The 52,123-nt window shown below is 48.3% G+C and overlaps 3 protein-coding genes and 1 pseudogene across 3 annotated transcripts; 1 reads left to right on the forward strand and 3 right to left on the reverse strand.

Annotated features, from left to right (window-relative positions):
- Nucleotides 1-2,284: 2,284 nt before the first annotated feature.
- Nucleotides 2,285-3,258, reverse strand: LOC139178348 (myeloid-associated differentiation marker-like). Its single transcript, XM_070775992.1, has one exon. It carries the CDS (start codon nucleotides 3,256-3,258, stop codon nucleotides 2,329-2,331), a length of 930 nt encoding a protein of 309 aa, XP_070632093.1. The 3' UTR covers nucleotides 2,285-2,328.
- A 5,256-nt stretch (nucleotides 3,259-8,514) lies between these two features.
- On the reverse strand, nucleotides 8,515-9,505 carry LOC139178311 (myeloid-associated differentiation marker-like). The gene has a single exon (XM_070775918.1). The coding sequence runs from the start codon at nucleotides 9,503-9,505 to the stop codon at nucleotides 8,561-8,563; it is 945 nt and encodes a 314-aa protein (XP_070632019.1). The 3' UTR covers nucleotides 8,515-8,560.
- A 5,759-nt stretch (nucleotides 9,506-15,264) lies between these two features.
- Nucleotides 15,265-16,249, forward strand: LOC139178177 (large ribosomal subunit protein uL18 pseudogene; annotated as a pseudogene).
- A 9,765-nt stretch (nucleotides 16,250-26,014) lies between these two features.
- On the reverse strand, nucleotides 26,015-27,680 carry LOC109575278 (myeloid-associated differentiation marker-like). The gene has a single exon (XM_019983271.2). The coding sequence runs from the start codon at nucleotides 27,678-27,680 to the stop codon at nucleotides 26,751-26,753; it is 930 nt and encodes a 309-aa protein (XP_019838830.2). The 3' UTR covers nucleotides 26,015-26,750.
- Between the last annotated feature and the right edge of the window lie 24,443 nt (nucleotides 27,681-52,123).

Raw genomic sequence — 52,123 nt, forward strand, 5'->3', positions numbered from 1 at the left:
ATATGGCGACTATAGTCTGCCAGCCTCCTCTAACCATGGGATTTTCCAGGCAAGAATACTGGAGTGGGTTGCGTTTCCTCCTCCAGGAGATCTTCCCAACCCAGGGACTGAACCTGCATTTCTTGCATCTCCTACATTGGTAGGTGGATTCTTTACTGCTGGGAAGAATCTACCTGAGAAGCCTGGGTCATCTTGGTCCCTCACAGAATTAAGAAGGAAGATTATCTCCTAAGAAGCCATGATTCTTGATGAGATCAAGAAAAAATGTTGTCTCCCAAGGAGGCCTAGTTCATGCAGATGCACAATACACAAAAAAGTGAAGGAGGAGACCCAAATGGGCAGAGAAAAGTTTTATGCTTCAATTTTTCTCAACTTGGCATAAGTATGGATTTTATTTCATTACCATTGAGTGTGTTTCAACTGAGCAAAATCTTCCCACATCTTTTAACTGAAGATAGCGTATAGTGTTTGCCTACAATGCAGGAGACCTGGGTTCGATCCCTGGGTCAGGAAGATTCCCTTGGAGAAGGAAATGGCAACCCACTCCAGTACTCTTGCCTGGAAAAATCCCATGGACAGAGAAGTCTGGTGGACTACAGTCCATGGGATTGCAAAGAGTTGGACACAATTGAGCGACTTCACTTCACTTCACTTCAAACCAGTTACTGCTTCTCAAAACTAAGTCTCAAGGAGAACCTACTCCTCCAGAGAGGAGCTTAACATCACAGAATAAAATTTAGGATTATCAGACAATAACAGGAAATCTAAAACCCAAGAGAGACTCACCCCAATTCATCTGGATTTCCTAAGGAGGCAGATAGGCACAAGAGGCCTCTGGGGGTACAAGGCTTGTGCTTCGAAGAGTTCAGGAGAAGAGAAACCTTCCCTGGGTGCGTTCTGTAGTCACCAAAACTGTTGACTGAAAAAAAAAAAAAAGCAAAACCTAAAAGTCACAAATTTATGTTTAATTTGGAGATGTTACTGAGGACTCTAGCCAAGGAGACACTCTCAGATAGCTCTGAGGAACTGTTCCAAAGAGGTCAGGGATGAGTCAGGATATACAGAAGATTTTACTGGGGCTGGGGGAACACATGTAGTTAACATCAGTAGGTTATTGCTCATCACGAAAAACAGATATCTCAAGTCAATGATTTTAATGCTTTTCTATGTATGGAAAGATATAGTGCTTGGGCTCACAAAAATTATTCCTCTGATATGCATCTTAACTTTCTAGGATCAGTACCTTGTTTTTCTCCATCCTGAATTCCCCTCAGGATAGGATATTAGTGCTGAAACAGAGGCTGAAGGCCTGAGAACATGATGGACAAGATAATTCACCATTTTCTGAAAATGCAGGCAACATTCTTTGTCCACATTTGCATCACTTCTAAGGCTGGTGGGTCCATGCTCTTCTCACTGCAGAGGCAGGACAAGCTGTTTTGATCACTGAGGCAGGAGGGCCACATTGCTGCCCCTCACCAACATTGCAGACACGTGTCTTCAAGACCCTGGGGTCCATCACGAGCTCCTTTTTTGATTCCACAGAGAGTAGTTGGGCTGGAAGGCATTCACTTCTGGCTTCCTCTAAAATGTGCTTTAGTCAGTCGATGTTTAGTGAGCCTGCAAAAATTCTGGAGCCAATCTCAGGTGAGGCTGAGCACCAGGTAGGGCCTACGGACCAAAGATCTCTGCTTTGAATATCCTGCCCGCTGGACATTATTAATCTCCAGGTATTTCTTTTTAACTTAAATGGGAGGCACACTGTGCACCCTCCTCTACTGGGAGAAAGTGAGCCCAGTGCCTATCTACCTGCTTCCACCCCAACACATATACACACACACACACACACACTAACTAAGGCACTGCCAGGGGGACAGACACACCTTGGCAATGAGGACCTCCAGAGGCCCAGGGTGTGAACAGATGCACAGAGGGCTGTATGATGTGGAGGAGATGGGAGGGGGCGGTGGGCAGAGAAGGAAGGGGTCTCGGGTCCTGATGGATCAGAAGAAGGAAAATGGGGAGAGGTGGTCAGGACACAGGAGACAAGAAAACCAAGGATGATCAGACAAGGGGCAGAAAGCAGAAAATGTAGAAAAGGTGAAAGCAAAAAGAGAAAACAGTAAAAGAGGGTGTGGGCAACCACACAAAACAGGAAGGAAACAAAACAGAGCAGAAGGAGGGAAGGAAACAGAAAGGAGAGAGAGATGAGTGGGGCAGGATGTGAGGAGGGAGAGAGGGAGCCAGGAAGAAGACATTAGAGGACACCAGAGCTCAGTGAAGATACCTCCTGTGAGCAGAGGGGATCAGGAGTCCCTGGGCTGGTCCTCAGTCCCTAATAAAGACCCAGCGGGCCCAGTACACCAGGTCAGCCACGTAAATCAGCAGGTTGATCACTGTCAAGATGGCTACAACCAGTCTTTGGTCCCAGATGCACACCAAGTGGTGATGGCGGCAGCTCACATCATTGGACTGCTGGGGCTGGCCACCAAAATTCTTGTCGAACTGGTAGAGCAGCCATAGGATCAGAGCGCTGGCATAGAGGAAGATGGAGAACAGGGCCAACCCCAACAGGAAAATGGGGAAGCAAATGGGCAACTTGTTGCTATAGCCTCTCAGATACAGCAGGAGGGCCACGGCCCCCAGGAAGAGGCAGATGGAATATGCGGCCACACACCACACCAGGGCCGGCTGGTGCAGGTACAGGGAGGTATTGCTGATGAAGCCAAAGATGACACAGGCCACGAAGTTCTCTAGCCCCTTGAGCAGTCCTGGCATGGGGAGCACATAGCAAGTGATCTGGCTGGGCCAGGCATAGATCCAGGCTACTTCAGTGGCATAAGTCACAGAAGCGAGGCAGGAGAAAGCAGTAGCAGCAATGGCGTGGTTCCAGGAGCTGCCACGAGGGACGATCTGGAGGTACGTGGTGGGGTAAATAATGGAGGCCGAGAGGCAGAGGAGGGTGGAGTAGGAGGCATAGTTGATGAGAAAGTCATCCCAGGAAAAGGGCCAGAGGAACTGGAGCCCACATAACTCGACTATGAAAGTAAGGAGGGTCACGACGAAGCAGAAGCACCAGATGAACGTGGACCAGTTACCTATGGTCTCCCTCCAAGTGCCAGTGGTAGCCACCAGCGAGAAGGCCAGGCACGTGGAGAGCAGCTGCAGCAGGCGGAGGAAGTAGCCCATGATGGTTGCAGAGGCCAGGCCAGAGGACGAGTTCATGGTGAGCCTGATGGTCAGGCTGGTCTTTGTCATCAGACTGGGTCTTCACTGAGGACCCACCAGAGAAAGATCCAGCTTTGGAGGTGGATTAATCAGACATCTGAAAAGAGCCTCGGGTCCTGCGACAGCTGCTACTCAGGATCTACGGAGTTGGAACCAATGACTCAGACACTTGGGTAAAGGCACAGCTGGTCTAAGACAATTCTCCCCACCCATAACCCTTGGCCTGTCACAAGACTTGTCTTATCCCAAAGCTCAGAGCAGGGTGGGTCTGGCCTCAAACCAGGAACATTTTGGATCCCTCTGAGCTGTGTGTCATTATCTACAGAGACACAGGGTAGGATGGTCCTTTCTACAGTTCCAACCCTTCAAGTGCGTCAAAATTGAAGAAAAAAATTTTTTTAATTATTTGGTAACAAAATTAGATGTGAACAGACATGAGACAAATTATGATCTCTATTTCCCTTAGTATGAGTGTTTAAAAGTTCAATTTCAGAAACACTAATGTGTTTGATTACAAGTGCTTTCAGACCCCAGTGGGGTGGGGTGGGATGTCCTATAGAGTAGACACACTACATGTAACTGGAGTTGAAAAATCCTGAATTCTGGAGCATATCTAACTCCATGGATTTCATAAAATGGACTGTGCATGTATGCTAACCCCATTTTAGAGATGAAAAAACTAAAGTGAAAGTCGCTCAGTCGTGTCCAACTCTGCGACCCAGAGAATACTTCAGGCCAGAATACTAGATTGGGTAACCATTCCTTTCTCCAGGGGATCTTCCCAAGCCAGGGATCAAACCCAGGTCTCCCACATTGCAGGCAGATTCTTTACCAGCTGAGCCACCACTGCTAATCCCATTCTAGAGATGAAAAAACTAAGGCTTGGTGAATCAAGGGCCTTCTCTAAGGTCAAAGTTTAGGAGTAGTAACCTCATATAAAAATGCCAAAGCCATGGATTTGAACACTTTCCTCTACAACCCAGCATGTCAGCAGGGCCTGTGGGTGGGAGCCCAAGACCAAAGCTTGCATCTGTGGGATCCAGGACCCGCCTTCATGGCCGTGGCCTCCTTCCACAGCAACCTGAAGACCCACGTGTCCCGGCCTGTCCTCCCTGCAGCATCACTGGAAGGAGCTGCCATCTGAGGGACACAGCCCCACCTGGAGGAGGGCAGCTCCAGGGGTGAACAGGAAGGAGCCATGGAATGAGAGCTAGGCCATGGGAATAAGATGACATGGGAAGTAGGGACTGTTCTGAATCCCCTCCCCTCAACTTTGCCTTAACATGTGACTCTTCCTCACTGGGACAGTGGACACCAACCCAGTATGACTCAAGATGGAGTGTCCTGGAGGAACCACAGTATAAATAACATAATGTTTGGCTCAAGCTCCAAACCTGCCATCCAGGTGGGAGTCTGGAAAGATCTAGGAGTAATCCCACGTGAATGAGGATTTCTGTGACCTGAGAGACTGGATGGCAGTTTCCAAGCTGGGAAGAAGAGGTTGAAAATGAACAAGGATTTTGTGTCTGTATGCTGATGTGGAGCCTTTGAATCCATTTAATGGCACAGAGGGAGGATTTAGGAAGGAGAGGCATGGGGGTTGCTGAAAGCAGCAGGTTTGTCTGAGCTTCCCAGCAACCTCTCCTCCACTCTAATCTGTAAGCCTGGACATGATGCCCCCATCAGAGGACAGCCTAGATGTGGCTGAGTCCTGCCTGCCCAGCAGCCAGGCATGTGGACTGGAAGACAGTGAGCTGGGAAAGTCACAACCAGGACAGAGGAAGGAAGGAGGAGGTGAGATGGACAGTAAGAATTTCAGGGAGGATGTGGGGCATGGAGGAACCTGGCACGTTACCCACTGAGCCTCAGTTTTTCCATCTCTGCAGTGGGCTTAATACCTGTGCATGTATGCTGTTATGTTCGACTCTTTACAGTCCCTTGGACTGGAGCCTGCCAGGCTACTCTGTCCATGGGATTTTCCAAGCAAGAATTTCCAGACTGGTTTGCCATTTCCTTTTCCAACAGCTCTTCCTGACCCATGGATTAAACCCACATTTCTTCCACTTCCTGCATTGCAGGTAAATTCTTTACCACTGGGCAACCAGGGAATGTGTCAATTAAGTGAATGAAAGATTGTGAAGGGCCTATCAGAGGGCCTGGCACACAACATACTCAATCCATGCCAGCTTCCTGTTCCCCTCTCCCTGCTGCTCTAAGAGGACCCAGAAGGCTCTGCCCCTGGACACAAACACGTGCAAGCTTGATTTGCTCCAGATCAGGCAAACCTGTGTGTCCTGGAAGTGACCCAGGGATGTGTTTGTTTTTCCTTCCCAGTATTTTCAGGAAGAGATGGTGTAGAATCAGTTTTGTTTCTTCTTGAACTATTTGGTAGATGCACTGTGTTTTCATCTCTCGTGAAAATCCATATTTCTAGCTCCTTTAGAAGTCTCATGAATCAGTTGCTATGCCCTTTACTTTATATTGTTTTCCATTGTCATCTCTGTTTAGCACATTCTATATTTTCTTCTTCTCATATGTAATTGGCATAAAGCAGGACTATGATCATCTACACGTGCCCAGTTTCCCCTCTTGTGCGTGGCCAGGCTTCCTGTCTGCTCACACGAGCATCCACCCATCCTTCCAGGGAGCATCTGTGTCCTCAACCTCATGTACAGCCTTCAGCACACTTCACATGCTCTGACATCATATGGAGACATATATGTACATGTATGTAGGGCACATCTGTAGATTGTTTTCCTGTTTTATAAACCTGAGACCCTGTCATGCACAGGCATCTCGCTTTTCCACCACCCCCGACAAGTACAGCTGGTCCTCTCTAGGGGCCTTAGTCCTCTCCACCACCTTTACTTATTTCCTTCCCTCCTGGCTCCTGTGAGCATTTGGACTGACCACCTTTCTCTAAAGACTCCCCTCTGAGTCTCAGACATGGGGGACACAGGATATGACAAGAGGCTTGGGATCCATGTGATCACCATGTTCTACGGCAGAAGGCTGGTTTCTCTGTAAACTTAAGAAATATCTTCATTTCTGGAAACTCATCCTAGTTTCCTAGGGCTACTGGAACAATTTACTCTAAGTTTGATTGCTTAACACAGCAGGAATTTATTCTCCCACAGTACTGGAGGCCAGAAGTCTGAAATCAAGGTGTCAGGGGGACCATGCTGTCTCCAGCGCTCCAGGTGAGGCTCATTCATTTCCACTAGTAATATTTCAAACCCCTCAGCTTGTGGCCACTTATTCCATCTCTGCCACAGCCTTCGTGTTGTCATCTTCTCTCAGTGTGTGCAAACTTCTCTGTCCTTTCCCTTATAAGGCCACCAGTCACTGGATTGCCAGCCCACCCTCCATCCTAGATGATTTTCATCTCAAGATCCTTAAATAATTATGTCCTACTTCTAAATAATGCCATAAACATGGGTATTTTTTTGGGGGGTGAGGGTCACTCTTCGACTCATTAAGGTTCTCTCTCACATTTTCCTGTACTTTTTTCATGATGTCTTTTCTAATGTGTTTAATCACACGTGTACCCGTTTGCTGTCTCTTTCAGACTGGTGTGTGTTCACTGGAGTTCTTGGTACTCACAGTTGATTTTTCCCTCGGGTACTTTGTCATCACACTGTGAGCCCTTGTACAGGAGCCCTTTTCCTGGGAGGGTCCTGCCGCCTGGGTTGGGAGCTTCAGCCAGAATAACAGCACCTGCTTCTGCTCAGGACCCTTCAGGCCAGTCGCTTGTTGGTCCCCACTTGCGTAAATTTCCCAGGTTGGAGCTGTTGGATCTCAGGGATCAGGTACACTTTGGTCTAAATACACCAGAAGTGAAGACCTGAGAATTCTATTTCCCCTGTGGAGACTTCAGAGAAATCTCAAATTCCTTTGGAGGCAGATATCAACTTTGTCCTTTTATCTTCCTGAAGGGCATGCTTTTGTTTTTGTTTGTTTGTTTTTAAACTTTTTTATTTTGCGTTGGGGTATAGCTGATTAACAACGCTGTGATAGGTTCAGATGCACACCAAAGGGACTCAGTCATACATATACATGTATCCATTCTCCCCCAAACTCCCCTCCCATCCAGGTTCCACATAACATTGAGCAGGGTTCCATGTGCTATATGTCCTTCTTGGTTATCCAGTTTAAATAAAACAGGGTATACAGGCAACCATAAATTCATTCTCTAAGTCTGTGAGTCTCTTTCTGTTTTGTAAGTTCATTTGTATCATTTCTTTTTAGATTTCACATATAAGGGATGTCATATGATATTTATCTGAAGGGCAGCCCTTTCCTTGCCTACCCTTGCTCTGAGGTTGCAGGCCCCATAGTCCTGGCTTTAGGGAAGTGTCTCAGCTCCAACTCCTCACCTTGTGCCACCCTAAAGCCTCATTCCTGACCCAAGTGGGCAAATAGACCAGCCTCCAGACGGCCAGGCTCAATTCTCCCTTCTCCCTCCTCCTTCCTCCCTGCTGCACACGAGCTGCAGTCACATCAGCTCTGCCGCTGAAACTTCATGAGATCCTTGAGCAAATCAATTAATTCTAAATATCCTTTCTTCTTTCCTGTGAGCCTGAACTTCTCCTTAAAGGCTTGACTCTTAGTCATCTCCTACCAGAAGCCTCCCTGGATCCCACCAGCTCCATGCCTCATTGCTCCCAGACTGACAGTTCTCAGCCTTTGCCCTTCTGTGAAGCATCCTGGTGCGGGCAAGTCATCACAAGCTTCTGAGTCTGGGCAAGACAGGTGAGATGGGGAGGAAGGGAGGTGCTGCCGGACCAGCAGACAGGGCCCACTGTGGATGGATCTGAATACCAGAGACATAGGTTGGATTTTAGCTGTAAGTGAGGAGGCCTCACTGCCATTCTCTAAGGAGGGACTGATCAGTCAGAAGCTCACTCTGAAACTGACACTCTGACTATAGAAGGAAAATGGATGGAGGCTAATTCTGTAGTCAAGGTATGTGATGATGGGCCTTGAGCAAAGACACTCCAGGAGGGGGCAGGGGCAGATTTATGAAAATATTTAGGGAGCAAACATTCAGCCGGTCTTGATGAGAGAAGGGGCAGCAATTACCAGATATTTGGTGCCCCCAAGGACAGCTGCAACCCCACCTCTCCCTCCTGCTCCCTTTACATCTCAGACCCCATCCCAGCTGTTCCTAGCACCCTACCCTTCCTCTGGGCACCTGAGCACTGAGTGCTTTGGGAAGGGAGAAATGGGGAAGGATATGAGGAGACAGAGAGAGAGGCCAGGAAGAGGACATCAGAGGATGTCAGAGCTTGGTGAGGATACCTTTGTGAGCAGAGGATCAGGAGTCCCTGGGCTAATCCTCAGTCCCTACAGAAACCTGATGAGCCCAGTACACCAGGTCGGCCACGTAAACCAGCAGGTTGACGGCTGTCAGGATGGCCACAGCCAGGCGCTGGTCCCAGGCGCACATGTCGTAGGTGAGCTCGTCCCTGCAGTCCCCATCACTGGGCCTCTGGGGCTGCCCGCCGAGCTCCTCACTGAACTGGTAGAGCGGCCAGAGGACCAGAGCACTGATATAGAGGAGGACGGAGAGCAGGCTGAGCACAAGCTGGTAAATGGAGAAGGGGACTGGCAGCCTGTATTCACGTTCACCCAGGTTCAGCAGGAGGACCACAGCTGCCAGGATGAAGCAGATGGAGTACACGGCCACACACCACTCCAGGGCCGGCTGGTGCAGGTACAGGGAGGTGTTGCTGAGGAAGGCAAAGATGACACCGGCCACGAAGGTCTCCAGCACCTTCAGCAGGCCTGGCACAGTGTGCACATAGCAGGGGATATCACTGAGATCATACCAATCCCACACCCAGGCCACATCCAGGGCATAAACCACAGACGCGATGCAGGAGAACGCAGTGGCAGCGATGGCCCGGTCCCGGGAAGGACCATAAAGCAGGAATTGGACGTAGGTGATGGAGTAGGTGATGGAGGTCGAGAGGCAGACGAGGGCAGCGTAGCAGGCATAGGTGACAGGGAAGTTGTACCAGTAGAAAGGAAAGTGGGACGGGAGCCTCCATAACTCGACCATGACTATGATGAGGGTCATGGCGAAACAGAAGCACCAGATGGACATGGACCAGTTACCTATGTCCCCTCTCGCAAAGCCCATGTCAGCTACCAGGGAGAAAGCCACGCAGGTGGAGAAGAGCTCTGGCAAGCGGAAGTACCAGAACCCTGCCCAAAAGTCATCATAGTCTGGGGATGATGCCCTAGTGGGCATGATGTTTCGATGTCCAGGCATGTCACTGTCACCGGTACAGCAGTGGTCTTTGCTGAGGATCCACCAGAGAAAGATCTGGCTCCGAAGGTGGGTTAAGCCAGACGCCTGGAAGTGACACAGGGCCCTGTGACCGCTGAGGCTCAGGATCTGTGGAGTTGGAACCAATGGCTCAGACAACTGGGTAACAGCACAGCTGCTCCAGAATGGTTCCCCCCACCCATCACCCCTGGCCTTGTCAGGAGACTTGTCTTATCCCAAGCCTCACAGCTGGGTGTGGTCTAGCCTCAAACCACGAACATTTTGGGTCTCTCTAAATAGCTGTATGCCATTATCTATGGAGACACAGGGTAGGATGGTCATTATCTGCAATCCCAACCCTTCAAAGCTGTCAAAATTGAAAACAAATTTTTAAAAAATTGTTTGGTAACAAAATTTGACATGAAGAGACATGAGACAATTTATGATCTCTCTCTCTTTTTTTTTTTTCACTTATTGTGAATGTTCAAAAGATGAGTTGCAGAAGCACTAATGTCTTTAATTACAACATACTTTCAGACCATAGTTGAATACTATGTCCTACAGAGTAGATGCACCATGTCATCTATCTGGAGCTGAAAAAGTCTGAATTCAGGAGCAGATCTGACACTAAGGATTTCGAAAAAGGGATTGCAATGGTAGCACTAACCCCATTTTATAGATGAGAAAATAAAGGCTGGAGGTATTAAGTCCTTCCCTAAGGTGGCATGACCATAAAGTGGAAACTCCAGATAAACATACCAAAGCTGTAAGTGTGAACCCTTTGCTCTACATCCCACATGTCAGCAAGGCCTGCGGGTGGGAGCTCTGGAACCCAGGACCCGCCTTCAGGCCTCCTTCCACAGCAACCTGGAGACACACCTGCCCTGGCCTCTCCTCCCTGCAGCATCACTAGAAGGAGCTGCCATCTGAGGGGACACAGCCCCACCCAGAGGAGGGAGGCTTTAGGAGTGAACAAGGAGGAGCCATGGGGTGACAGCAAGGCTGTGGGGAAGAGATGACATGGGAAGTAGGAACATTTTGAATCTTTTGCTCAATTTTTCCTTCACATGTGACTCTTTCCCACTGGGGAAGGGAGACCCCCCAACTCAGCATGACTCCAAGGTGGAGCATAACAGAGGAATCATTAAAATTAAATTAACATACTGTTTGGAATAAATTAACATACTGTTTAATACAGTATATTAATACAGAATAAATTAACATACTGTTTGGCTCTTAAGCTCCAAAGCTCCAAAGCTCCCATCCAGATGCGAGTCTGGAAAGATCTAGGAGTAGTCTTAACCTGAGCAGGACTTTCCTGGCCTGGGAGACCGGTTAGCAGCTTCGAAGCTGGGAAGAAGGGATTGGAAATGAACAAGGATGCTGTGTCTGATGCTGACGTGGAGTCTTTCAGGGCAACCCAGGGAGGGGGGTAGGGATGGACGGATGATCACCCCCTTTCAAGGGCAGGAGCTGAAAGAGGAGGCCCCTGCAGGACCCCTGGGAGGGGCCAGCCCTGAGGATGCTCCCGGGACTGGGGTGGGGGCGGGGGGCAGAGTGGAGATGACTGGGGGGATCCCAGGGTCCCAGGGGCCCTGAGGCGGCCCAATAGGTGTCTTCTGACCCAGAAGAGATGCAGGCATGGAGCCAACCTTCCCATGGAGGAGGGGCCGGGACTGGAACTGAGACAGGAGAACAGGGGCCTGAAGGGGTTTCAGGGCTGTGACAGGGACACGTGGCCAGAGTGGCAGGGACCCTGGAGACCACGGAATTGCCCAGGTCACCTGCCCAAGACAGTCCCGCCAGCCAGGGCTGCAGTCCTGCTCACACAGGGGCTCCTCCAGGGTCCAGTCTTGGGGGAGTGAGGCCCCTCCCAGCCCGCCCCCTCCTCAGGGACCGCTGCCCTGTTTCCAAGGGACTATTTGCTGAGAGGTCCCCAGGGCTGAAGAGCCAGCACCCTGAGTCCCAGCCAGCCTCCTGCCATCAGGGGCCTTGTCGCCTTTGCTGATAATAAACCCTGGGACAAGCTGAGGCTGGAAAAAGAAACACAGAGCAAACCTGAGAACCTCCCTGGACTCACAAAGCTCCTTGAGCCCAATTGCCAATGGAGCCCTGGAGCCTGCAGGCCTCCCAGTGGGCACTGCCAAGGTGGGGGCAGGGCCCTGGGGGTGTCACACTATCTATCTTCCACTTTGTTCCCATAACCTCTCTGAATTTACTCTGTATATGCTACTGGAGAAGAAAATGGCAACCCACCCAAGTATTCTTGCCTGGAGAATTCCATGGACAGAGGAGCCTGACAGGCTACAGTCCATGGGGTTGCAAAGAGTAGGACACAACTGAGCTACAAACATGCACACATGCTGCTTCAGGGTAAACAACAAGTTTGGATCCTTTTCATGCCACAGAGGGAGGGCTTGGAGAAGGAGAGGATGAGGTTCCTTCTGTGTGACCCTGGGTCAGGCCTGTGCCCTCTCTGGGCCTCAGTTCCCCCACCTGGAAAGCAGCAGCTTTACCTGAGTCTCCCAGCAGCCCCTCCTCCACTCTCATCTGTGAGCCTGGACATGGTGCCCCCGTCAGAGCAGAGCCTGGATGTGGCTGAGCCCTGCCTGCCCAGCAGCCAGACGTGTGGACTGGAAGACAGTGAGCCGGGAAGTCTGGAAGACGGTGAGCCAGAAAGGTCATGACCGGGACAGAGGAAGGAAGGAGGAGTTGCCAAAAGGGCAGAGGAGGAAGAGGGAATATGGACACCAGAGTTACAAGGAGGCTGTGTGTCATAGAGGAACCTGGCAAGTTACTTAACAGAACCACAGTTTCGCCATCTGAGCAATGGGCTGAATACCTACTCTGTGTCAGTCGATGAATAAAAAGTATGTGATGGGCTCATTAGAGGGCCTGGCACATGGTACACTCAGTCATCCCAGCTACCTGTTCCCGTCCCCCTCCCCCTCAGAGAGGATCCAAAAGGCCCTGCCCCACTCTGAACATAAGCTCATGCAAGACTGGTTCGCTCCTGATCAGGGGCCATAAAGGAGTTTGTACTGGAGGCGGTCTCTTAATGCGTTTAGTTTTCCCTCACAGTGTTTTCTGGAAGAGATGTAGAAAAGGTATTATTTCTTCCCTAAGTGTTTGGTAGCTGCCCATTGTTTTAATTTCACACAAAAATCCAAATTTCCTGCTCCTTTAAAAGCCTCAGGAGATCCGATGTCACGGGGCTGTGTTCCCTTGGGGGAGGTGGCTGGAGCTGAGCATCTGCTATATCCTCTATATTGTTTTCCAGTCATATTTTTGTGTAGTTTTCCATATTTCTCTTATTCTAGTGTATAACTGACATAAAGCCAGACTATGATCATCTCGCACGTCCCAGTTTCCCCTCTTGGGCATGGCCAGGCTTCCTGCCTGCTCACAGGAGCATCCAGCCCTCCATCCGTGTCCTCAACCTCATGTGCAGCCTTCAATACATTTCATATGCTCTGAATCATATTTAGACATGTGTGTACCTCCATGCACATGTGTTTGTAGGGAGTATCTGTATCTTTTTTCCTGTTTTATATGCATGAGCTCGTGTCATGCACAGGGCATCTTTTCCACCACCCCTGACAGCTGCAGTTCATCCTTTCCAGGGCCCTAGTCCTCTCCATCCCCTTTACTTATTTCCTTCCCACCTGGCTCCCGTGGGCATTTGGACTGACCCCCCTTCTCTAGATCACCAGACCCCCCGCTGTGAGTCTCAGACACTGGGGAACCCCATTGTATGACCCTTTAGAAGGTGACTGTTGAAAACTTTGCAAATGTGCATTGCTTTGTATTTTCCAATATTTGGATTAAACCCTTTTCAGAGAGTGGACTGGAATTTGGCGGGTGCACCCTGAGGAAATGAGGGGCTCCTGAACCAGGGCTGTGCTACGGGAGGGGCACTTACTGTGGTAAGGGGCAGAAGACAGGGGGCAGGCGGTCTGAGCAATGAGAGCAGAGTCTGGCAGGGACAGGCCAATCCAAGCCTTGGGCACCACATTAAGCATTTGGGACTCAGTGGGAAGCCCATGTTGGTACCATTCCTTTACATAGACTCCTCTGGGAATCCTTCCCCCTCCCCACCCACCCCTGCTCCGCAACCAGGATAGGAGGGTGGCAGATGTCTAACAAGAGGGATTAAAAAAGTGAGGAACACTGAACCCAAACCCACAGACTGAGCAGGCTCCCTCAAAGCCCTGGGAGGGGCTAGCATGTGCTGGGGGCTGGGAGCTCACTAGGGTACAAGAGCCCAGGGAGACAGACTGGACATTAGGAACTGTGACCAAATGTGGGCCCTTCTAGCTCAGTTCAGTTCAGTCATTCAGTCGTGTCCGACTCTTTGCAACCCCGTGAACCACAGCACACCAGACCTCCCTGTCCATCACCAACTCCCGGAGTCCACTGAAACCTAAGTCCATTGAGTCAGTGATGCCATCCAACCATCTCATCCTCTGTCGTCCCCTTCTCCTGCCCTCAATCTTTCCCAGCATCAGGGTCTTTTCAAATAAGTCAGCTCTTCGCATCAGGTGGCCAAAATATTGGAGTTTCAGCTTCAGCATCAGTCCTTCCAATGAATATTCAGGACTGATTTCCTGTAGGATGGACTGGTTGAACCTCCTTGCAGTCCAAGGGACTCTCAAGAGTCTTCTCCAACACCACAGTTCAAAAGCATCAATTCTTCAGCGCTCAGCTTTCTTTATAGTCCAACACTCACATCCATACATGACCACTGGAAAAACCATAGCCTTGACTAGACAGACCTTGTTGGCAAAGTAACGTCTCTGCTTTTCAATATGCTGTCTAGGTTGGTCATAACTTTGCTTCCAAGGAATAAGCGTCTTTTAATTTCATTGCTGCAATCATCATCTGCAGTGATTTTGGAGCCCAGAAAAATAAAATCAGCCACTGTTTCCACTGTTTCCCCATCTATTTCCCATGAAGTGATGGGACCAGATGCCATGATCTTTGTTTTCTGAATGTTGAGCTTTAAGCCAACCTTTTCACTTTCCTCTTTCACTTTCATCAAGAGGCTCTTTAGTTCTTCTTCACTTCCTGCCATAAGGGTGGTGTCATCTGCATACCTGAGGTTATTGATATTTCTCCTGGCAATTTTGAATCCAGCTTGTGCTTCTTCCAGCCCAGCATTTCTCATGATGTACTCTGCATGTAAGTTAAATAAGCAGGGTGATAATATACAGCCTTGACGTACTCCTTTTCCTATTTGGAACCAGTCTGTTGTTTCACATTCAGTTCTAACTGTTGCTTCCTGACCTGCATATAGATTTCTCAAGAGGCAGGTCAGGTGGTCTTGTATTCCCATCTCTTTCAGAATTTTCCACAGTTTGTTGTGATCCACACAGTCAAAGGCTTTGGCATAGTCAATAAAGCAGAAATAGATGTTTTTCTGGAACTCTCTTGCTTTTTCCATGATCCAGCAGATGTTGGCAATTTGATCTCTGGTTCCTCTGCCTTTTCTAAAGCCAGCTGGAACATCTGGAAGTTCATGGTTGACATATTGCTGAAGCCTGGCTTGGAGAATTTTGATCATTACTTTACTAGTGTGTGAGATGGGTGCAATTGTGTGGTAGTATGAGCATTCTTTGGCATTGTTTTTCTTTGGGATTGGAATGAAAACTGACCTTTTCCAGTCCTGTGGCCACTGCTGAGTTTTCCAAATTTGCTGGCATATTGAGTGCAGTACTTTCACAGCATCATCTTTCAGGATTTGAAATAGCTCAACTGGCTTTTTCCCCCCCGGAGCTGTGCTGGTTCTGCAGCTCTGTGGCAAGCCGCGGAGTCTGGGTTCTGATCCGCAGGATGGGGTTTGTTAAAGTTGTCAAGAACAAGGCCTACTTCAAGAGATACCAAGTGAAATTCAGAAGAAGGTGAGAGGGCAAAACTGACTACTATGCTCGGAAACGATTGGTAATCCAAGATAAAAATAAGTACAACACACCTAAATACAGAATGATTGTTCGTGTAATGAACAGAGATATCATTTGTCAGATTGCTTATGCCCGTATAGAAGGAGATATGATAGTTTGTGCAGCTTATGCTCACGAACTCCCAAAATATGGTGTGAAGGTTGGCCTGACAAATTATGCTGCGGCATATTGTACTGGCCTGCTGCTGGCCCGCAGGCTTCTTAATAGGTTTGGTATGGACAAAATTTATGAAGGGCAAGTCGAGGTGACTGGAGATGAATACAATGTGGAAAGCATCGATGGTCAACCTGGTGCCTTCACCTGTTACCTGGATGCAGGACTTGCCAGAATTACTACCGGGAATAAAGTTTTTGGGGCCCTAAAGGGAGCTGTCGATGGAGGCTTGTCTATCCCTCACAGTACCAAACGGTTCCCTGGTTATGATTCAGAAAGCAAAGAATTCAGTGCTGAGGTACACCGAAAGCACATCATGGGGCAAAACGTTGCAGATTACATGCGCTACCTGATTGAGGAAGATGAAGATGCTTACAAGAAACAATTCTCTCAGTACATAAAGAACAACGTAACTCCAGACATGATGGAGGAGATGTATAAGAAAGCTCATGCTGCAATACGAGAGAATCCAGTGTATGAGAAGAAGCCTAAGAAAGAAGTTAAAAAGAAGAGGTGGAACCGTCCCAAAATGTCACTTGCCCAGAAGAAAGATCGGGTAGCTCAGAAGAAGGCAAGCTTCCTTAGAGCTCAGGAACGAGCTGCTGAGAATTAAACCAAACTACAATTTTCTATCAAGATAGAAGAAATGGACAAATTCTTAGAAAAGTACAACTTTCCAAAACTCGACCAGGAAGAAATAGAAAACCTTAACAGACCCATCACAAGCACGGAAATTGAAACTGTAATCAAAAATCTTCCAGCAAACAAAAGCCCAGGTCCAGACGGCTTCACAGCTGAATTCTACCAAAAATTTAGAGAAGAGCTAACACCTATCCTGCTCAAACTCTTCCAGAAAATTGCAGAGGAAGGTAAACTTCCAAACTCATTCTATGAGGCCACCATCACCCTAATACCAAAACCTGACAAAAATCCCACAAAAAAAGAAAACTACAGGCCAATATCACTGATGAACATAGATGCAAAAATCCTAAAAAAATTCTAGCAATCAGAATCCAACAACACATTAAAAAGATCATACACCATGACCAAGTGGGCTTTATCCCAGGGATGCAAGGATTCTTCAATATCCGCAAATCAATCAATGTAATACACCACATTAACAAATTGAAAAACAAAAACCATATGATTATCTCAATAGATGCAGAGAAAGCCTTTGACAAAATTCAACACCCATTTATGATAAAAACTCTCCAGAAAGCAGGAATAGAAGGAACATACCTCAACATAATAAAAGCTATATATGACAAACCCACAGCAAACATTATCCTCAATGGTGAAAACTTGAAAGCATTTCCTCTAAAGTCAGGAACAAGACAAGGGTGCCCACTTTCACCATTACTATTCAACATCGTTTTGGAAGTTTTGGCCACAGCAATCAGAGCAGAAAAAGAAATAAAAGGAATCCAAATTGGAAAAGAAGAAGTAAAACTCTCACTATTTGCAGATGACATGATCCTCTACATAGAAAACCCTAAAGACTCCACCAGAAAATTACTAGAACTAATCAATGATTATAGTAAAGTTGCAGGATATAAAATCAACACACAGAAATCCCTTGCATTCCTATACACTAATAATGAGAAAACAGAAAGAGAAATTAAGGAAACAATTCCATTCACCATTGCAACGAAAAGAATAAAATACTTAGGAATATATCTACCTAAAGAAACTAAAGACCTATATATAGAAAACTATAAAACACTGGTGAAAGAAATCAAAGAGGACACTAATAGATGGAGAAATATACCATGTTCATGGATTGGAAGAATCAATATAGTGAAAATGAGTATACTACCCAAAGTAATTTATAGATTCAATGCAATCCCTATCAAGCTACCAATAGTATTCTTCACAGAGCTAGAACAAATAATTTCACAATTTGTATGGAAATACAAAAAACCTCGAATAGCCAAAGCGATCTTGAGAAAGAAAAATGGAACTGGAGGAATCAACCTACCTGACTTCAGGCTCTATTACAAAGCCACAGTTATCAAGACAGTATGGTACTGGCACAAAGACAGAAATATAGATCAATGGAACAAAATAGAAAGCCCAGAGATACATCCACGCACATATGGACACCTTATCTTTGACAAAGGAGGCAAGAATATACAATGGATTAAAGACAATCTCTTTAACAAGTGGTGCTGGGAAATCTGGTCAACCACTTGTAAAAGAATGAAACTAGAACACTTTCTAACACCATATACAAAAATAAACTCAAAATGGATTAAAGATCTCAATGTAAGACCAGAAACTATAAAACTCCTAGAGGAGAACATAGGCAAAACAGTCTCTGACATACATCACAGCAGGATCCTCTATGACCCACCTCCCAGAATATTGGAAGTAAAAGCAAAAATAAACAAATGGGACCTAATTAAACTTAAAAGCTTCTGTACATCAAAGGAAACTATTAGCAAGGTGAAAAGACAGCCTTCAGAATGGGAGAAAATAATAGCAAATGAAGCAACTGACAAACAACTAATCTCAAAAATATACAAGCAACTCCTACAGCTCAACTCTAGAAAAATAAATGACCCAATCAAAAAATGGGCCAAAGATCTAAATAGACATTTCTCCAAAGAAGACATACAGATGGCTAACAAACACATGAAAAGACGCTCAACATCACTCATTATCAGAGAAATGCAAATCAAAACCACTATGAGATACCATTTCACACCAGTCAGAATGGCTGCGATCCAAAAGTCTACAAATAATAAATGCTGGAGAGGGTGTGGAGAAAAGGGAACCCTCTTACACTGTTGGTGGGAATGCAAACTAGTACAGCCACTATGGAGAACAGTGTGGAGATTCCTTAAAAAACTGGAAATAGAACTGCCTTACGATCCAGCAATCCCACTGCTGGGCATACACACTGAGGAAACCAGAAGGGAAAGAGACACGTGTACCCCAATGTTCATCGCAGCACTGTTTATAATAGCCAGGACATGGAAACAACCTAGATGTCCATCAGCAGATGAATGGATAAGAAAGCGGTGGTACATATACACAATGGAGTATTACTCAGCCATTAAAAAGAATACATTTGAATCAGTTCTAATGAGGTGGATGAAACTGGAGCCTATTATACAGAGTGAAGTAAGCCAGAAGGAAAAACACCAATACAGTATACTAATGCATATATATGGAATTTAGAAAGATGGTAACGATAACCCTGTATACGAGACAGCAAAAGAGACACTGATGTATAGAACAGGCTTATGGACTCTGTGGGAGAGGGAGAGGGTGGGAAGATTTGGGAGAATGGCATTGAAATATGTGAAATATCATGCATGAAATGAGATGCCAGTCCAGGTTCAATGCACGATGCTGGATGCTTGGGGCTGGTGCACTGGGACGACCCAGAGGGATGGTATGGGGAGGGAGGAGGGAGGAGGGTTCAGGATGGGGAACACATGTATAATTTTTTTTTAATTAAAATTGAACAAAAAATAATAATAATAAATAAAAATAAATAAAAAAGAAATAGCTCAACTGGAATTCCATCACCTCCACTAGCTTTGTTCGTAGTGATGCTTCCTAAGGCCCATTTGACTTCACATTCCAGGATATCTGGCTCTAGGTGAGTGATCACACCATTGTGATTATCTTGGTCGTGAAGATCTTTTTTGTACAGTTCTTCTGTGTATTCTTGCCACCTCTTCTTAAAATCTTCTGCTTCTGTTAGGTTCCTACCATCTCTGTCCTTTATCGAGCCCATCTTTGCATGAAATGTTCCCTTGGTATCTCTAATTTTCTTGAAGAGATCTCTAGTCTTTCCCATTCTATTGTTTTCCGTATTTCTTTGCATTGATTGCTGAAGAAGGCTTTTGTATCTCTCCTTGCTATTCTTTGGAACTCTGCATTCTAGCTCAGTGGATGTTTTATGAAGCACCTGCTCTGGGCCACTCTGGACCACAGGCTGAGGACCTGGGTGAACAAGGCCTGGCCTGTCCTTGAGAAGGTGGAAGGGAGGGTGACCCATGACCTGACCATCAGCACATCTGGAAGTTGTGTTCACAGAGGAGAAGGCAGGCGTCCTGAGCAGGGACGGAGGATGGGGGCAGACAGGACATCAGGTCTGAGTGGAGGGTGAAGATTGTGTCTTAGTGGAGGAGCAGGGGGCCGGCTGGGGAGAGGACAACTGGAGCCCCAGTCTGAGAAGTGGGGGCAGCTTGTCTGGGGAGCAGGAGGCAGGGGATGGGCCTGAGTTTGGGCCCTTCTATAGGGCTTGTGGCACCAGGGACCCAGGACAGAGTGTCAGCTCCTGGGTTCACTGAAGAGCTCTATTCTCAATGTGCTGAGCAAGCAGCACTGTAGAAACATCTGTGTCCACATTCCCCGCGCCCTGGGCTCCTGTGAGAACTGCTCCAGCCTCTCTGGGTCTGAGGCCAAGTCTGCAGCACCCCAGTCCCACCCAGTGGATGGGAGCCCCTGGAGGGCACACGTGGCCTCAGGACCTGGATTCCGTGCCTGGCCCTGCCTGGGCCCTGGGCTCATGGGTGAAGCCAGGTCTGCTCCAGACACCTGCCGAGTCCAGGGTGTCAGGGGCCTGGGAAACTCACCTGACCCACTTCAGCCCTGGACATCAGGGTGTGAGCTGGGAAGGCCCGGATCCCATGGCACCTGGATTCAGCCCCCGGTCTCCTCTCTGTCCTGTGTCTGCAGGACAGTGGGGTGGGACACAGCTCAGTGGAGGACGCCAGGGCAGCCATGGAGCTTCACCACATCTCCAGGAGAATCAAGAGCAGTGAGGGCTGCACGCCTGGTGGTATCAGCCCTCCCCAAGGACCAGAGGCCTTCATCTCTTCAGGACTGCAACTCTCTTGCTTTTTGAAAATGCATTTTTAACAGTAAAATAGATCTATATTTTCTCTACTCTTTAAGATTCTTCCCTTTCTCCTTCTCCTCTCTGATCTGGGTGTTGGTGGACACCACCCAGCACTGAGAGGGCAAGGAACACTTGAGCTGGGATGGGGCAAGTGTCAAATTCCTTAACACCCTGAATCCTGTGAGTCCAGGATGAAACCTCACCTTCCTTTCCCAACTACATCTATGCCCAGGCAGGAGGCATTATTTCCTGAGGTGATACCCAGCTCCGAGGTCCATTCATCACATCTTGAAGTTGATGCCGCAGCACTAGGGAGCTTCCAGGCAAAAGTACAGCAGGAGTGATGGGTGCCCTGCATGGTGACCTTCAGCACCTCATTCCTGCTCTTGTTGTACAAAAAGGAAGCAGAAGTGGTGAACTCTGGAGTCTGAGAGAACTAGGTTGGAATTCTGATTCTGTCATTTAGTAGCTGTGTGACTAAGGACTTAACCTCTCTGTGCTTCAGTTTTTAGAACTGTAAAGCAGGAAATTCTAACAATTCGCTGGGCTCTTCTGAGATATTACATACAAGTCATCCAGCACCATGCATGTCATAGCTCAAGCTACCACTAAACGTCAATATCTGGTGATTATTCTCTGCACAGTCCAGTGACCTAGCAGAGCGCACCTGTCCTGTGCTGCAGGGCCTGTCCTCTAAAGGAAGAGCATGCACAGTGTACGTAAGGAAGTGTCCATACCAGAGCAGTGACTCACATTAGGATCAGCTGCATGTTGCTATTTAGATCTGTGTCTGGTTCCTGCTTCAGCTCCAAGGAACCAGAATCCCTGGGGGTGGGGAGTGAGGCAGATGGGTGGGGGTAGGGTGGCCCTGTTGACCTTCAGATGTTTCCAGTGCCTAACACCCTGGAATGCCCTGTGGAGCTTTCTCAGCACCTTGGTACCTGAGCACCGTGTTCTCACACTGGACCAGGATCAGCATCACCTGGAGGGCTGCTGGGCCCCATCCCAAAACTTCTGACTCAGCAGGTCTGGGGTGGAACCCAGGAATCTGTATTCCAAATAATTTCCTTTTGATGTTCTGCTGGTCCGAGGACCACGCTTTGAGAAGCACTGTCCACATCAGGCAACCATGATGTGCAGCCACGGATTAGCAACTGGTCTAAGAACTGGGCATCTCCAGAGGGATTCCGGTCACTGGTCCAGCCTCGCCCCTGCCATCTCCCTGAGCTGCCTGTTCATGCAGAGAGGGGGCACAGCTCCACAGGACGTGTCCCAAATAGCCCACTGCAGGGATGAGGGGCCCCAGGTAAGGTCAAGAACCAAGGGATTCAAATCCAGGCCCATCTGACAGCAATGCCAGTGCTTTTTATTCAGACAGGTTTCCAGAGCCAGTGCTTTACATCCCAGCTATGACACCTGGGAACCAGTGTGAGAGGGCGGGGAGGTGCAGCTTGACTTCTCAGAGGTCTCTGCTGGAGGTGGCTCTGTGTCTGGCTGTGGAGTGGCCACCAGGTGGAGGCCTTGGACCATCTCTCCCCCAGGCTGACTTGCAGGGAGAACCAGCCTGAGGGACACTCTGGCAGGAGGCATGAGGGGCTAGGTCTCCAACTTGGTTAGAGGGTGGCTCCAGGGGGCAACTCCAGGGACCTCTAGATGCCCTCTCTCAGCCAACGAGCTGAGGTTGGGAGAGGCCTGGGGCAGTGTTGCAGCCTGGTGTGGAAGGTGACCCCAGGATTCCTGCCTCTCAGCCGGGGTTTCTTCTAGGGTTTTAGGCTTTCTTGGAAGGAGTGGAACCAGGATTCCCAGAGGAAGAGCTTTCAAATTTCTAACCCTGCCTCCTGCTTCTGGCTCAGTGCAGGGTCAGTTACCCTTGGCAGGTGCCTTTCAGCCCAGCTGCTCGTGTCTGTGAAGAACCGCCGCCCTCTGTTCCCAGGTCCTGGAGCTCCAGGGACGCTTATCAGGATCTTGTTTAGGGCCCTGAGCTGGTCCCTCGGTCAAGATTGAGTGTCTTCACCTCTTCATGTCCACCTATCCCCAGGGTTTAGGGCTGGGATAGAGAGACAGGGGGCTTCCCTGATAGCTCAATTGATAAAGAATCTGCCTGCAATGCAGGAGACCCCAGTTTGATTCCTGGGTTGGGAAGATCTGCTGGAAAAGGGATAAGCTACCCACTGTAGTATTCTTGGGCTTCCCTTGTGGCTCAGCTGGTAAAGAATCTGCCTGCAATGTGGGAGACCTGGGTTCGATCCCTGGGTTGGTAAGATCCCCTGGAGAAGGGAAAAGCTATACCTACTCCAGTATTTTGGTCAAAGAGAATTCCATGGACTGTATAGTCCACGGGGTCACAAAGAGTCAGACACGACTGAGCGATTCACTTTCACTAGAAGGACAGGGGCGCAGAGACCACCCTGCCAGTCAGTCCCAGCTTCTCATCCACGGGGTCCTCAGTGGAGGCTGGAGTTGTTCCACTTGACGGACCTCCCTCACCCAGGATCCTCTGTCTAAAGAGCTCAGGCTAAAGGGGAGCTGGCAAGCCTAGTGGTTCAGTCCCACTGCACCGGGACTCACTGGAGTCTACAGAAAGGAAGGGTGGCTTTGTAATAAGAATTCTCTCTATGTGACTAGCATCTGTCCTCTAAGTGAAAGAAAGGCTGGACGACAGAGACCATGGCTGGGGCTCCCCTACTGTTTGGAAGCCCCAGGAACCTGGCCTGAGGTGCAGCCACAGGAAGGACAGGACCTGGTGGGCAGAGACTGGAGACCAGGCCCTGCTCAGTGATTCCAGGGCTGGGAGGTCCTGAGCTCTAGCCCTGTTGAGGTTCTAGTTCCTCGTCTGTAGACTGGATATTATATAACTCTCCTAAGGCTGGTGTGAAGGTCATAGACAATGATGTGAGGGGCCAGGGACAGAGGGGTCCTGGTGAAAGGCAGCCTTGAACAAAGATGAACCTGAGATCCATCCATCCCCTCACCTGCACTTCTGCCATTACTTCTAGCTGCTTTGTCTATTTCCATTCTTTTCCTCAATGTCTGCTTGTGCTGAATGCAAACTGAAATAACTCTGGTGGGTTCTCTTTGTTGCCTTAAGATGAAACACAAACTTTTAAAATGTCACCTCCAAAGCTTTGCAAGCTGAGACCATTTTCTACCTCTCCAACCTCATCACCTCCCTCTCTGGGAGGGAGTTTGTGTTTCGTCTGATTCATGAAAATATAAGAAAATGAGAGTTCTTGCACTGAACTTGCAAGAGATAAATGCATACATGCTCATATCAGTAAAAAAAAAAAATTATCAGTTGTCAACTCAAAAAGAAGTGAAAAGTTTTACTCAAGTCAACAAAAAATTATAACCAGGGAGACAGTCTTTCAGAAAGCTTTGAGAACTGTGCTGAAGAGTTAAGGGTTGGAGACAATATGTGTGTGATTTGGAGAAGAGTACATGCAACCAAGCATATATCTTAGCCAAGTAATTGTTCTTTAAAAGGGTCAGATAGCAGAGTTAAGGATTTAGTGCTTTTCTAAGTATGGGAAGATGCAAGAAACTGGGTTCATAAAAATTTCTCCTAAAAATATCTATCTGAGGACCGGTTCTGCCAGTTTTGCTACAACATAAAGTGCTTCTTCCTGATTTCCACCCTGAATTCATTTCAGGGTAGATTACTTTCAGGATAGGTCAGTGACTGCAGTGGTTAATGACTTGATTCTTGTAGAACCCAGTGGTGGGCAACATTTTTTACTACTCAATATTCTCCATTTGTTTCTGTCTTATTTCAGCTAAAGTTTAGGAGGTGTTTTTGACCAATTTGCCCCAGGATGCTAGGAATGCTCATTCCCTGGTCAGGTAAAGATTTCATTGATAGGCTACTCAGCAAGCAATTACTCGTCTAGTCTTGGTAACAGTAGCCAAAATCCTCTGGACCAACTGTCTTACTAGTGTGTCAGCTCCAGGAAATGATTCCCTCCTGTTGCTTCTTCCCATATCCAGAGTCACACTATTACAATCAGTGATCTTAGAATTATACATCAGGTCAATCGTTTCAAGTCAGTTAATCATTAGTTTTTTCAGGGGCTCAATAACACATGGTGAAAGCAAGAAACAAGAATCTTGTCAAACAGGAAGAATAGAAGTAATAAAGAAGTGACATTAATAAGGTCATTTGTAAGCAGTAGTATTTTCTAAGGAGTTACATGGCTGGGCCCAGAACAGAAATATTGATCTTTATGGTGGAGCAGGTATTTCTGCCCTTGTGAAGGTAGGTTTTATACACAATGCAAATACACAATGCACACCAGAGGGGAGGGAGAAGGTTCAAATGGGCAGAGAAAATATTTATGTTTAAATTTTTCTTGTCTTGTCTTAAAATAGCAAGTCTTTTTCATTGCTTCTTAAGTTTTACCGGCCATGGAAACTGCCTCTTGGGAGCCCTCCCCCTCCACCGCACCTGCCTGTGGGTGAAGATCCCAGGCTTCCTCCCAGCACAGGACTGAGGGGCAGCAGCGGGGGTCCTTCCCTGCCCCTCTCCCACAGCTCTGCTTGCCGGGTCCCTCTGGGCCTGGTGACACCAGGATGCTGGGCTCTGAGGCTTTGCATTTGAGAGGAAGAGAGGAAGAGGTCTTTCGGTGCCTTCCCAGTCACCAGTTCCTGTAAACAAACTGCTACTGGCCTCAGTGCAGTGGAACCCATGGGCACATATACAGGTACACACAGAGACACACAAACACCCACTGAGCCTGCACACAGACACACACCCTTAAAGAGAGGCGTCCAGGTGCTTTCCTGGCCCCTTTAAGGGTTCAGGCACAGGAAGCCGGCACTGGGGTGGGCCTAACCTCTTGTGTCCCAGGCTGGGCCACCTGTGACCCAGGGTCTCGTCCAGGTGTAGGTGGGGCATCAGTGGAAGGGGCTCCACGAAACCCAGGTTTGGGTGAGGGTGGAAATTGGATAGGATCCTTCTGAGCCCTAGGCAAATTTGGGGCAATTGGAATATTTGGATTTTGTGGAAGTTTTTCTTTGTTTTCCTTCATCTTTATATTGAAATTGAAAAAGAGACTATAAATGTGGGAGGGGGTACAAGTCTTTCTCTGTGATTGAGAAAGAGACAATGTGATTGAGCAGAGACAATGATGGACACGAAAAGCTCTGTGGAGTTTTTCTAAACTATATGTATTTACATAGACCACATTATGCTTCAGCATATGTGTGTGCACCACACACCCAAGCCATGCAGTTTCTATGACAATGACATCAGCATTGTCAATGCTGTCAAATGCTACCCCCTCAAACTGCCCACTGAAGAAAATTTGAAAAGAAACTTTCCCCTTTACAAATAGGGTCACCTACTAATTTTTGCTGTCTTGATCAGAAAAAAGAAAAGAATAGGAAAAAAGAATAGCAAGCTCACATCCCCTTTAAGGCTGGCAGGACCATGCTCTTCTCCCTGCAGAGACAGGACCTACTGCTTTGATCACGGAGGCAGGAGGGCTGTATTACCGTCCCTCACCAACACTGCAGACAGGTGTCTGCAAGACCTTGTGGTTTTTTCCTAGATCCTTTTTAGTTTGCCCAGAGAGGAGCTGAACTGGTTAAGACACTTCTGTTAAGACACCCTCTAGGCAGCAGATAATTAGTAAGCCTGGGAAAATTCTCCAGTCAATCTCTGGTGGGGTTGTGCAACAGGTTGGGTCTCAATCTAAGGTCTCTGCTTCAAATTTCCTGCCCACTGACATTATTGACCTCTAGAGATTTTATTTAACTTAAAGGGGAAGTGCATTGTACAGCCCCCTCCACTAACAGAAATGAGGACCTACCTACCCCCAACACTCATACACCCCCCATAAACACACCAACTATTACCCACAGCGGGACAGACACGCTTTGGCAATGAGACCCCTCTGGAGGCCCAGGGTGTGAACAGCTGCACAGAGGGCTGTGTGCTGTGGAGTCCGCACCTTAGGAGGCGGGAGGGGCGGTGGACAGAGAAGGAAGGAGTCTCAGGTCCTGATGGATCAGAAGAAGGAAATTGGGGAGAGGTGGTCAGGACACAGGAGGCAAGAAAACCAGAAAAGGGCCAAAAAGCAGAAAATGTAGAAAAAATGAGAGAAGCAAAAGAGAATGTGGGCAACCACACAAGACAGGAAGGAGACATTGCAGAAGGAGAAAAGGAACAGAAAAGAGAGTGAGATGCATGGGGAAGGATGTGAGGAGGGAGAGAGGGAGCCAGGGAGAGGGCATCAGAGGATGTCAGAGCTCAGTGAGGATACCTCCTGTGAGCAGAGGATCAGGAGTCTCCAGGCTGGTCCTCAGTCTCGATAGAGACCCGGTGGGCCCAGTACCCCAGCTCAGCCACGTAAACCAGCAAGTTGATGGCTGTCAGGACGGCCACAGCCAGGCGCTGGTCCCAGGTGCACATGAGGCCATCAACGCAGCTCACATCGCTGGACCGCTGGGGCAGCCCGCCCAACTCCTCATAGAACTGGTAGAGCGGCCAGAGGACAAGAGCACTGATGTAGAGGAGGACAGAGAACACGGTGAGCACAAGTTGGCAAATGGAGAAGGGGATGGGCAGCCTGTCCTCCCATTTGCCCAGATTCAACAGGATGGTTACTGCTTCTGAGATGAAGCAGATCGTGTACACAGCCACGCACCACACCAGGGCCGGCTGGTGCAGGTATAGGGAGGTGTTGCTGAGGAAGGCAAAGATGACACCAGCAACGAAGGTCTCCGGCACGTTCAGCAGGCTGGGCACGGTGTGCAGGTAGCAGGGGATCTCCTTGAGCTTGTAGAAGTTCCACATGCCTGCCATTTCTATGGCATAAAGCACTGACGCGATGCAGGAGAATGCAGTGGCAGTGACGGCCCGGTCCCACTCAGGGCCATAAGGCAGGAACTGGACGTAGGTGACGGAGCAGATGATGGAGGCTGAGAGGCAGATGAGGGCGGCGTAGCAGGCGAAGGTGACGGGAAAGTTGTACCAGTAGAAAGGAAAGCAAGGCTGGAGATCGTTTAACTCAATTATGACTATGAATAGGGTCACAATGAAACAGATGCACCAGAAGGACATGAACCAGTTACCTATGTCCCCTCTCAAAATGCCCATGTCAGCCACCAAGGAGAATGCCACGCAGGTGGACAAGAGCTGCGGCACGCGGAGGAACCAGAACACTCTGTTCACGTAGTGCTGGTATGGCAGTGTCGCCCTGGTGGGCATGGTGTTATGAATGTCTGGCAAGTCACAGTCACTGGTCTGGCAGTGGTCTTCACTGAGGATGCACCAAAGAAAGATCCAGATCCAGAGGATCAGACGCCGACAAACAGCTCCGGGCTCTGTGACGGCTGAGGCTCAGCATCTGTGGAGATGGAACCAATGGCCTCAGACAATCAGGTAACAGCACAGCTGCTCCAGAATGACTCCCCCCACCCATCACCCTTGGCCTTGTCAGGAGACTTGTCTTATCCAAAGCCTCACAGCTGGGTGTGGTCTAGCCTCAAACCACGAACACTCTGGGTCTCTATATGTGCCATTATCTATGGAGACACAGAGACGGATAGTCCTTATCTTTAATCCCAACCCTTCAAGTCTCTCAAAATTGTTTGGTAACAAAATTTGACCCAAAGAGACATGAGACAAATTATGATCTTTTTTTATTTTACTCAATGTGACTGTTCAAAAGTTCAGCTGCCAAAACACTAATGTGTATGATTACAAGGTGCTTTGAGACCCCAGTGGGGTGTGATGTCATGTAGAGTAGATGTACTATGTCACCTGTATGGAGCTGAAAATTCTGAATTCTAGAGAATATCTGACCCCAAGTGTTTCAGAAAAGGGAATATGGAGTGTCCTTTTGACTAATCCCATTTTACAGATGAGAAAACTAAGGTAGGGGAATTAAGTCCTTCCCTAAGATGGCATGACCATGAAGTTGGAACCCCAGATAAATATACCAAAGCCATGGGCATGAACTCTTTGCTCTACAGCACACATGGCAGAAATCCCCTTAGGTGGAGCCCAGGACCAAAGCCTAGAACACACCTTCAGGGCCAAAGCCTCCTTCCACAGCAACCTGAAAATACATGAATCCTGGCCTCTCCTCCCTGCAGCCATCACTAGAAGATGCTGCCATGTGAGGGGACACAGCCCCACCCGGAGGAGGGCAGCTTCAGAAGTGAACAGGGAGGAGCCATGGAGTGAGAGCAAGGCCATGGGGACAGGATGAAATGGGAAGTAGGGACTATTGTGACTCCCCTCCCCAATTTTGCTTTCACATGTGACTCTTTTGCATTGGGTCAGGGGACCCCAACCTAGCATGATTCCAAGGTGGAGCATCATGGAGGAACCAAGGAACGAAATGTTAAAATGCCAGCTTTTTAAGCTCCAAAGCAGCCATCCACGTGCAAATCTAATCCTTTTAAGGGCAGAAGCTGAGAGAGGAGGCCCCTGCAGGACCTGTGGGAGGGGCCAGCCCTGAGGATGCATCCAGGACTGGGGTGGGGGACCGGGGGCAGAGTGGAGATGACTGGGGGGATCCCAGGGTCCCAGGGGCCCTGAGGCAGCCCAGTAGGGGTCTTCTGACCCAGAAGGGATGCAGGCATGGAGCCAACGTTCCCATGGAGGAGGGGCCTGGACTGGAACTGACACAGGAGAACAGGGGCCTGAAGGGGTTTCAGGGCTGTGACAAGGACACCTGGCCAGAGTGGTAAGGACCCTGGAGACCATGGAATTGCCCAGGTCACCTGCCCAAGACAGTCCCGCCAGCCAGGGCTGCAGTCCTGCTCACACAGGGGCTCCTCCAGGGTCCAGTCTTGGGGGAGTGAGGCCCCTCCCAGCCCGCCCCCTCCTCAGGGACCCCTGCCCTGTTTCCTAAGGACTATTTGCTGAGAGGTCCCCAGGGCTGAAGGGCCAGCACCCTGAGCCCCAGCCAGCCTCCTGCCATCAGGGGCCTTATCGCCTTTGCTGATAATAAACCCTGGGACAAGCTGAGGCTGGAAAGAGAAACACAGAGCAAACCTGAGAACCTCCCTGGACTCACAAAGCTCCTTGAGCCCCAGTTGTCAGTGGAGCCCTGGAGCCTGTGGGCCTCCCAGTGGGCACTGCTGAGGTTGGGGACGGGCACTGAGGTGAGGAAGGCTGGGGTGTCGTGCCTTCTGTACCCCAGTTTGTCCTCATCAACCTCCAGGAACTGAAGAGAGAGTTCCATAAAGAAGGTTGAGTGTTGAAGAATTGATGCTTTCAAACTGTGGTGTTGAGAAGACTCTTGAGATTCCCTTGGACAGCAAGGAGATCAAGCCAGTCAATCCAAAGGAAATCAACTCTGAATATTCATTGGAAGGACTGACGCTGAAGCTGAAGCTACCATACTTTGATCACCTGATACAAAGAGACAACTCACTGTAAAAGACCCTGATTCTGGGAAGAATTGAGGGCAGGAGGAGAAGAGGGCAACAGAGGATAAGATGGTTGGTTGGCATCGTGACTCAATAGACATGACTTTGAGCAAACTCCGGCAGATAGTGAAGGACAGGGAAGCCTGGCATGCTGCAGTCCAAGGGGTCACAAAGAGTCGGATACCACTGAGTGACTGAACAACAACAACAACTTTGCATACAAGTTAAATAAGCTGGCTGACAATATACAGCCTTGACGGTACTCCTTTCCCTATTTTGAACCAGTCAGTTGTTCAATGTCTGCTTTTTTGCTTCTTGATATGTAAACAAATTTCTCAGGAGACAGATAAGGTGGTCTGATATTCCCATTTCTTTAAGAATTTTCCACAGTTTATAGTGATCCACACAGTCAAAGACTTTCTCGAGTCAGTGAAGCAGAAGTAGATTTTTTTAGAATTCCCTTGCTTTTTCTATGATCCAACAGATGTTGGCAATTTGATCTCTGATTCCTCTGCCTTTTCTAAACCAGCTGTACATCTGGAAGTTCTCGGTTCACGTATTGCTGAAACCTAGACTGGAGGATTTTGAGCATAACCTTGCTAGCATGTGAATTGAGCACAATGGTACTGTAGTTTGAACACTTTCTGGCATTGCCCTTCTTTGATACTGGAATGAAAACTGCTCTTTTCCAGTCCTGTGGCCACTGCTAAATTTTCCAAATTTGCTGCCACACTGCGTGCAGCAATTTTACAGCATCATCTTTTAGGATTTGAAATACCTCAGCTGGAATTTCATCACCTCCACTAGCTTTGTTCATAGTAATGCTTCCTGGAGAAGGCAATGGCACCCCGTTCCAGTACTCTTGCCTGCAAAATCCCATGGACGGAGGGGCCTGGTAGGCTGCAGTCCATGAGGTCGCTAAGAGTCAGACACAACTGAGCAACTTCTCTTTGACTTTTCACTTTCATGCATTGGAGAAGGAAATGGCAACCCACTCCAGTGTTCTTTCCTGGAGAATCCCAGGGACGGCCGAGCCTGGTGGGCTGCCGTCTATGGGGTCACACAGAGTCGGACAAGACTGAAGCGACTTAGCAGCAGCAGCAGCAGCAGCAGCAGCAGCAGCAGCAGCAATGCTTCCTAAGGCCCACTTGACTTTGCATTCCACAATGTCTGGCTCAAGGTGAGTGCCCATCATGGTTATCTGGGTCATGAAGATCTTTTTGTATAGTTCTTCTGTGTATTCTTGCCACTTCTTCTTAATATCTTCTGCTTCTGTTAGGTCCATACCATTTCTGTCCTTTATCGAGCTCATCTTTGCATGAAATGTTCCCTTGGTATCTCTAATTTTCTTGGAGAGATCTTTAGTCTTTCCCATTCTATTGTTCCTCTAGTTCTTGAGAATATGACTATCCTAGAAATACACATGCACGTACCCTCAGATGTTGCATTCAGTTGCAGGGCTCTTGTAGACTTCCTAGAACCCATCCCAGGACGTCAGGGCTCAGGGTTGAAAGCCTCCTTGGAAGAGTAAGTCAGGTGGCTCCTGTTCCACATTTCCCTCAGGTGTGGGTGATCACAGTCCTGGGCTCATACTCAGCACTCCCCATTGTAGTTCCCGCACAAATGCCAGAGGTCTCCAAACAGACAACCCAGTCCTCTGGAGCAGTGGTCCCCAAACTCTTTGGCACCAGGGACCTGTTTCATGGAAGACGATTTTTCCCTGGAAGGGGGTATGGGGAATGGTTTGGGGATGATTCAAGTGCATTATGTTTATTGTGCACTTGGCTTCTCTTACTATTACACAGTGATATATAATGAAATATGAAATGATTTTACAGCTCACCATAACGCAGAATCAGTGGGAGTCCTGAGCTTATTTTCCTGCAACTACACAGCTCTATCTGGGGGTTATGGGAGACAGTGGCAGCCAGTCTCTAGTGCTAGCATCACTGCCTCAGCTCCACCTCAGACTACCAGGCATTAGATTCTTATAAGGAGCACGAAGCTAGATCCTCCCAGAGGCAGAGATGACTGAGCAACGTTTATGAGAGGGAGAGACAGAGACTCACAGAAAGAGATACAGAGTCTGGCAGGGACAAACATTCACAGCATTGGGCACCTCATGAAGCATTTAAGACTCAGTAGGAAACCACTGTTGAGATGTAACCAGGGGACTAACATTCACTTACAGAGAAGCCTCTGGGATTTTCACTCAGGAAATTGGCCCCATGACGAGGTTGCAAAAGTGAGAGACCCTGAGCTCAAACTTGCAGGCAGAACAGACCCACAAAAGCCCCAGGTGGAGGCAGGCATGTGCTGGGGGCTGGGACCTGGGAACTCACTGGGGCAGAAAGGCTCAGAGAGCAGGCTGGATGCTAGAAGCTGTGTCGACTCAGGGTCAGCAGATGTTTATGAAGCACCTGCTCTATACCCAGCTGGACAAATACTGAGGATCCGGGTGAGCAAGGTGCGGTCCGTCCTTGAGAAACTCTTTATTGAAAGGAGGGTGGCCTGTGACCTGACCATCAGCACATCAGTGGGGTGTGTCCACAGAGGGAGAGCAGGTGTTCTGAGCAGGGATGGAGGGCAGGAAACAAGCAGGACACCAGGTCTGAGTGGAGGGTGAAGGGTGTGTCTTAGTGGAGGAGGCAGGAGATGGGGGCCAGGGAGATGAGAACCCAACCCCAGTCTGAGGGATGGGGGACAGCTTGTCTGGGAGCAGGAATGTTCAGGAGGAGGGAGATGGGCCTGAGTTTGGGCCCCTCTGCAGGGCTTGTGGCACCAGGGACCCAGGACAGAGTGTCAGCTCCTGGCCTCAATGAAGAGCCCTGTTCTCAACATGCTGAGCAAGGAGCACTCTAGAAACATCTCTGTCCCCGTTCCCCGGTCCCTGGGCTCCTGTAGGAATTGCTCCAGCCCCCCTGGGTCTGAGGCCAAGCCTGCAGCACCCCGCCCCCACCCAGCCGATGGGAGCCCCTGGAGGGCACACCTGGCCTCAGGATCTGGATTCCTTGCCTGGGCCTGCCTGGGCCCCGGGCTCATGGGTGAAACAAGGCCTGCTCCAGACACCTGCCGAGTCCAGGGTCTCAGGGGCCTGGGAGACTCACCCCTGACCCACTGCAGCCCTGGACTCAGGAAGTGAGCAGGGAAGGCCCGAGTTCCATGGCGTCTGAATTCAGTCCCAGTCCCCTCTCTGTCCTGTGTCTGCAGGACAGCGTGCTGGGACACAACTCGGTGGAGGATGCCAGGGCAGCCATGGAGCTCTACTGCTTCTCCAGGAGGATTGAGAGCAGTGAGGGGTGCCCTCCTAGTGGTATCAACCCCTCCCCAAGCCCTTCATCTCTTCAGGAAAAAATCTTTATTGCTTTTGTAAAATGCATTTTTAGTGGTAAAATGGACCTATATTTTCTCTACTCCTTAAGATCCTCCTCTTTTTCTTTCTTCTCTCTGGGTGTCAGTGGACACCACCCAGCATTGAGAGGGCAAGGAACACTTGAACTGGGACAGGGGCAAGTGTCAAATTTCTTAACATCATGAATCCTGTGATTCCAGGATGAAATCCTTGTGACTTAATTAATACTCCACCTCACTTTCCTTTTCCAACTCCATCTATGCCCAGGAGGGAGGCATTATTTCCTGAGGGTGACACCCAGCTCAGAGTGCCATTTGTCACATCTTGAAGTTGCTGCCCCAGCACTGGGGAGCTTCCAGGCAAAGGTACAGCAGAAGGGATGGGTGCCCCCGCTGGTGACCTTCAGCACCTCATTCCTGCTCTTGTTTGTAAAATGAGGAAGCAGAGGTGGTGGACTCTGGAGTCTGAGAGAACTAGGTTGGAATTCTGATTCTGTCCTTTAGTAGCTGTGCGACAAAGGTGAGTTACTTAACCTCTCTGTGCTTCAGTTTTTCTGTCTGTAAAGCAGAGAATTCTAACAATTCACTGGGCTGTTCTGAGATGTTACATGCAAACCATTGAGCACCATGCATGTCATAGCTCAAGCTACCACTAAACGTCAATATCTGGTGATTATTCTCTGCACAGTCCACTGACCTAGCAGAGAGCAGCTGTCCTGTGCTGCAGAGCCTGGCCTCTAAAGGAAGAGCGTGCATAGTATATGTAAGGAAGTGTCCATACCAGAGCAGTGACCCACATTAGGATCAGCTGCATGTTGCTATTTAGATCTGCGCCTAGGTCCTTCTTCAGCTCCAAGGAGCCAGAATCCCTGGGGGTGGGGAGTGAGGCAGACGAGTGGGGGTGCGGTGGCCTCTGTTGATCTTCACATATGTTTCCGATGCCTAACACCCTGGAATGCCCTGTGGAGCTTTCTCAGAACTCTGGTACCTGAGCACTGCGTTCTCATACTGGACCAGGATCAGCATCACCTGGGGGGCTGCTGGGCCCCATCCCAGAGTTTCTGACTCAGCAGGTCTGGGATGGAACCCAGGAATCTGCATTCCCAGTAACTTCCTGTTGATGTTCTGCTGCTGGTCCGAGGACCACACTTTGAGAAGCACTGTCCACATCAGGCAACCGTGATGTGCAGCCACGGATGAACCCCTGGTCTAAGAGCTGAGCACCTCCAGGGCGACTCCTGTCACTGGTCCGGCCTTGCCCCTGCCATCCCCCTGGGCTGCCTGTTCATGCAGAGAGAGGACACAGCCCTGTACGACGTGTCCCAAATAGCCCACTGCAGGGATGAGGGGCTCCAGGTAAGGTTAAAAATCCAAGGATTACAAAGCCAGGCCCATCTGACAGCAATGCCAGTGCTTTTCATTCAGACAGCTTTATAATGGCAGTTTTCCCATTCCCAGCTATGACACCTGGGAACCAGTGTGAGAGGGCAGGGAGGTGCAGCTTGACTTCTCAGAGGTCTCTGCTGGAGGCGGCTGTGTGTCTGGTTGTGGAGCGGCCACCAGGTGGAGTCCTTGGACCATCTCTCCCCCAGGCTGACTTGCATGGAGAACTAGCCTGAGGGACACTCTGGCAGGAGGCATGAGGGGCTGGATCTCCAACTTGTTTAGGGGGCGGCTCCAGGGACCTCTAGATGCCCTCTCTCAGCCAATGAGCTGAGGTTGGGAGAGGCCTGGGGCAGTGTTGCAGCCTGCTGTGAAAGGCGACCCCAGGATTCCTGCCTCTCAGCCCAGGTTCCTTCCAGGGTTTCAGGCTTTCTTGGAAGGAGAGGAACTAGGATTCCCAGAGGAAGAGCTTTCAAATCTCTAACCCTGCTTTCTGCTTCTGGCTCAGTGCAGGGTCAGTTACACTTGGCAGGTGCCAATCAGCCCAGATGCTGGTGTCTGTGAAAAACCATTGCCCTCTGTTCCCAGGTGCTGGAGCCCCAGGGACGCTTGTTGGGATCCTGTTTAGGGCCCTGAGCTGGTCCCTCACTCAAAACTGAGCATCTTCACCTCTTGATGTCCTCCTATCCCCAGGGATTAGGGCTGAGGTAGAGGGACAGAGGTGCAGACACCGCCCTGCCAGCCAATCCCAGCTCTTCACCCCTGGGGTCCTCAGTGGAGGCTGGAGTTTTTCCACTTGACGGACCCCCACCCAGGACCCTCCTTCGGCAGGAGGAGCTCAGGCTGAGGAGGAGCTGGCATTCCTAGTGGTTCAGTCTAACTGCACCGGGACTCACTGGAGTCTATAGAAAAGAGGGGTGGATTTGTAATAAGAACTCTTTCTATGTGACTAGCATCTACCCTCTAAGGGAAGGAAAGGCTGGAAGACAGTCACCATGGCTGGGGCTCCCCTGCTGTTTGGAAGCCCCAGGAGCCTTGCCCTAGGTGCAGCCTCAGGTAGGGAGGACCTGGTGGGCAGAGACTGGACCTGACAGGCCCTGCTCAGTGGTTCCCAGGCTGGGAGGTCCTGAGCTCTAGCCCTGCTGAGTTCCTGATGTGTAGACTGGGGATAATAATCAACTCTCCCAAGTTAGTGTGAGGGTCAGAGATGATGATGTGAGGGGCCAGGGGCAGAGCGGGCCTGGTGAAAGGCAGCCTTGAACAAAGTCGCACCTGTGATCCTTCCATCCCCTCACCTGCACTCCTGCCATTAGCTTCTAGCTGCTTCCTCTATTTCCATTCTTTCCCTCAATGTCTGCTTGTGCTGAACTCAAACTGAGATAACTTTGAAGGCTTCTCTTTGCTGCCTTGGGATGAAGCACAAACTTTAAAGTATCACCTCCAAAGCCCTATAAACTCACACCCCTTTCTTCTTCTCCAGCCTCATCACCTCCCTCCCTCCAGCCACTGAGAACTTCTTCCAGTTCCTCTTGGTCACCTCAGGGCCTTTCCCTGCACATGTCTATGTGCTCCTCAACCCTGAACTGAGACCAAAGCTCACCCTGGCACACAGTCATCCTGGGCTCAGTCTATGCTACTCTAAGCCTCAGTTTCCTCATCCAGAAAGTGCAGTTAATAGCACCTGCTTTTAGACATGAAGGCTTTTGATTACACCATGAAGAGAACATTTCTGGAATCCTAAGCAGAGAAGAGCTGTACTAGAAGGACGCTGGATAACTTGGAGAATCACTGGGAAGGGACCAGCCTGAGATCAGGCAGAGACCAAGAAGGTGGGAGTTGGGCAGCCAAGGGCAGCTGGTCCAGGCACCTTGGCCATTGGAAGCCACGCTGAATGCTACTGCAGGCCCCGCAGAAGGGATTCTGATCTGTCCTTGTATCTGTGTGTCACCTGCTCCTTAGGTGTGCCCCAGTTGTGGAGCAGTTCAAATATTTATCTGGCCTTTTAAGTTTCTTACTGAGGGTGAGGCCCAATCTCTCACTGAGACTCACAGAAGGAGGACATCCTCAAATATAGTGGGGAGTTCAGGTTCAACGAATCTGTGCAGGGAGGTGTCTGTCACACAAGGCCACAGGGCAGTTGGGAAGATTAAAATGAGATAACACGCAAATCAGTGATTCTCAAACATTTCCCCTAAAGGCAGAAGAAATGGAATGGATCCTGGTCAGGAGATCCAAGCTGAAGCCTGAGGCTTCAGTCTTATGCTGTATACAGTCAGCAGGTATCTGTCATTTGCCAGGGCCTCAGCATGGGGACTACAACAATGAACAAAGGACATGATATCCCTACTCAGTGGATCTGTATTCCAGGGTTTATCTTGGAAACCTCTTATTTTCCTTGAAAGTGAATGCAGAATTTTCCCTTCCATTTTGTAACAGGACCATAATGCTAATAATACACCCATAACATGTCAGGCATATTTCAGTACAAAAGTTATGAATGAACTGGTTCCTGCGCTGCCCTATTTGCTTGAAGATACAGAAAACGGTGTCTTCAAGTGCCTATATTTCAGCAAGTTATGGTTGATACTCCTCCTCTGGGTGATGGGGGAGAAACTGGGTCCTGTGGGAGAGGGGGCAGAGTGTAAGAGAGATGATGGAGGGACTGGCCCCCTGATAGCCTCTGCAGGCTCTAGGAACAGAATATTCTGGAAGTGCCTCCTTCTCCCTGAAACATCAGAAAGAACCACACTCCCTTTATTTTTAGAAATTTGAATAAGGAGTGGTCCCACACTAACAATAAGAGTATTACTGGGGGCAGTGGTCTGGGCTGATGGGCAGCTGGCCCCGGCTCAGCATGGACACGGACCACTGCAGTCACCAGGTGACCTGAGGGATGGCGTGCTACGGGCAGCAGTGGGCAGCCAAGAGCCCAGAGGGCGGGGGGGCTGCAGCTGGGACCAGGGAAGTGACTTCCCTTGACAGTAGTGCTGAGAGGGTGTCATTGGCCCTAAGGCTTGTCAGGGTCAATGTAGGGAGGGGAGGAGGCCTGAGGGACCCCCCACACCATGAGCAGCCTGGTGGCCCAGATGGGTGCTTTGGAGGAAATGTGTTACATGATAAAACTTACTCTCCTTCCAGGCAAAGCACTGGAGGGATTTATGGAAAGAGATGCTGGTTGGAGTGGGGGTGAGGGGCTAGGCTTGAACTGAGCTCCTCCTCCTCACATCTTCACCCCTGGTCAGAAGCAGACCCAGAAAAGACCAACGGAAGCAAATCCTCACGCTCCCAGCCTGGCTTCAGAAGAGACCTCAGGTGACAGCTCACAGGTTCTGTCGGCTGAGAAAGGGGCCCTGAGGACTTGGGCCACAGCAGGGCTGCTGTGGACACAACAGTTACAAGAGGTCGTATGTGTCGTGCTCACTGCAGGTTGAGTTCTGCTCCGATTCATTTGCTCCTCCCAGCAGCCCCTGAACTGTGCACTCAGTGTCTCCATTTTCCAGGCACAGAGAGGTCAACTGGCCAAGATCACAGGGGTTTAGGTGGCAGAGCTGGATTTGAATCCAGTCATGTGGGTTTAGGATCTTAAATTCTCCTTGGCATTCACCTTGCAACTTATACCCAGAGGAAGAGAGTAGCCAATATTTTTTTTGTAACAGCTGTCTTTTTGGTAAGACTTATTACCTCTAAGTCTTTTGGTAAGACTTGTCTACCTCAACTGACTTATTACCTCTGTTTCATTTTATCTTCAGGGAGATTATTCTTGTCATCCCCATTTTATAGATGATGAGACTGTAATTTAAACAAAGTCACACAGTTACTCCCTGACAGAGCCTGGATTTGAATACAGGTCTATCTCTCTGCAAAACTCAGCAGGTAATAGAATCTCAGGAAATGCAGAGCCCCTTCCCTGTTCTCTTGAATCCAGGAAATCATCTCCTGGCTCCTGGTGTCTTGCTCTGACCGCAGTGCTCCACCTAGAGGTCCTGCAACAGCCAGACCACTTCCTGTTGGAAAGCCAGTCAGAAAACACCAGAGAATGTTGAGATCCTAGGCAGGGGCTGTGTGTGTGTGTGTGTGTGTGTGTGTGTGTGTGTGTGTGTGCACGCTCAGTCGTGTCTGATTATTTGCAACCCCATGGACTGTAGCCTACCAGGCTCCTCTGTCCATGGGATTCTCCAGGCAAGAATATTGGAGTGGGTTGCCATTTCCTTCTCCAAGGCAGGGGCTAATGGAGCATAACTATTCTCTTTCCACCCACCAGCCTCTCCACAGGGACCTTTGAGAGGAGCCAGCCTCACAGACAAGGGCTGCATGGATTGGCAGCCATCACTGCTGCCCCCACAAGGGTGGACAGGCAGGTGCCTGAGGCTGCAGGAGAGAAGGGTTCCTCTTCTCTCCACTCAAAGTTGGATTGAGGAAGTCATTGCCACGATTTTCCAAGAAAAGCCAGAGAATGGGAACATCTGTGCCCCAAGGTCTGTTCTGGATGTATCTCAGAACACAGTCTGGGGGAGCATCATCTGGAAACACCCTGCATGGAGGAGGCCAGAGGAGCCAGCGTAGGGCCGCTGTCCTGGGAGACAGGGAGCCCAGGCCAGGCAGCAGAGAGCAAGAGAAGGGCCTGAGGCTTGGGCACCAGAGGGCTTCTCCATCAACTGTTTCTGCTAAAGGGCCGGGGGAGGCCCTGGGGATCCAATAGGTGGGCTTCAGGGCCACAGCTCCCCCTCTCCAGACCCCTGGACCCAAGGCACCTCCCTCCCCTCTGCCTTTGGAGACAGGCCCATGCAGGCATCGCTCAGCTCCTTCCCCAGCCTGTCCATCAAGGCTGCAGGGAACATGCAGACCGTTTGCCAACCATCCCTCTTCTGACCTTCCTTCTCCACTTGGTCTATTTCTCAAACTGAAATATTGTTTTCTTAAAGGTAATTTACTTACATGTTTCAAAATCAAATTGCTCTAAAAAGCCACATATTGAGAAACCTCCCGTCCACATGTGGCTCCATGCCCTCTCCCCTCAGCTGCCCTCTCTCATCAGTGCCAGGTAGTGGCTGCTCCATTGCGCTCATGGGAGCCCTTCCTGTGCTCCATGATACAGAGCAAATACATGCAGATTTATTTTCTATTTCTCCCACTCTCTTTACATTAAAAAAGGATATAATATGTTGTTCTTTATCTTACTATTTTTACTTAGGGTATATTGAACATTTTTCTTTATCATTATTTTGAAAGCATCATCATTTTTCCCAGTTGTATAGTATTCCCTCTTCTGTCTACACCTTGGTTTATTAACCAGCATCATAAACATGACCATATGAGTTGTTTCCAATCTTTCCAACCTTATTTTCAATTGAGATCTTGAGTAGGATCTTGATTCTCACCAGGCTGCTGTAGTTAGAAAAAGTGGTGGGTGAGGCCAATACCCTATTTTCAACTCCCATCACCTCACCTCACCAGAAACCATGATTTTAGCCCAATCTGCTTATTTTATCAATGGGAAACTGAGACTCAGATCAGGGACAAGACTCATCTGTTATATGGTGGTGGAACTAGAACTAAAAACAAGATTTCTTGGATTCTGCTCTCCATACTCCTCATGGTTCATCCCTAAGGAAACCAGCCCACAGCGGTGGGGCCACTGGACTGGAGGCAGGACCAATGTGGCTGTGAACCCAGACGTGGACCCCAGATCTGCCTCTCTCTTACTCTGGGATTCTACTAAGCCATCAAGGAAGTCTGGGGAGGTTTATGCATGCTTCCTTTCCTTGATGAAAAATGAATCATTAGTCTATCTAAGAAAGAAGTAGAATTTTTATTTGAGTTCAGCCGTAAAGAATCCACCTGCCCATGCGGAGGGTGCAGGTTCAATCCCGGGGTCGGGAAGATCCCCTAGAGAAGGAAATGGCAACCCACTCCAGTATTCTTGCCCGGAAAATCCCATGAACAGAGGAACTTGGCGGGCCACAGTTCATGGGGTTGTATAAGTTGGACATGACTGAGCGAGTAAACAACAACAATGAGGAATATGACCTGAACAACAATCTTTCTAGAAGCTATGAAACTGTTCTGAAGAGGTAAGGGGAGAGGCCAGCATGTATGTGACTTCAGGGAAGGGGCACACGCAACCAAGCACGTAGTTTTGGTGGAATGTTTCCGCTCTTCATGAGGAATAGCTCCCCTACTTAACAGTTTTAGTGCTTTTCTAGGTATGGGAAGATGCAAGAAACTGGGATCATAAAAATTTCTCTTGAAAAACTCTTGCTATCTGAGGTCCAGTTTTATAGATCACAGTGTTTCATCCTGATGTTCGAGCTAAATTCCTTCCAGGGTAGATTGTAGGTCAGTGACTGTGGTGGCTAATTACTCGATTCTTGTAGAACGGGGTGGTGGGCCACATTTTTTATTTCACAGTCTTCTCCTTTTTGGTCTTAATTTTAACCAGAGTTTGGGAGGCATTTTGTGGCCATTTTGTCACAGGTCACTAGGAATGTCTATTCCTGGTCACTTAAGGTGCTATTACTCATCCAGTCTTGGTAACAGTAGCCTTAATCCTCTGGACCACCTGTCTTACTAGACTGTCAGCTCCAGGAAATGGTTCCTTCCTATTGCTTCTTCCCATATCTAGAGTCACACTATTACTATCATGGATCTTAGCAAGTATACAATCAGGTCAATCATTTCAGGTCAACATTATTTTTTACCAGAAGGTCAATCACACATTTGTTAGTGCAAGAAGCAATAATCTTGTAAAATAGGCAGAATACAAATAATACATCTATGACATTAAAAGATCATAAATTGTGTTAATCTTCTGAGGAGTTATATGCCTGGGGCCAAAAGAAGGAAAGTTCATCTTTATGGTTGAGCGGGTATTTCTGCCCCCAGAGAGGTTGGTTAACACATACTGCAGATGCATAATGCTCACTGGGAGGGAGGAGGCTCAAATGGGCAGAGGAAATTTTATGTTGAAATTTTTCTTGCCTTGTTTTATAATATGAACTTTTTTAGTCCTTCTTAAGATTTCCCCACGATGGGGATCACCTACTGGGAGCCCTTCCCATTCACCCCACCTGCCACTGGGTGAAGATCAAATGGCTTCCTGGCAGTATAGGAGTGAGTGGCAGCCGCGGGGGTTGGGGTGGGGGGGGTGGGAGGGGAGAGCAGTCCTTCCCCTGCCCCTCCCCCACAGCTCTGCTTGCCTGGCTCCTCTGGCCCTGGTGACATAAAGGATGCTGGGCTCTGAGGCTTTGTATCTTAGAGTAAGAGAGGAAGAAGGCTTGGGGTGACTTCACAGCCACCAGTTATTTAAAGGGCTGCTGGTCTTAATGCATGCCTGCCCATTGACATGGACAAGCACACACAGTCGTATGCACGCACCTTTAGAGAGAGGCATCTAGGGGCTGGCAGGGCCCCTTTAAGACCTAGGCGGCTTCTGACTTCTAGTCAAATTTAGGCAGTTAGGACCTGTGGACTTTGATGGTTTTGTTTTCATTTTATCTTTATATTGAGGTTTTTAAAAAAGAACATTGTGGATGTGGAAGAAAGGACAAGATTTCTCTCTATGGTTGACAGCAAGGACTGATGGGGATCAGAAACTCTAGGTAGTTAAAAGAAACCATACATATTTTTTTCTACATTTATACAGATCACTTTATGCCTGATTCTCAGAGAAGCAGAAAGCAGTGGCAAAAAGCCACTGACATGCAGAAACACATGTGTGTGTGCACCACACACTCAAGTACTGCAATTTGTTTGACTACAGCAGCTGAAATCGCCAGTCAACCCACCTTCCCCAGAAAAATAGAAAAGAAATTTCATCTTTAAGAACAGGTCCATTCAGTCAATTTTGTCCTCATGACCAGGAAAAGAAAAGAAAAAAATCCTAGGCAGGCTAACATCACCTTTAAGGCTGCAATGGCCATGATCTTCTCCCTGCAGAGACAGGACCTGCTATTTAGATCACTGAGGCAGGAGGGCCACACCACTGCCCCCCATCAACACTACAGACAGGTGTCTTCAAGACTCTAGGATTCTTTACCAGCTCCTACTTTGATTCCCCAAGAGTAGCTGAGATGGGGAGGCATTCAACCTTTGCTTCCTTTAAGATAGCCTCTGCAGGCAGTGGATTTTAAGTAAGCCTGGAAAATTTTTGGAGCCAACGTCAGGCAGGGTTGAACACCAGCCTAGGGATCAGGGTCTCTGCTTCAAGACTTCCACCCACTGGAAATTACTGACCTCCAGAGATTTTTTTTTTAACTTAATGGGGAGGCACAGTGTATACTCCCTCCCCCGGGAAAAAGAGGGCCCAATGCTTAGCTACCCGCCCCACCCCCAAACTCATCACACATATATCAGGGAATAGGCATGTTTTGGCAATGAGGTCCCTCCAGAGGCCCAGGGTATGAACAGCTGCACAGAGGGCTATGTGCTGTGGAGTCAGCACTTTAAGAGGTGGGAGGGGGTGGTGGGCAGAGAAGGAAGGAGTCTCAGGTCCTGATGGATAGGAAGAAGGAAGATGGGGAGAGGTGACCAGGACATAGGAGATGAGAAATCCAATGAAGATCAGAAAAAAAAGCAAAAAGCAGAAAATGTAGAAAAGATGAGAGCAGCAAGAGAAAGATGCAAAACAGGATACTGGCAACCATACAAACAGGAAGAAGACAGAGCAGAAAGAGGGAAGGAAACAGAAAAGAGAGTGAGATGAATGGGGAAGGATGTGAAGAGGGTGAGAGGGAGCCAGGAAGAGGACATCAGGAGACCACAGATCTCTGTAAAGACACCAGATGGGACCAAACAGAATCTGGAGCACTGGGGACATCCTCAGACTCTACAGAAACCTGATGGGCCCAGTACACCAGTTCGGCCACATAAACCAACAGGTTGATGAATGTCAGGATGGCCACAGCCAGTCCCCGGTCCAAGCTGCAAATGGTGTAGGTGAGCTCATTGCTGCAGTTCACAACCCTGGACTGCTGGGGCTAGCCCCCGAATTCCTCATCCAACTGGTAAAGCTGCCAGAGGATCAGAGCACTAAAGTAGAGGAGAATGTAAAACAGAGTGAGTACAACAAGCTGGAAAATGAGGTACAGGATGGGCAACGGGTATTCCCATTCAGCCAGCTTCAGCAGGAGGGCCATGGCTCCCAGGATGAAGCAGATGGAGTACATGGCCACACACTACTCCAGGGCCAGCTGGTGCAGGTCCAGGGAGGTGTTGCTAATGAAGATGAAGATGACACAGGCCACGAAGGTCTCCAGCACCTTCAGCAGGCCTGGCATGGTGTGCACACAGCAGGTGATATCATCCAGCTTGCAGCTGTTCTACATGAAGGCCACATCCATGACATAAAACACATACACGAAGCTGGAGAATGCAGTGGTGGTGATGGTCTGGTCCCAGTAAGGACCACAGGCAGGAACTGGATGAGTGAAATGGAGTAGATGATGGAGGCTGAGAGGCAGATGCGGGAGGCATAGCAGGCATAGGTGACAGGGAGATTGTACCAGAAGAAAGGAAAGCTGGATGGGAGCCTACATAGCTCTACGATGGGGATGATGAGGGTCACAGTGAAAGAGAAGCACCAACTGAACATGGACCAGTTACCTATGTCCCTGTTCTCAACGCCCATGTTGACCACCAGTAAGAAGACCACACAGGTGGAGAGAGCTGTGGCAGGCTGGGGAGGCAGCACGCCTGGGCCCAGCCGTCCAGGTCTGGGGATGTCCACCTGGTGGACATAGCGCTGTGATGGTCAGGCAGATCACAGCCACTGCTATAGCAGTGGTCACTGAAAACCCACCAAAGAAAGATCCAGCTCTGGAGGGGGAATAAGTCACATGCCTGGAAAAGGCTCAGGGCCCTATGATGGCTGAGGCTCAGGATCTGTGGAGTTAGAATCAGTGACTCAGACGGTCAGGTAACAACACAGCTGCTCCAGAATGGTTGTCTCCACCCACCACCCTTGGCCTTGTCAGGAGACCTGTCTTATCCCAAAACTCATAGCTGGGTTGAATCTGGCCTCAAACTATGAATATTTTGGATTGCTCTGACTGTGTGTCATTATCTACAGAGGCACAGGGTAGGACGGTTGTTATCTGCAATGCTAACCCTTCAAGTCTCTCAAAATTGAAAGCAAAATTAAAAAAAAATTATTTGGTAACAAAATTTGACCTGAACAGACTTTTTACTTAGTGTGAATGTTCAAAAGTTCAGTTGATTAGCTGAGATTAAGGGAAAAAAAAAAAAGTTCATCAAAAGTTCAGTTGAGAATATACTAGTATGTTTGTTTACAAGGTGCTTTCAGACTCCAGGGGGGTGTTGTTATGTCATACGGAGTAGGTACACCATGTCACCAGTCTGAAGCTGAAAAATTATGAGTTCTGGCCCTTATCTGACCCCAAGAGTTTCAAAAAACAGACTGTGGATTGTACTGCTAAACCATTTTACATATGAGACAACTAAGGCTGGGGGATGTTGAGTCCTGCCCCAAGGCCACAGGTGCAAGATAAAGGCCAGAAGCGTAGCCGACACCCCAGGTCGCCTCAGAAGCTGACTGAACCCCTTTGTCACCATGGCCAAAAGACTCCAAGATCATCACCAGCAGGCTTTCTGACCCCAAATGAGGCAAAAAAAGCCCACCCTGGTAGTCACCCTATAGCACCCTAACCAGTCGCCTAACACCAACTTTCCAGCAGGAATTTTCTTGTCTTGAGGCTATAAAAACTGGCTACTGTCGAAAACTGTCAACTCTCCCTGGTCTGTCAGGTCAGCCTGCTGTGCTTGCAGCGCCCAATTTGTTATCTCTGCTCTTTCTTTTTAATAAACTCACTTCCTTCTGAAATGCTCTGTGTCCAGAAATTCTTTTCCAATCTGCACTTAGACTGCCTCAACAGGGATCTTAAGTGCCGTCCTTAAGGTTGAAAGGCTAGGAAGTGGGAACCCAGATAAAAATGCCAAGCTGTGTGTGTGAACACTTCACTCTACAGCCCACGTGTCAGCAAGGCCCGTGGGTGGGAGCCCAGGACCAAGCCTCAGGGCTCTGGGACACAGGACATGCCTTCAGGGCCACGGCCTCCTTCCACAGCAAACTAAGACACAGTGTCCTGGCCTGTCCTCCCTGCAGCATCACTAGAAGGAGCTGCCATCTGAGGGGATGCAGCCCCACCCGGAGGAGGGCAGCCTCAGGGGTGAACAGGGAGGAGCCCTGGGGTGAGAGCAAGGCTGTGGGGACAAGATGACGTGGGAAGTAGGGACTGCTGTGAATCCCCTCCACCCAGTTTTGCCTTCACATGTGACTCTTCCGCATTAGGGAAGGGAGACCCCCACCCAGCATAACTCCAAGGAGGAGTGTCCTGGAGGAACCACAGAACACATTTAGAGCACGAAATTTTTGCACTTGTTTTATATCCCTGGATATGTTCCAGTGTCTCCTGGTTTATTGTCTATGGGAACTTGATTAGAATTTGTATCCTGCTGTACTTTGCCAACAAAGGTCTGTCTGGTCAAGGCTATGGTTTTTCCAGTGGTCATGCATGGATGTGAGAGTTGGACTGTGAAGAAGGCTGAGCGCCGAAGAATTGATGCTTTTGAACTGTGGTGCTGGAGAAGACTCCTGAGAGTCCCTTGGACTGCAAGGAGATCCAACCAGTCCATTCTGAAGGAGATCAGCCCTGGGATTTCTTTGGAGGGAATGATGCTAAAGCTGAAACTCCAGTACTTTGGCCACCTCATGCAAAGAGTTGACTCATTGGAAAAGACTCTGATGCTGGGAGGGATTGGGGGCAGGAGGAGAGGGGACGACAGAAGATGAGATGGCTGGATGGCATCACTGACTCGATGGACGTGAGTCTGAGTGAACTCTGGGAGTTGGTGATGGACAGGGAGGCCTGGCGTGCTGCGATTCATGAGGCTGCAAAGAGCCGGACATGACTGAGTGACTGAACTCAACTGAACTGAACTGTTGTGTGAAAATTGAATAAATCTTAATTATGTTGAATGGTTCATAGCGCTTTTCAGGTCTACTATACTTTTCTGCATTTTCATTCTATTAATTTTTGGGAGTTTGCTATTAAAACTCTAACTAAAAATTGTAATTTATCTACTTAAAAAGTAATTGAAATATATAGTGGATATTACATACATACCTGTATTACATATACATATGTAACTTTGTTCTGTATTTTGCAAGTCTACTGTAAATGTGTTATCATATTTTCACAATTTAAAAAATTTAAAAAATAAATTAGCATAATGTTTGGCTTCTAATCTCCATAACTGCCATCCAGGTGCAGTCTGGAAAGATCTAGGAGTACTCCTACCTGAGTGAGGATTTTCCTGGCCTGGGAGACTGGTTAGCAGCTTCAAAGCTGGGAAGAAGGGATTGGAAATGAACAAGGATGCTCCATCTGATGCTGATGGGGAGCATTTAGATTCATTTAATCGCACAGAGGAACCAGAGATCGAAATGCCAACATCCGCTGGATCATCGAAAAAGCATGAGAGTTCCAGAAAAACATCTATTTCTGCTTTATTGACTATGCCAAAGCCTTTGACTGTGTGGATCACAATAAACTGTGGAAAATTCTTCAAAAGATGGGAATATCAGATCACCTGACCTGACTCTTGAGAAACCTATATGCAGGTCAGGAAGCAACAGTTAGAACTGGGCATGGAACAACAGACTGGTTCCAAATAGGACAAGGAGTACGTCTGTATACTGGCTGTATACTATCACCCTGCTTATTTAACTTATATGCAGAGTACATCATGAGAAACGTTGGGCTGGAGGAAGCACAAGCTGGAATCAAGATTGCTGGGAGAAGTATCAATAACCTCAGATATGCAGATGACACCACCCTTATGGCAGAAAGTGAAGAGGAACTAAAAAGCCTCTTGATGCAAGTGAAAGAGGAGAGTGAAAAACTTGGCTTAAAGCTCAACATTCAGAAAACGAAGATCATGGCATCTGGTCCCATCACTTCATGGGAAATAGATGGGGAAACAGTGGAAACAGTGGCAGACTTAATTTTTGGGGGCTCCAAAATCACTGCAGATGGTGATTGCAGCCATGAAATTAAAAGACACTTACTCCTTGGAAGGAAAGTTATGACCAACCTAGACAGCATATTCAAAAGCAGAGACATTACTTTGGAAACAAAGGTCCGTCTAGTCAAGGCTATGGTTTTTTCCAGTGGTCATGTATGGATGTGAGAGTTGGACTGTGAAGAAAGCTGAGCGCTGAAGCATTGATGCTTTTGAACTGTGGTGTTGGAGAAGACTCTTGAGAGTCCCCTGGACTGCAAGGAGATCCAACCAGTCCATTCTAAAAGAGATCAGTCCTGGGTGTTCTTCGGAAGGACTGATGCTAAAGCTGAAACTCCAACACTTTGGTCACCTCATGTGAAGAGCTGACTCATTGGAAAAGACTCTGATGCTGGGAGGGATTGGGGGCAGGAGGAAAAGGGGATGACAGAGGATGAGATGGCTGGATGGCATCACCGACTGAATGGACATGAGTTTGAGTGAACTCTGGGAGTTGGTGATGGACATGGAGGCCTGGCGTGCTGTGATTCTTGGGGTTGCAAATAGTCGGACATGACTGAGTGACTGAACTGAACTGAACTGAATCACACAGAGGGAGAGCTTGGAGGAGAGGCATGGGGGTTCCTGCTGGGTGGGATAAGGCATGTGCCCTCTCTGGCTTCAGTTCCCCCACCTGGAAATCAGCAGCTTTACCTGGGTCTTCCAGCAGCCCCTCTGCCACTCTAATCTTTGAGTGTGGCATGGTGCCCCCTTCAGAGCCCAGCCTGGATGTGGCTGAACCTTGCCTGCCCAGCAGCCAAGCATGTGGACTGGAAGACGGTGAGCCAGAAGGGTCATGGCTTGGACAGAGGAAGGAAGGAGGAGGTGCCGGAAGGACAGAGAAGAAGGAGGGGAGATGGACACTCAGAGGGACAAGGAGTCTGTGGGGTGTGGAGGAAACTGGCAAGTTACTTTACAGAGCCTCCATTTTCACATGTGTGCAATGGGCTGAATACCTACTATACAAACAAACTATACAAAGTTGTATCCGACTCTTTGTGATCCCATGGACTGTAGCCTACCAGGCTCCTCCGTCCATGGGATTTTCCAGGCAAGAGTAATGGAGTGGGTTGCCATTTCCTTCTCCAGGGGATCTTCCCAACCCAGGGATGGAACCCGGGTCTCCCGCATTGCAGGCAGACGCTTTACCCTCTAAGCCACCAGGGAAGCCCCTATATATCAGTTAAATGAATGAAACTATGTGAAGGGCTCCTCAGAGGGCCTGGCACGTGGCACCCTGGATCCATACAACCTACCTGTTCCCCTCCCCCTGAAAGAAAACCCAGAAGTCCCTGGCTCCACTTTGGACATAAGCACACGCAAGCTTGATTTGCTCCAGACCAGAGGCTGCACACTTGTACGTCCTGGATGTGATCTGCCTGTGTGTTTGGTTTTTCCTTCGCAGTGCTTTCAGGAAGAGATGTGTCGGATCAGCTGTGTTTCTTCCTCAAGTGTTTGGTAGATGCACAGTGTTTTCATCTCACATGAAAATCCAGATTTCTAGCTCTTTTAGCTCTTCTAGCTCATAAGATCAGCTGCTATGCCTTTTACTCTATATTATTCTTGATCCTCATCTTTGTTTGGTTTTCTATATTTTTCTTCTCCTCATGTATAATTGACAAAGTAGGATTATGATCATCTCACACGTGCCCAGTTTCTCCTTTTTGGTGTGGCCAGGCTTCCTGCCTGCTCATAGAAGCGTCCACCCCTCCATCCAGGGAGCATCCATGTTCTCAACCTCATGTACAGCCTTCAACACATTTCACATATGTACATGTGTGTAGGGCACACATATAGATATTTTCAATTTTATAAACTTGAGACCGTATCATCACACAGCATCTAGCTTTTCCATCACCCCTGACAGGTGCAGCTGGTCCTCTCCAGGGACCCTAGTCCTCTCCATCTCCTTTACTCATTTCCTTCCCTCCTGGCTCCTGTGGGCATTTGGACTGAACACCCTTCTCTGTGATGATCTCTGTGGTGATCAGTGAGCCTCCTGTGAGCCTCAGACACTAGGATCACAGGACATGACAAGTGGTCCTGGGATCCATGTGATCTCCCTTCTCTAGGGCAGAAGGTCAGCAAGTTTTTCTGGAAACTTTTTAAAACTATAACAAAGATTTTATTTTTTATCTCTAGTAACTGGAATGTAGAAAGAAGTTATACAACTTAATAATAGACAACCCAGTTGAATATCAACTAAACTTCCTAAGATGTTTTAGTTATCTTACTGATTTAAACGTGATAATTTTTAATAATTTCTTTAGATACCATGGGACTCTAAAATTTTTAATTTGGTATTTTACCCTCTAAGCCTTGCTTCAAGGCATTATAAGTCTATGAGAATGGCTACTATTTTACAAAAATGAAATTCATATAAGAGATAAATGATTTAGATGCAGTGAATCCACCTAATCAGTACTTGTGCTCTTTTGGAAAAATGTATAAATTGTGTAAATCAATAGTTGGAAAAGTGAAAGTTAATATAAGAAATAGATCATTAAATTCAAATGGCACAGTTTGATTGCAAAAAATAGGCCAAAATATTTTGCAAAGACAGATACGGGAATAGTGTTAGTTGCTCAACCGTGTCTGACTCTAAGCAACTCCATGGACTGTAGCCCACCAGGCTCCATGAGATTGGTTCATGGGATTCTTTACACACAAATCCTGAAGGACGAGCCCCAGACAGAGTGACAAGTTCTGTGGCTTCTCTTTCTTATGTTAGATGTCAGGGTCTGGTCTGAGAAATTCATCTCTCTGGGCAGAGTGCATGGAACAACCAGGAAGCCATGAACTTTATAATCAAATAGTCATGAGTTCAAGTTCTGACCCTACCACTTAACACTGTGCTTAAGTTTGACTATCTGCTGTCCATGGGATTCTCCAGACAAGAATACTGCAGTCTGTAGCCATTCCCTCCTCCAGGGGATCTTTCCAACTGTTCTTTCAAAAAATGTCTGAGATTTTTGAGAAGGGTAATTATTTAATTTTTAAAATAAAGTTTCATAGGACTCCCCGATGGTTGGCTCAATGGTTAAGACTCTGCACTTCCAATGCAGGGGGCACAAGTTCTACCCCTGGTTTGGGAATTAAGATCCCACATACTTGTTGCTCAGCTGGTAAAGAATCCACCTGCAATGCCAGAGACCTGGGTTCGATCCCTGGGTTGGGAAGATCCCCTGGAGAAGGGAAAGGCTTCCTACTGGAGAAGGGAAAGGCTTCCCACTCCAGTATTCTGACCTGGAGAATGCCAGGGACTGTGTAGTCCATGGGGTCACAAAGAGTCTGACACGACTAAGCGACTTTTACTTTCACTTCACATACTGTGTGGAGGGGCCAAATAAAAACAAAATAAATAAACAAACAAACATCTTGTAACTGTTTAAAATAAATAAATAAGTTTCAGTTCAGTTCAGTTCACTTCAGTCACTCAGTTGTGTCCGACTCTTTGTGACCCCATGAATCGAAGCACGCCAGGCCTCCCTGTCCATCACCAACTCCCAGAGTTCACTCAGACTCACGTCCATCGAGTCAGTGAATGCCATCCAGCCATCTCATCTTCTGTCGTCCCCTCTCCTCCTGCCCCCAATCCCTCCCAGCATCAGAGTCTTTTCCAATGAGTCAACTCTTCGCATGAGGTGGCCAAAGTACTGGAGTTTCAGCTTTAGCATCATTCCTTCCAAAGAAATCCCAGGGCTGATCTCCTTCAGAATGGACTGGTTGAGAAAGATTAATCTGACATATGTTCATAGAATGGTGAATTTAATAAAAATGATACAACATGAAAAAAAACTAATAAAAAGCATAGTATCTTTTTTTAATAGAATGCAAGTTATAAATCATTAAAGTCCTGAAGTTATAGGATAGATAAGCTAATCTAATTGTCAGTTGGCATGTCTAAAAAGTTGTAATCAAATTATCTTGCAGAAACTGCAGGCATTTCTTCCATAGTTTGACTACTTTTATAGGAGCATCCCCTCAATTACGTTTTTACTTTGTATAAAACAATGAAAGTGTGAAAGTGAAAGTCGCTCTGTTGTGTCTGACTCTTTGTAACCCCCATGGACTATACAGTCCATGGAATTCTCTAGGCCAGGACACTGGAGTGGGTAGCCTTTCCTTCTCCAGGGGATCTTCCCAACCTGGGGATCGAACCCAGGTCTCTTGCATTGTGGGTGAATTCTTTACCAACTGAGCTATCAGGGAAGCCCTGTATGAAACAATAGTTGTTGACAATTAGCTCCCATATTATCACAAAATAAAAGACAATAATTTAACATATTAGTTTTTGTGTAGTTCACAATTTTTACATCTTCACTAAGCCCACTATTGAGTTTTACTAACTTTATTTTTGTTTTTGGCAAAACATTCTTGATTAAGGGAGCAGAGCATTGATTCTCTAGCCCAGCCTCCTTCATTTGGGTCATGCCTGTCCTGCCACTGCTACAGTAA

Source organism: Bos indicus, chromosome 21, assembly GCF_029378745.1.
Source record: "Bos indicus isolate NIAB-ARS_2022 breed Sahiwal x Tharparkar chromosome 21, NIAB-ARS_B.indTharparkar_mat_pri_1.0, whole genome shotgun sequence".
Classification (NCBI taxonomy): domain Eukaryota; kingdom Metazoa; phylum Chordata; class Mammalia; order Artiodactyla; family Bovidae; genus Bos; species Bos indicus.

Excerpts from the sequence above, each read along its gene's own strand:
- LOC139178348 (XM_070775992.1), bottom strand. The coding sequence starts at position 3,258 with ATGACAAAGACCAGCCTGACCATCAGGCTCACCATGAACTCGTCCTCT.
- LOC139178311 (XM_070775918.1), bottom strand. The coding sequence starts at position 9,505 with ATGCCTGGACATCGAAACATCATGCCCACTAGGGCATCATCCCCAGAC.
- LOC109575278 (XM_019983271.2), bottom strand. The coding sequence starts at position 27,680 with ATGCCCACCAGGGCGACACTGCCATACCAGCACTACGTGAACAGAGTG.